Source organism: Mesoplodon densirostris, chromosome 8, assembly GCF_025265405.1.
Source record: "Mesoplodon densirostris isolate mMesDen1 chromosome 8, mMesDen1 primary haplotype, whole genome shotgun sequence".
Classification (NCBI taxonomy): Eukaryota; Metazoa; Chordata; class Mammalia; order Artiodactyla; family Ziphiidae; genus Mesoplodon; species Mesoplodon densirostris.
Window position 1 is genome coordinate 90,178,447 of NC_082668.1, and position 72,089 is coordinate 90,250,535.

General features: G+C 36.1%; 1 protein-coding gene across 3 annotated transcripts; it reads left to right on the forward strand.

Moving 5' to 3' along the window:
* The first annotated feature begins 2,049 nt into the window (after nt 1-2,049).
* On the forward strand, nt 2,050-55,629 carry DYNC1I2 (dynein cytoplasmic 1 intermediate chain 2). Of its 3 annotated transcripts, none has more exons than XM_060106113.1 (16): nt 2,050-2,207; nt 3,532-3,648; nt 5,999-6,116; nt 18,508-18,598; nt 25,990-26,105; nt 37,095-37,190; nt 37,419-37,581; nt 37,693-37,792; nt 38,282-38,407; nt 39,300-39,446; nt 39,818-39,931; nt 40,250-40,383; nt 41,272-41,416; nt 51,722-51,862; nt 53,720-53,845; nt 55,374-55,629. In XM_060106113.1, the coding sequence occupies exons 2-16, from the start codon at nt 3,541-3,543 to the stop codon at nt 55,485-55,487; spliced, it is 1,839 nt and encodes a 612-aa protein (XP_059962096.1). In that variant the 5' UTR covers nt 2,050-2,207; nt 3,532-3,540; the 3' UTR covers nt 55,488-55,629. The 3 variants fall into 3 exon arrangements, with proteins under 3 accessions (XP_059962096.1, XP_059962095.1, XP_059962097.1); XM_060106112.1 differs by lacking the exon at nt 2,050-2,207 and adding an exon at nt 2,301-2,454; XM_060106114.1 differs by lacking the exon at nt 2,050-2,207 and adding an exon at nt 2,301-2,454 and having other exon boundaries at nt 55,377-55,629.
* Nucleotides 55,630-72,089: the final 16,460 nt, after the last annotated feature.

Genomic DNA, 72,089 nt, shown 5'->3' on the forward strand with positions numbered 1-72,089 from the left:
GGAGAAGATAAAGAGACAATGAGAGAAGATAAAGTTTCCAGAGCCAGTGAAAGGCAGAGCCATAGAGGAGGGGCCCCCTGTCAGGAGTTGTAGTCATGGAGGGATGAAGCTACTGCTAGAGATATAACATCAGAGGAGAGAAGGAGTGGGGAAGAGGTGCCAATTTCACTTTCCATCTGTCTTCTGATAACCTTACCTAAGCCTCACTTTCATTAAACCCAACCTCAAAGAAGATGAGGTCAACCCGCAGAGGCATGAGCTTGGCAGAGACGGGCAGGAAATGAGTCCAAGGGCCAAATAGAAAATATCATCACACCAGCCTTTCCTCAGACACTTCAAAAGGTCAGTTGTCTAATATGCTAAACTTATCATACCATTCTCCTACTTAAAATCTATCAGTGTATTCACATCATCTTCAGGACTAAATCTAAACTGGAATATGTGACTTCACCCCTGCCTATGGCTTCATTTCCCCAGTTTTTGTCTTAGCCTACAGCCATTCTGAATTATTTCCAGATTCTCCAGTAGTCCCTGATCTCATACCTCCTCTGTACATTGGCCATATTCTTTCCTCTTCCTAAGGCAACCTTATGCATCTACTTTTCTTGGCAAACTTCTACTTAACCTTCCAGAATCAAAGACTTAGCTCTGGAGTCACCTCCTCCTGAAAATTTTATTTTTCAGAGTTTTTCCATCACTTTCTTACTTAATCCCATCCTAATACTTAGTTGAACTGAGTGTCCCGACTGTCCTTCCCTCTTGAGAACAGAGATATGCATTTTAGCTCTTACCGTTCCTGGTACACAGTAGGTAATCAATAACAATTCTTCAAATTAATAAATGAAAACTAAATATTAGGAAAAAAGAAAGAAAACAAAAAGGGAGTATAGTTATAAACCTCTTTGAAATTTTAGGTTATGGGGGAAAGTGTTGGAATTGAAGGATTTCCTTTCTCAAATTTATTTCTGAGATACTTATCTTGTATATAGGCAGAGCAAGACAAGGAAAAGACTAGACACAGGCCCAAGGACTTAGAATCCTAGGATTACTCCTAGACTTGGGCAATGTCCTTCTAGAATATAAGAAAGACATTGCTTTGGTGTCAGCTTTAATTCTTGCTAAATAATGCTTTAAATTCTTTAAATAAAATTTTAAAAATGTATCAATCCACACATTTCTGGTAAATTCAGATTCTAATAACTTTTGCTTTCTTTGTATATTAAAAAAATCTAAAACTGTGGAAACCTTCTTGCTTGGCTTATATTCCAATAGTATAGAATGCTTTCTTTTAAAAAATTCTTTGAGATAAAACCCAAATGCTACCTACCACACTGCAACAAAACACTGAGGAATTATTTGCTATGCTGATTAACATATGCTTATTGATTCATTGATTGCAACAGTTATCATTTTATTTGCAGGTTCAAATAAATATTCCATGTGTACATGGAATATTTAAAGAAACTTAAAGAAATTTGGGAGGAAATACAGGAATCAGAGGTTTTCTTGCTAATTTTCATAACTGTAACACCCCAACGAAGCCAGTTTACAACCACGAACACTAGTGAAAACTGAGTAAAGATTTACAAATCTCTTTCTAATTAAAGACAATTTCTCACATTTTTTGACAGATGAGGTTACACTACATTTTCAAAATTTAGATTTTGTATTCTAGATTTTGCTTAAACCTCTATAAGGCGTTTTTTTTTTCTAATACTGGTATAAATATCCTAGAAAGTGTTCACCAAATGTTCAGTGTAATACATAGGTTCACCACTTGAAAATAACACTTCTTAAACATTCGGCCAATGTTGAGTCAAAGATCTTAAGATATAACACATACAACATTGTGAGCAATGACCAGCGGACAAGACTACATTAAGGAGAACTGCTGGAAGCTTCTCTTTGGAATCTTGAAGGAAGGCCTCAAAGTGGGAAATCGAAAGACTAGGGAACACTACATGTCCCAGCAAACTTTGCGACTACCGTTGACCACAACTCCCAGAGTGCATTGCTCGCCGTACGCAGGTTTTTCTTGTAGCTGGGGCTTGTAGTTCTCCCTGGTCGAGTCAATCGTTAAGGCAAGGGGGGTGTTTGCTTACCCAGCCCCAGGCTATTAGGCTTAGTCTTACAGGTTTTGGCAAAGCGGAAACACTTCGGGACCCTGGGTGGATTCTTTGTCTCATCTCTCGGCTTCTGCTTTACAGGTAAGTCACAGAGGGGCTACAGTTCCCCGCAGCAGGGCCCCTCCCTTTCTTTCTGGGAGCGACCTCGTTGTGGTGAAGCCATTTGTCCCTCAGCTCTCGCCGTAGCAGCCGCCGCCCATCCCTCTTTGTGTGCTTGTGGAAAGCTGCGGAGCTAGTGGCCGCGACTGTTGCCTTCGGGGGCAAAGGAGAGGGACGTTACTGGGAAGTTGCTGGCAGGCGGACTCTTCCCCATCCCACCACCTGACAGGTGGGTTGACTGTCCTTCCCTCTAGGCCCTTCTGTCTGCTGTGTCTCACGTCGGGACTCTAAGGGCGGCTTGGCAGTTCCTGCTGACAGCGCCGCCCGGGCCGGGCTCCGGGAAGGAGAGGCGGGGAGAGCCAGGTGCGGTGACTCAGGAAGGCCAGGGGAGACGAGTCCACTCCCTTCCCTTCTGGACCCTCGGGAGGTGCCCCGAGGAGCCTCGTGGCTAGTTCGAGGCCTCCTCCCCCGGACCTATCCTGCACCGCTCCCTCTTGGCCGTGACCCCAGGGGAGAAGTGACTCCTTTTCGCCTTACTCCATTTTATAAATAAATAAAAGGCGCTATTACTTGCGTTGACAGCGTTTTCCTTTACTTGGTGTGTGTTGGAAAGTACCCGAACGCGGAGGATGTAGCACAAAATTCCTGAGACTTTATCTTCCTTGGAGTTTTAAGAAAGTGAACGCGTCAGTCATGGAGGCTCCGGCCTTTAGGAGGTTGAGCGAACCTGTCAGCTGTATGTAGTTATCCGGTCAGACTTTGTTGTTGGGCTTTGACTAAAAACGTACTTACTTTAAGTATATTTAATAGTTATTGATGGTAATATTTGTGTTTTGCTTCTTCTTAATATTACTATTACATGGTAGTTTTAGAATTTATAGAAATTTTCTGTGTGACCGCCTGTTTTATCAAATTTCTAGGAATGAATGCAAAACTCTGATAGCAGATTTGATCTGTATCATATAGCTTAGCTTTTAATGCCAACCCGTGTCCTCTGTTGTAAGAGCCAGAGATATTGTGTTGAATTTGAGCATGTGAACATTAAAGAGCTTACTGGTGCTAGTTACTATGCTCAATTCTGGGTATTTATTTTTTATATACATTTGTTCATATTGATAATTTTTTTCAGGTCTTAGTAATACATGTGCTTCCGTTATTTTAAAAGTAGAGTTTATATGTTCTCTTTAGATAGCATTGAACTACATGGCCTCTCGTGACAGTTCTCTTCTTGAAAGACTAATTTTTTTTAAAGAGTGCTGCTTTTACCAATGTAATAATGATTGTAAATGATTATATGCTTCTTAAGGTCGCAAACATGTCTGACAAAAGTGAATTAAAGGCAGAGTTGGAACGTAAGAAGCAGCGGTTGGCTCAAATAAGAGAGGAAAAGAAGAGGAAAGAAGAAGAAAGGAAAAAAAAAGAAGTATGTTTGATTTTTTTAAAGATAATATAAAATAATTGGATTTTAAGTACTCATACCTTTATGTAATACTTTCAGAATAGTTAAAATTCCAGCAGTTGTGACTGCAAATATAGCACTTTAGGTGAAAAGTTCAATATGCATATTTAGTCTTCTAGGGATATGTTTATTATATAAAGTAAGGGGCATCTGCCTTGTAATAGCTCATAAAACATGGCATATACATCATAACTCAGTTTGGACTTTGAACTTATCTGAATATTTTACTCGTCGGACCTCTAGTTGTTGGAATAAATAATGGCAAAGAGAAATATAGAATAGATTATTAATTGATTAGGGGATTATTTAACTGATCGTATTTCCTTTATCATGATTTAGTCATTGAAATATCTTTACCAAGTAGTGGGTTTGATACTATCGTAAAGGTGGACTAGGTACTTACATCTTCTGATTTTTTGGTATCACCATTTCATCATGTATGGCAAATATACATTGACCCTGAGCTGGAGATATTTTACTTTCTCCTGTATTGAAATGTACATTTATCTCTATGGAAACTGTTTAGGCAGATTTGTATACTTTTATCATAGATGTTTTAAATGGGCAGTGTTAAGATAGTTTGTTCTCAGTATGACAGTACCAAGTTTTTCTGTGTGATAGCCTAAACAATAGCCAAGACTTCTAGGAATCTCTTAGGGAAAAAGAAAAACCGAAGGTACAATTTATGTGCAGCATTGCTATGATACTGTAAAGGCCTGTACTTGAAGAATTTTCTAGTTTATTCTGAACCTTTTTGTGATCCATTATTATAAGAGGGTTGGACCTTTAAGTTCTCTATTTGATTAAAAGCCAACTGATAGAAGCATGAGTCAGACTGGCAGAGCCATTCCAAACTAGTATGTAGCCTTAAACCCTTCAGGGCTGAGGGCAAATTTGGTTTTTGTTTTCTAAAGATGGCCATAGGTGGCCCTAAGGGTTATCTATTACATGCTTTATATCTGATTTAAAGGTTATCAAACATTACCAGAGACATTACCATTATAATACTATTAAACAGTGAGTCTACTAATATATTGTTATATACAGGTAAAGTGTCTACCTGTTAATATAGTCTGTTTGGCTATTTTGATGAAATTTTCTGATGACTTCTTTAAGTTAAAATGGTATCAGAATATTATGACTAACAAAATTTACTGCAGACGATTGTATGAGTAATAGTTGTCTAGCTGAAATAGACTTTTGAGGTGTATATATAAAACTTTTTCCTTGAAGGCTTAAATTTCACTTGAGATGTTTTGGATGATCTGAAAGTATTGAGGCTTATCTAGTTTAACTGGAAGATTTTGCTAAAACTATAAATGGCTGAAATAAACGTTGGCAAAAATTTCAGTAACAAAAAATGTTTTGTGCTATGCAAGAGTAAATTTTAATTTTACCAAACCAAACCGTGTGTTTATCGTCATAAAAATAAGACCTATAGTTTATAAAATAAAAACAAAACCTGTCTCCAGATGAATTTTTGACCAACATCCTTTACATAAAGTTGAATAAATACACTGAAGACTTCATAAAGAAGTTTGAGGTACTTGTACTTTTTCAACGAATCAGATTGTTCATTTACTTAAAATTCATTATCTCTTAAATGATTCGGTCTTTTTTTTTTTTTCTTCATAGTGTTGTGGTATTTATGTATTTGTGAGATTTCCACAATTCCTGACCATGGATAGCAATTTCATATTGTAAATAAATAGAAATTGACTGTACTTTTTGAATTTATCTGTTCAGAAAATTTTTGTGAGAACTCCTTGATTACATATAAAAATGGATCAATTTAGGGCTTCCCTGGTGGTGCAGTGGTTAAGAATCTGCCTGCCAATGCAGGGGACACGGGTTCGAGCCCTGGTCTGGGAAGATCCCACATGCTGCGGAGCAACTAAGCCCCTGCGCCACAACTACTGAGCCTGCGCTCTAGAGCCTGCGAGCCACAACTACTGAGCCCACATGCCACAACTACTGAAGCTGGCATGCCTAGAGCCCATACTCTGCAACAAGACAAGCCACTGCAATGAGAAGCCCACACACTGCAACAAAGACCCAGTGCAGCCAAAAATAAATAAATAAAATAAATTAAAAAAAATTTTTTTAAGGATCAGTTTAATACATATCATTTGGAAGTTCTTACTAAAACTCTATTGAGAATGATTTTCATTTAATGACTATAATGTGTATTCAAAACTAAGTCCACCTCCAGAAGTATACAGTATTAGCATGTTATTTTTAAAATATATATTTTTTGGAAACAGAAATGTTTCATACCATATGTAAACTTAAATTTTTAACTTAAAAAATTTAGACTGATCAGAAGAAGGAAGCAGCTGCTCCTGTGCAAGAAGAATCAGATCTTGAAAAAAAAAGAAGAGAAGCTGAAGCATTGCTTCAAAGCATGGGGCTAACTCCAGAATCCCCCATTGGTAAGGATAAGAATATATCCATTTATAAGAGATAGGCATATATCTTATTCAGCCCAGACATACGTGAGATGAGTTGATTTAATGTATTTTGTATATTTTTCTTATTTGTGCCTCTTAAAAATCATTAGTCTTATAATTCATTTGTAATTGACTTTTTTCAGTTGTGCTAATATATGGTTATTTGGTTTGTTCAGAAGAGCTGCAAGACTATATTTATTAACATAAACCAATTGACTTTTCTTGTTAAATAGTAATTTATTTCAACAAACATTTGTTGAACAAGTTATCTGTGCCATACTATATTAAGCCCCAAAATGACTGTGATTACTGATCTTAACTCTATAATCCTTTCTATAGGTTGAAGAGAGGTATAGTGAACGAAAGTTCTAAAAGTATATCAATACTCAAAGGTATAGGAGTGGAAGGAGAAGCTTATAGCCTTCTGCTCTCAATGCTAATAAGGGAAATAATATTTGTAGCTTATTTTGGCAGCAGTTTCACTTATTCTTGTTCTTTTTCTGGGCTGTTCACTTTTTTTGTTTTGTTTTGTTTTGTTTTGGGGGTTTTTTTTTTTTTTTTGGCGGTACGTGGGCCTCTCACTGTTGTGGCCTCTCCCATTGAGGAGCACAGGCTCCGGACGCGCAGGCCCAGCGGCCATGGCTCACGGGCCCAGCCGCTCCACGGCATGTGGGATCCTCCTGGAACGGGGCACGAAGCCGTGTCCCCTGCATCGGCAGGCGGACTCTCAACCACTGCGCCACCAGGGAAGCCCCTGGGCTGTTCACTTTAAAGCAATACTAGACCAAAAAGCTGAAATAATAGAGGTATTGAGGACAATCTGGTTACATATAAGAAAGCATTAAATGCTTACTTAAAATAATTCTGAGCTGGGTGCTGTTACATAGTATTTTAGTTTGACATGGCCTTTGTCATTTAAGGACCTAAAATTTCAGGGTTAGTTTGTGGGCTAATTCCATCTAGTCCAGGGGACAAATACCAGAAGTAGTATCTGCTGTATGCCTATTGTGAACTGCAATATAACTGTCTTAGAGCTACAATTTCTAGAAGGTTTCAAGATGAAAAAGCTGGTTACTTTCATGGTCGGCTTCATTGTTATTTCTTTCAGCTTATTTGCCTTTTCCTTATTGGTAAAATTTGAAGACTGAAGTACTTTAATTTTTATGTCTTTATTTAATAAGCTTCCGTGGCATATTGCAATTTTAAAAGTAAATGAATTAGAACACTTTTATCTTGTTAAAAAAATACCCTAGTAACTAAACCAAGTTGCTTGTTAGCTGTATAGTCCTTTTTTTAAAAAATAAATTTATTTTATTTATTTTATTTTTGGCTGCGTTGGGTCTTCGTTGCTGCGTGTGGGCTTTTCTCTGGTTGTGGCAAGCGGGGACTACTCTTCGTTGTGGTGCACGGGCTTCTCACTGCGGTGGCTTCTCTTGTTGCAGAGCACGGGCTCTAGGCGCGCGGGCTTCAGTAGTTGTGGCACGTGGGCTCAGTAGTTGCGGCTCACAGGCTCTATAGAGTACAGGCTCAGTAGTTGTGGCACATGGGCTTAGTTGCTCCATGGCATGTGGGATCTTACTGGGCCAGGGCTCGAACCCATGTCCCCTGCATTGGCAGGCAGATTCTTAACCACTGTGCCACCAGGGAAGCCCAGCTATATAGTCTTTAAGTGATGATTTTTTTCTGAGCCTTTAGCTTTGTTTTTTTCCTGTAGGATTTGTTTTTTTCCCTTTCTATTCTTTTTAGGACTTCAGTTTCACTAAATTCACTTGCTCAGATTTCTCAGTTTGTGGCCCACCTCCATCACCTGTTCTTGAAAGACTGTTCTTTAGCTGTGTGTGTGTGTGTATGTGTGTGTGTGGTGTGTGTGTGGTGTGAGTGTGTGTTTTGCCCTCATTTCCCATCTCCAATTCCATTGTCCTTTCCAGTCTTGCATTAAGTACCCATTCTTGGATTTTTAACATACAGGGTCCTTTTGATCTGTCCAACATGTGTTAACATTTTTTAAGATTTCATATATCTAAGTGTGTATGTTTTATATACATAAATGGCATTGTACTATATGTCTCACTCTGTTTTTTCCTTTTTTCAAGCAGCATTGTATTTGAGATTTACCCACGTTGTTACATATAGATCTAGTTATTCACTTCTGACTAACAATATTCTGTTATATACTATATTTTACTTATCTGTTCCCCAGTGACAGGCACTTAGATTGCTTCTGTCTCTTTGCTTTGCTATCCCAAGCAACACTGCAAAGAATATATTCTTTTCCCTTGAAAGGACTGTGAAAGAGTTTCTCTGGAATGTATGCTGAGGAATTGACTTGCTATGTTATTGTGTGTAGGCTGACTTACATTTATTAGGTTCTACATACCACTCTCAAGAACGACTGTAAGTTTATGCTCCTGCTACCAGTGTATGAGAAAGTAACTGTTTCACTGTATCGACATAACTTGATATTATCCAACTTTTTAGTTTTTGTCTACTTGATGAGTGTAAAGTAGTATGTCAAAATGTCATAATATACATTTTTCTGTTTACAGTGAGATTGGCCATTTCTTCATATATCTATTTACCATTCAGATTTTCCCTTCTATGAATTGCATGTTTATATCCTTTGCCCATTTACTATTAGGGTTCTTTACCTTGTTGTAGGAGTTCCTTGTATACTTAAGGAAGGACTTCTTTGTCTGTTTTAGTCTTTTAAAAAATACCTTCTCCTAGTCTATCATCTACTAACTGTTCATAGTAATTTTTTTTGTTAATTTTTGTTAGAGTATAGTTGATTTAAAATGTTGTGTTAGTTTCTGCTGTACAGCAAAGTGAATCAGTTATACATATATATATATCCACTCTTTTATAGATTCTTTTCCCATATAGGTCATTACAGAGTATTGAGAAGAGTTCCCTGTGCTATAGAGTAGGCCCATATTAGTTATATATTTTATATACAGTAGTGTGTATGTATCAATCCCAATCTCCCAATTTATCCCTCCCCTTTTCTCCCCACTGCCCCCCGTCCCCAGTAACCATAAGTTTGTTTTCTACATCTGTGACTCTATTTCTGTTTTGTAAATAAGTTCATCTGTACCATTTTTTTTAGATTCTACATATAAGCAATATCATATGATATTTGTCTTTGACTTCATTCAGTATGACAATCTCTAGGTCCATCCATGTTGCTGCAAATGACATTATTTTGTTCTTTTTTATGGCTAAGTAATATTCCGTTGTATGTATGTACCACATCTTCTTTATCCATTCCTCTGTCAATGGACATTTAGGTTGCTTCCATCATAGATTCTTCTATTGAACAGAATCCTTCATTTTGATATGTTCACATCCTTTATTTTGATAATGGTCAGATCTACCACTTATAACTTTTTTGTTTGTTTGTTTTCTTTGAAAAGAAATCCTTTCCTACTTTGAGGATACAAATATATTCTCCTACATTTTCTTTATTATTTTAGCCTTCACCTTTAGATATCTGTTATATTTTTGGATATAATATGAGGTAGGGATCCAGCCTAATTTTTCTCCATATAGTTACCTAATTTTCTCAGTACCATTTGTTAAATAGTCCATCTTTCCCGCACTGATAATCTGATGCCAACTTTGTCATTCAGTCAGTTCTCATATATTCATGGGCATTTCTGGGCTCTGTTCACTGTTGACCCATTTGTCTGATTCTATAATATTAACACACAGTTTTAATGACTGTGGCTTTATATTAGTATATTCTAATTTCTTTTATAGAAAATGGCCCCTTCTTTTTTCATCTTTTTCAAAATAGCCATAGCTTCACAAAATTTTTCTTCCCCTCAAAAAAAATTAGTTTCTTAAGTTTCCCCTGAAAACCTTCCTGCACTATATGTTGCATTTAGTTGTATGTTGTTAGTCTTTCTAAATCTAGAAGATCCTCCACACACATACTCCTTTTTGCCCCATGTCATCGACTGGTTGAGGAGAGTGGGCCAATTGGTCTCTAGAGTGTCTCACCTCTTGGGTTTTTCTGAGGGTTTTCTCACATTTAAGCTTTTGTTCCTCTATCCTTTGTATTTCCTCTAAACTGGAAATTAGATTTTAAAAACTTGATTAGCTTCAGGTTGAACATCTTTGGCAAGAAGATCTCATAGGTGATTCTGTGTACTTCATATTGTATCACATCAGTAGCACATATGTCTGGGTTGTTATCAGTGATGTAAAGATTGATTGCGGGGTTACAATTGTGATAGCCAGGCTTCTCCATTGTAGTTACTTTTTTTCCCTTTGGACTAGCAAGTAATATCTGGAGGTGATACTTTGGTACCATGGAAATACTCATTTCTCTGTCAACTTTTTGCCAAGTAGTTTTAATACTTACTGATGAATCTTTTCTAAATCAGTTATTAGGAGTTGCAAAATTATTTTTATAATTCCATCATTCCTTCTACATTTATTGACTGAAATTCTTCTGTAAAGGGGAGGTTTCCCTCAGTAACTAGGGCTATTTGGTTATCCTGAATGCATTTCCTGTTAGAAAAGCAAAAAACATACTTAATTTTTTTCACTTTAGTTACTAATAGTCATATCCAGGTGTGGCAGATGAATTTTTCCATGTATTTAAATAATAGATTATATAATATTTTATTTAGGGTTTTTGTGTATATGCTCATAAATGAAATTTGCCTATAATTTTCTTGTGCTGTTCATGTTCAGTGGCCACCATGGTTATGGTTTTAAAATAAATTGGATAGCTTTCTCTTTTGCTATTTTGTAGAAAAGTTGTAAAAGATAGATATTACCTGTTCCTTAAACACTTGGTGGAATTCAACTGTAAAACTGCCTCAGATTATACTTTTTTTTCCCTAGAGGATAGTGGAGAGCAGGAGTTACCATTTCAAGTTTTTCTAATGGTTATAGAAAAACTTGTTTTTCTAAGTTTTCAATTTTTGTATCGGTTTGATATTTTTTTTAAACAATAATAAACGTTTATTATCTCTCACTGTTTCTGCCAGTCAGGAATTTGGCAGTAGCTTAGTTCAGTGGTTCTGGCTCAGGGTCTCTCATGGGGTTGAAGTCAAGATGTCAGTCAGAGCTGTAGTTGTCTGAAGGCTTGATTGGGGCTTGAGGATTTGCTTTACCGGTCATGTGATTTGCTCAGTCACATGGCCAGCAGGTTGGTGTTGGTTGGTAGTGGGAGGCCTGAATTCCTATCCACATGGGCCATTCCATAGAACTAACTGCTTGAGTATCCTTGCAGCATGTCAGCTGGCTTCTCTCAATGTGAGCAATCCAAAGACAAAGAGAGCCGGAAGGAAGCTATCCTTTTATCCTTACCCTTGGAAGTCAGAGGACTGCTTCTGCCACATTCTGTCTATGGGAAGAGAGTCACTAAGTCCAGCCCACATTCACAAAGAATTTTGACATCCTTTAAAATCACCAAAATATGTATGACAAACTCATAGGTCTCCTAATATTTTGAGATAATCATATGCTTTTTTTCCCTTTTGATGTATTAATATGATAATTTATATTGGTAGGTTTTCAAAGCATGCTTACATTCTGGAATAAACCCATTTTAGTTATGAGAATATTTTTCTTATATATTGCTAATATTTTATTTAGGAGTTCTTCATCTATACTCATAGGAGAGTCAGACCTATAGTTTTTTTCCTTTTACTGTATTTTGTCTGGTTTTATTATAATGGTTATAGTAGCCTCATGAAATGAGTTGTGCAGTTTTCCACCTTCTGTTTTCTCACAGATGTCTAAAGATCTTTCCAGTATTTATTTAAAATTAGGCCTGGAGAATACAGGATACAGATGAAAGCAGTGGCTATCAAACTTTCTTGACAGTAACAATAAAAATACATTTTATATCATGACCCAGGATGGATTCTTGTTTTTCTTTTCACTACAAATGTATTTATTAAATATTTTGAAATTGTAGAAGTAGGTATAAAAACACCACTAAAATATTCAAGAGGATTTATTAAAAGCATCAGTCTGGTTTTACCTAAAATGGACTTTTTCCCTTTTTAAAAAAAATTCTGCTGAAAAGAATTCATTTTTTAAAAAAAGAGACAGCTAATAAAACCTCTCTTAGCTTCTCTTTGCTGGTAGATTCTTATTTATTTGATCATTTGATTGTTTTTTGTCAGAGATCCTTGCGAGCAGGGACAGTATATTACATTTTTATCCCTGGTGTCCAGCACAGGCTAGACACTTAAATGTTTGTTCAATTATTATTAGGTCATGTGTCTTTCCACCTGGTAAGACCAAATAAAAGCCATCTGCTTTAAAAGCAATAACAACAAAATCTTGTTTAAATTTCAGGAAAATGCATAGTGGAAATTGAAATTTGAATATTTCACAAAAGAAGTATGGCTTGATTTTTTTTTTTAACAAAATTTAAGTGGCCAGTCTTCAGAAAGTTAATTTTAGGCACAACTTTCAAGACATGTTTTATCAAATGTGGAGTTAGTAAACACTGATGGTCAAAAAATAAATAAATAAAGTGAATCTCTTTTTGTATGTGTAACTGCTGTTTTAACCATCTTGTAAAGAGATGTCAATTACTCTGTCAATTACTCTGTAGCCTGAGTCTGTATCAGTAGGGCACAGTACATCGATTAGTGTGATAATCAATTTTTTTATTAGGAATAAACAAAAGAAGTTCAGTAGTCAAAATAAGTATTGCTTCATTTATTTCCCTCCCTTGTAACTTCTGAATATTTTAAATCTGATTTTTCCAGTTTTATTGAGAAATAATTGACATACATCACCATGTAAGTTTAAGGTGTACAGCATGATGGTTTAATTTATATATATAGTGAAATGATTACTACAGTAGGTTTGGTTAACATCCATCATCTCATAGATACAATAAAAAGAAAAGAAAAATAATTTCTCCTTGTGATGAGAACTCTTAGGATCTGCTCTCTTAAAGTTTCCTATATATCATACAACAGTGTTAACTCTAGTCATCATATTGTACATCACATCCCTAGCACTTATTTCTCTAACTAGTAAGTCTGACTTTTAGATAGAATGATTTCCATGTTATCAAGTCATTTTTTCAAGTTTAGCCTAATTTTAAGAACAGTTCCTTATAGTATTTTAATGCTATAAAATTTTATTTTTATTAATTTCTTTTAAAAAATTTATCTGATGCTCTGAATTACATTGAAGAGAATTGAATTTTATTTATTTTTTTATACAGAAGGTTCTTATTAGTTATCGATTTTATACATATTAGTGTATATATGTCAATCCCAATCTCCCAATTCATCACACTACTACCACCTGCCCCCCTCGCCACTTTCCCCCCTGGTGTCCATACGTTTGTTCTCTACATCTGTGTCAGAGAATTAAGGTTTGTCTTTCAGGACAAAAAGAGTAAGTATGAAAACTTAAACAGATATTTATTTATTTTTTATTTTATTTTATTTTTTTGACTTTTTTTTATTAGTTTCTGCTTTATAACAAAGTGAATCAGTCATACATATACATCTGTTCCCATATCCTTTCCCTCTTGCATCTCCCTCCCTCCCACCCTCCCTATCCCACCCCTCCAGGCAGTCACAAAGCACGGAGCTGATCTCCCTGTGCTATGTGGCTGTTTCCCACTAGCTATCTGCCTTACGTTTGGTAGTGTATATATGTCCATGCCTCTCTCTCGCTTTGTCACAGCTTACCCTTCCCCCTCCCCATATCCTCAAGTCCATTCTCAAGTAGGTCTGTGTCTTTATTCCTGTTTTACCCCAGGTTCTTCATGACACTTTTTTTTTCTTAAATTCCGTATATATGTGTTAGCATACGGTATTTGTCTTTCTCTTTCTGACTTACTTCACTCTGTATGACAGACTCTAGGTCTATCCACCTCATTACAAATAGCTCAATTTCATTTCTTTTTATGGCTGAGTAATATTCCATTGTATATATGTGCCACATCTTCTTTATCCATTCATCCGATGATGGACACTTAGGTTGTTTCCATCTCTGGGCTATTGTGAATAGAGCTGCAATGAACATTTTGGTACATGTCTCTTTTTGAATTATGGTTTTCTCAGGGTATATGCCCAGTAGTGGGATTGCTGGGTCATGTGGTAGTTCTATTTGTAGTTTTCAAGGAACCTCCATACTGTTCTCCATAGTGGCTGTACCACTTCACATTCCCACCAGCAGTGCAAGAGTGTTCCCTTTTCTCCACACCCTCTCCAGCATTTATTGTTTCTAGATTTCTTGATGATGGCCTTTCTGACTGGTGTGAGATGATATCTCATTGTAGTTTTGATTTGCATTTCTCTAATGATTAATGATGTTGAGCATTCTTTCATGTGTTTGTTGGCAGTCTATATCTTCTTTGGAGAAATGTCTATTTAAGTCTTCTGCCCATTTTTGGATTGGGTTGTTTGTTTTTTTGATATTGAGCTGCATGAGCTGCTTATAAATTTTGGAGATTAATCCTTTGGCAGTTGCTTCATTTGCCAATATTTTCTCCCATTCTGAGGGTTGTCTTTTGGTCTTGTTTATGGTTTCCTTTGCTGTGCAAAACTTTGAAGTTTCATTAGGTCCCATTTGTTTATTTTTGTTAAACAGATATTTAAATATTAATATTCCAGCCTAGGAGCACTTGTATCCACAAGAGGGCATTACTGTGTAACTCAGACTGTGTTTGAGTGCTGAGTATCATAGATGAGTTACAGGAGGCCTCACAACTTTTGTTATCTCAGAAGCTCTCTCTTCCCATTTGTGCTCTGCCAATACTCCCACTCCCTACATTTACTTTCTTTGGCTGTCCACCTTTTCTAGGTTCTTCTTCCTGGCAAGAGCCCCTTCTTGCTAGAGACTTTTTTCTACTTAAAAAGTAATTGAGGGCTTCCCTGGTGACGCAGTGGTTGAGAGTCCGCCTGCCGATGCAGGGGACATGGGTTCGTGCCCCGGTCCGGGAAGATCCCACATGCCATGGAGTGACTGGGCCCGTGAGCCATGGCCGCTGAGCCTGTGTGTCCGGAGCCTGTGCTCCGCAATGGGAGAGGCCACAACAGTGAGAGGCCCGCGTACCGCAAAAAAAAAAAAAAAAAAAAAAAAAAGTAATTGAGCTGTGCACCATCCTTGTTCATCTCTGAGACTTCGGTATAGTTCTGAGTGGTTGACTCAAACTTAATTCTGGTTTCTAAATCTAGGTGCATTCCCAGGTCCATTGTGGTTTTAAAATTTCTAGTTGTTCTTCACAGACCAAATGGCAATAATGTTAATTTTATATCCTTGCGAGGCCAAGATCTAAGCTAGCAGGAAAGGCCTTCTTGGTTCTTGGTTGTCTTTTTGTCCTAAAGAATCAGTCACAGCCTTTCAGTATTAACTGCTTGATCAGTGAATGCCATGGTGTAGATCTGTGTTTCACTTTACTTTACATTTCTTCCTTGGTTTTCTAAGAAAGAAATAGGTATCTTTGCTCTAAACTCCTAAGAAGTTTAAAAACATTCACATGATTAACTCATATATGTTAATATTAAATCTTTTGTACCATTTTTAAAGCCTTGTTTTAGGCTATTTTATGTACAGAACTGTGGAGTAAAAGGTAATCTGATTGAATCACTGTTCTTACTATGCAAATCATATCTCAGATATTTGGCAAAAGCTAATTAATAATAGCTTATGTTATTTCTAAAGCTGATTGTACTCTTAAACCATCTTTAAAAATGAACTCTAGAATTAAGTCCTTTCTGAGATTTGAGAGACTATGAGTTATTTAGTTTTTTTTTAACCTCCCTGAATGCATGCTTTTATTCATTTTGGGGGGTCGTTTATTATTGGAGTCTGGGAATATAGTGACATTGCCTTATTGTGCAATTACTGTATTCTTTGATTTTTCTAGACTAATTGGGTTAAAATATGGTAGTCACCAAATAATGCTACCTTTCCCTTTTTTCCTATTAACATTCCTCCTTTTTCAGTGATAGTAATTTTCTTTTTCTAGGTTTGTCCCTTCTGTGGTATAGATTATTTATTATTGAAAGATGAATTTGGTGGGCCATATAATAACATTGAGTCCTTAATGAGTCTCTTATCAGCTGGCTTGAAAACTATCTTTGGTTGAAAGAATATAGTTCTGGGATGGAGACTTTTATCTAATTACAAATTTGAAGTTATGGTGATTTATCTTGCTTCTGGCTGAGAAACTGATAATTTGGTTGCATCACCCGTGTAATTTATTTTTTATTTCTGAAACTTTTATTTGCGAATTGGCTAGTTTAGTGTATTTATGTATATATAATTACTACTTAACCTGTTTTCATAAAGGATTTGAGGTAACGTATTTTTCTTTTAATGTAGTCTTAACCAATTAAGATACTGGTGATGAACGTATTGAGTGGAATCATAGATATTTGAAGTCACCAGAAAGGGGAAAAAACATTAACTGGAAAAGAATTTTATAATTTATCACAAATAATTAGATTGATAGGAATATTACTATTTTCCTCAAATCTTTCCTATATGTATACTTGAAATATTATTTTCCTAAGCCTGAAGTTAAGTTTGTAATTTAAAGAATTCAAAATTTCTTCTTTGGAAATCTTTAATATGAAAACATTGTAGTAGTATAAATTTATTAAATTTATACTACTAAATATTTAGTAATTTATACTAAATAATTTAATAAACATATTTGTGCTTACAATGAAGTAGACAAACCACTGTCCTGTATCAGTTGGAACTTAGACACCTAGGGGAAGCCTCACAGTGAGTGGTGGACAAAAAGATGAGGAAAAATGTAACCTAAGAGAAATTAGGGGACATTAATATTCTTTTACTTCAGATACAAGTCTTGTTTAGCTACGAGTTATACATGCAGCCCCTAGCACAGTGGTATCATGATGTGAACTATATGAAGGCAATCTGGTTTTAGCGTTGTTTCTGAGAGATTTAATCACAAAATTAGAAACCTTTTATTATGTTTTTATGGTCTTTTGAAATTTGAGCAAGAATTAACCACTGTATCTCAGGAAACAAACATTCTAGCTATGATTTTTCTTCTAATCTTTTTATTGGTTTCCAATAGAATTTGGCATTGAAAAATAAGGATGATCAGTTTTGTACCTGTGTTTAAGATGTAATTCATTATACTATACTTGTACACTTTGTTAGATGAGCAAACCCACTGTTTTTACTGAAGCATGTATAAACATTTAAACATAATTTTAAGGGTTCAGTGAATGTGACTATTCCAAAAACACAGACTTTTAATTAAATACATATTTCTTTAGATTGGTTTCTATATAACTAGGAACTTACTTTCTTTTCAGTAAACTATTAAAAGAAGGGCTTGCAGCACAACATAAAATATATTGGTCACTTAATATTGTACATTGAAAAATTATTTTAAAAAGATACTTGGGATTGGGGTCATTTATGGTAAAATTTAACCAGAAGATGGCAGTGATGATCTTCCTATACTCCCTGCAATGGTAATCAAAAAGTTTTACAAATGTAATAGCATGAAATACGCACGTTCGGCTGTTGGTATATAATGTTAAAAGTGACAAGTTAGGGGAAAGCATTTGCTGTTTGTTTTATATACTATGAAAAATGTGTATTTTTCTATAAGAAGGGATTAAGAATATTTTGGGTGTCTGTATCTTTGTCTGTACACTTCAGTTTTTTCTGAATACTGGGGTAAGGAAGTTACCATTAAGTCTTGCCTTGTTTAAGTTGCATGCATCACTTTATGTTATGCATCATGTCTAGAAGGCATGCTGTTTTATGGCCTGTTTGCATTTTTCACCCAAATTGCTGGAAACTAATGGACTTTTAAAGGAGCCATTCCTTTAGTGATAGTCATTTCTCTAAATTGGCCCTTTTTATTTTTGGTGAGGGGAAAATATCATTTAAGACATCAGTTTCTTTTTGAAAGAAAAAATTGACAAAAATGAACATTTTAAAATAAATCTCAGAAAACCAGACAGTAAATGACTTCTGAAGCAAAATTCAGAGTTTTGATTTGACACTAGTTAGAAATGATCTGGTGATCTTAAAAGCAAAGAATTAGAAAAGGGAGAAGGAATGCTCTCCTTTGAAAATTAGTACCCACATTTGGTGTTGGCCGAGATGAAGATGCATCCTTCCATAATCTTGCTTTTTTTTAAATATAAAGCCCAAATGCATTTTGCCAGAGAAATTGCATGAATCGTCAGCATGCATTGTTAACTTTGTCTTTCTCCTCTTCTTTCTACTGTTCATTTTCATTCATGTACTTTTGTTTTTCGGTTTGCCATTATTTTTTCTTTTTTGTTAATTACTTCATGTTAAATTACTTTTGAAACGTCATAAGCTGAGCAACCTCTCCGTGTAGTAACAGCGGATACCTGTCTATTTCACTATTTAGTCCCTCCTCCTATGTCTCCATCCTCCAAATCTGTGAGCACTCCAAGCGAAGCTGGAAGCCAAGACTCTGGAGATGGCGCAGTGGGATCTAGGTACAGTAATTTTCTTTCAGTATTTTAATGATAGAATGCATTTAGTGCCCAGATACTGTCAGTGCTGTACAGGGACTCTGAATAGTTATGTTGAGTTAGTCCTAACATTTTGAAATCTAAATGGCACAGAAATTGTTTGTTGTAAATTGGGGGGAAATTTTTTTAAACAATATTTTACTGTCACACTTGATTAACTGAGTACTGACTAGTTAACTGATTTTATGCTGATTATTTTATATTAAAAATAGAAGTGTTAATTCATTAAAATTATTCTTCTGTTTAAGCAAATTTTGTATTGGTTATTATGTGAATGTTTTGGGTACAAATAGTGTAAAACCTCTCTACTGTATTATGCTTAATTTCCATTCAGGAATTGAAAATCTAAACAATTCAGTTAAACAGCCTAATTCTTTTCTATTAAGTCACTATTTCTAATTAAGGTAGAAAATAATAATGCGTAAAATATCAAGAATAAGGAATAACTGCTAAGGAAACATTGAGTGTTTACTGGCTTCAATAACAAATTTAAAGAATTTTTAAAAGGAGTGTTTACTGGCTTGAGGGCATTATGCTAAGTGAAGTAAATCAGAAAGGGAAAGACAGATACTGTATGATCTCACTTATTTGTGAAATCTAAAAAACAAAACAAAATAAGCTCATAGATACAGAGAATAGATGGGTTCATTTTTATTTTCATTTCTAAAATTTTTGATGGTTGCCAGAGGTGGAGGGAGGGGGTGAGGGGTGGGTGAAATGGGTGAAGGGGGTCAAAAGGTACAAACTTCCAGTTATAAAGTAAATAAGTCATGGAGATATAATGTACAACATGGAGACCGTAGTTAACAATACTGTATTGTATATTTGAAAGTTGCTGAGAGAGCAGGTCTTTAAAAGAAAGAAAAAAATCACAAGAAAAAAATTTTGTAACTGTATGACAGACGTTAACCAGACTTATCGTGGTGATCATTTCACCATATATAAAAATATTAAATCATTATGTTATATACCTGAAACTAATATAATGTTATATGTCAGTTATACCTCAATTAAAAAAAAAGTTTACTGCCAAGTTTTCCTGAACTTGGGTCTTCCTTATCAAACAATATTTCATGTTTGTTTTAGGATGCTGCACACATGTTGGGACTTGATTTTCAAAAGTTCAGTAAGATTTCAGCTTCTTGCCAAAGATCATACTGAGAAAAGTATTATTACTTACTTCTCTTTGTCACACACACAATAATACCAAGTCTTTGTTTAACAGCATCTTACATTTTGACTTCTTACGGCAGCTGAAACGAGATTAAACATAGCTAGTTTAGAATCTTTATTCAGAATCCTTATTTTGGTCTAGGAAGTTAAATGTCCTCCTCAGGAAAACTTCAAGACACCTTTTAATGAGAAATAAACTAGGAAGTTTTATCTTCATTGTGCCCAAGCACCTCTGATTGAAGTTACAAACAAGTAATGAGCATCTAAAAGACAAGGCAAGAAAAAAAGAAGCAAAGGGGCTAGCTAATCCATAAACTCAATACTTTAATCCGTTTCTGAATAATCAGGTTGTCATTAATAATTAGAAGGCACGGGCCTCCCTGGTGGCGCAAGTGGTTGAGAGTCCGCCTGCCGATGCAGGGGATATGGGTTCGTGCCCCGGTCTGGGAGGATCCCATATGCTGCGGAGCGGCTGGGCCCGTGGGCTATGGCCGCTGAGCCTGCGCGTCCGGAGCCTGCGCGTCCGGAGCCTGTGCTCTGCAACGGGGGAGGCCACAACAGTGAGAGGCCCGCATACCGCAAAAAAAAAAAAAAAAAAAAAATTAGAAGGCACAAAAGGCTCACCAGTCTGAATTTGAGACGTGCTTTCCAAACCTCTTCTGTTTATAGAACTGAAATTGCAAATCTAAGCAATACTGTTGTTGGACATAAATGACATAACTCTGTCATTTAAGAAAAGTCAAAACTTTCTGTTTAAGAATAATATTACCTCATAAAATAATATGTATTACAGATTAAAGAGTAAATTTATTTAGTCTAACTTCATTTTCAAAGGCTAAATTTGTTTCATACTTTCGTTCTTCTGTATTCTTATGCAAATATGTTAGTATTCCTTTGCTAGTAAACAGATGGCATTTTCAAGAGAAGGGTTTTATTTTCCCCTTATACATTACCATAATAAAAACATTTCCCAAGGTAAAAAAAAAGTATTTTAAAAATTTCTTTATTTGATATTATATATTACTTTAATGCAGGTACTCTACTGTGTTAATTCTGAACTCATTGTTCTTGATTTTGAAAAGGAGTAGAAAGATTATTTTAATGCAACATCAGCAAGTTTGCTTTAAAAAATACTGTGTAACATCTATATGAATTAAAATATGTCCTCCTGAGTTTCATTGGAAAACCTAGAGATTATTAGAGAGACCCACTGGAATATTGTAAATTGGTATAGGAAGTAAATAACTGTTAAGAAAAATACTTATTGTGTTAGAATACGTATTAATTGAATTGCCAATTTAATGTTAAATGCTATAGGTTACCACAGAAAATAATGTTCCTGGTCCTTGCCTTCGGGAAACTTGCATTCTAGTGTTCATTAATTTACATCATTAATTTAAATGCTATTCACTGTATTGAAAAATCCTAAGACTAGTGTGCTAACTTGTGTTTATAGTGTAGATTTGTAATGATAAGATGTAAAACAAGAAAACAGGTATTTAAATATCTTTAGGGGTATTTGTTTTTATTAGAGAATGAGTAGAAAATTAGTTTCTTTTAAGTTTAACAGGAGAGGAAATAAATTCTCTTTTTAAATGAGGTGACTTGATATCTTTTTAGAGAGCACAGACTCATTTTTAATTGTTAATTTTCAAGAGGGCTGAGTATGTTCACTTCTTAATATATATGTATACACACACAGTAGAAAACTATGAATTCCATTAAATCATCTCCAGATTCCATAATAGATAATTAATATTGTTGATTAATTGGTGCTATTGGCAGTGAAACAATAGCATTTTAAAATATGTGGCTTTTAAAAAGGATGCTGGAGTCTGAGAACGAACAGAATGTACTTCCATTGGGCAGGCATGATGATAAAGAATAAACAGGAAAATGCATGAAGATGTGTGAGATGTATGAACCTATACACTTATATTAGCTGGCCAAGACAGTCTAAGATTACTACACTTAGGGAGTAGGAAAAAATATGTTAGACATTACCAAGTATGATATCAAAACATCTGAATCACTTTCTAAATGCCAAAAATTTCTGTTGGGCCTGGTGGTAATTTATGAATAAATATATGAGGCCATAAAAATGATATTTCTCTAACTTTGCAGATTGGGAAGTTGCATTTCATTAAGATTTTAGTTCACTTTCTCAGTCACTTCCGTTATCGCTAAAATTTAGGTGACAGTTATTCAATTGAGTAATCCATGCCTCTTGTTCCTTTTTTCCATTCTTGATCAGTTTATCTCTTAGGCTTTTGATTATATGTCTCAGGATTATATTGAAATTTTACTTTATATGTCTGCAGATGCCTTTAATAAATATAATCCCATATGTTGTGCCATGTGTTTTCAGTACTGGTTCTATTTTGAGGTAGAGTTTTACTTGATTTTAGACTAAAATGACATCCTCAACAAGGAGCTCTATGTCATTGGTAACAGCTAGAGCTCTTAGAGAATGTAAAGGCTATGTACAGAACATTCCTTGGAGAGCATCTCATAAAACCCCTTCTGGTTTAACAAAGCCTAAGTTTGTTTCTGTTCAATGCTTAGTATAAAGTAAATCTTCACTGTGACCTCTTCCTTCTTTGTGTACACACAATACCATTTAAATCCCGAGATCTTTCTTTATATTTTTATTTTTTTTTTTTTTTTTTTTTTTTGCGGTATGCGGGCCTCTCACTGTTGTGGCCTCCCCCGTTGCGGAGCACAGGCTCCGGACGCTCAGGCTCAGCGGCCATGGCTCACGGGCCCAGCCGCTCCGCGGCACATGGGATCCTCCCAGACCGGGGCACGAACCCGTATCCCCTGCATCGGCAGGCGGACTCCCAACCACTTGCGCCACCAGGGAGGCCCTTTCTTTATATTTTTAAAATGAAGGATTTCTCTAGTTCAGTTCATCTGATTACTTTTACTGATAAATTATAGAGGCAAGTATAGAAATCATTTCTTGTATTTAAGTATTATAGCAGTTTTAGTTGTATATTATCATTTGTTATATATGTGAGAAACAAATATATTTGACAAAGATGGTAGCACCGAATGTATTGTGCCTAACTTTTTAATAGGGACTATGAGCATCTTACAGTACTGTACATAATTATCTTATTATCGCTAACCTTACAAGAGTACCAATGTCATAAAGCAGCTTTTATTCTAGTAATAACTAAATTTTCCTTAAATCTTTTGGAAAAGATTCCATGTAAGTTGTTTACCCAATAGGCAAGGCTAAAACATAACCAAATATTTATTTAGGATTGATATTCCCCATAAGTTTAGTTAGTTTAGGTAAATCCTTTGAACATAAAATATTTTTCCTGGGGGAAAAAAATCTACTTTTTCCTAGAGACAGAAATCTTTAGCTGTTTTCTAAAGCAGATGACATGTAAGCCCAAGGCAGTGCTTAACCCATAAATTACATAAGGGTCACATTTTGGAAACTTTAGCTATTTTGTATCCCAGTGGAATAGTCTTCGGTTTTCTTACCGAAAGGCTTATGTGTTGACTCATTTCCTTTACCAATATGACAATTTCCTGCACACATTTAATGCTTTGGGCAAGATTATAATATGTTAACTAACATGTTTTTACTAATGTTTTTTTCATTAGGAAACTTAAAATTTCAACTGTTTTTTTATAGCTTAGCTTGTTATCATCCAAAAATAATGTGTTATTTGGGATGTTGGATGTTTTGGCTGTTCTTAGCCATTACTATGCAATATTAGTTTCCCAAAATCTGAAAATACTGTCTTTTAACTATTCTAGGTTGTATGTTTGCAACTTTAACCATATTATGCTTATTGCATGCACTAGAGCATTGAGTGATACCTGGTGTTTTTTTGTACTAACCAGAACATGTGGGTTTTAACTGTGAACTGTACTTTAGCTATTCGTAGAATGTATTTGCTTGACTAACTTATGGCCTTTTTTGCTAATGCTTCATGGTTGTCCTACAACCGTTTAGGACGCTGCATTGGGATACAGATCCATCAGTTCTTCAGCTTCACTCAGATTCCGATTTGGGGTATTGAATAGATTTATTACCTTCCCTCTTTTGTAATTAATTTGATTCTTTGTAAAATTGTCCTAATTTTATTTTGCTTAAATTTCTAATATTCAGGTAATAGTTTGAAGAGTGATATTTTATTGTGACACCTCATTTATCCTCTATCATTTGTGAAAGACATATTTTATGTATCTGATTTTAGAGGTACCCTAAGCCTACCCATTTAAATGTCCAAATTACTTTTATTATTTGTATATTTTTGATGTAAGTTTTTCTACAATGTATTACAAACTTCCCATACTTTTTCTAATAAATACGCTATATGTAATTGAACCTTTTCTAGGTTACTCAACATGAATATTAATTTATTTTCCTATATTAAAATTCCCTGATGATTTCTAAGGTTTTGAGAGGAACAGAGCTGTTGGGTTCTACACCGTGGCTCCGATTGCTGTTGATTTATTCATTAATTTACTTATTCATTCGTTTATTTATTCTAGTCTCCAATGCAAACTATAAATGTTTGCTGCTGCCATTGTGCCTGACTCAGATAGCTCTTTTCCCTTGATATTTTGCAGCTTCTAAAACATATGACCAACACCTTTAGGAATTATGTCTAAAGTTAAGAGTTAATAAGCCTTGAATTAGGCCATATAAGGAAAGTATATGAGCTTCTTGTACATTAGCTGGTAGGCCTCTTTCTTGGCTGCCCTGAGGCTTCCCCACCCCTCCAGTTGCTTGCTTGTTCTCAGTAAAAGTGGCTTTGGATAACTGAGGTATTACCTCCCTAAATCTATCCCTAAATCTTAGAATATTTTGTTTGTTTGTTCTAGTATTGTGATTTTTACCTATTAAACCCTATATGTACTCAAGTTAGTAACTTGTTCCTAATGTTGGCTTGACTGTTTTTTATCAGATATGTGAGTGACTTACTTTTCATATGGTTTACATCTTAAATATCAGAATATAAAGTTTCTTATTTCAGATTTTGTTCTTAGAATACTAGATTACTTCAAATGTACTTAAATTTTCCCATTTAATTCTTTGATTATGCTTTTTTTTTTCTTTAAGGCTAGATATTCCCAAGGTAGATAACACATTAAAAATTTCTTATGGCCCACATTTGGGACCTTAGAGAAAATTAATTCTTTAAATGTACTAATTTTATTAAACTTTTTTGTACAGGATTTTGAAAAGGATGTTTATATAAGAAAAAAGTTGTTATATTACCAATGATATATATATATATATATGTGTGTGTGTGTGTGTGTGTGTGTGTGTGTGTGTGTATATTTCAGATATCCTCCTTTATATTCTGGAAGTTCCACCACTGTTTTTGCTAGATATTCTTTTAAGACAATTCATCATTGAGAACTCTGGGAGTTTGGAAGCATGCTATATTTGGTTTAGAATTTAGACATCTACTATAATAGCCACAAGTCTCTTCTTCTGTTTGTCAGAAAAGAATGTATTCCCCCCTATTTAAAACAGAAGTTACTTTAGTAATTTCATGATATTCAGAAGATATGTGGCTTTAGTTTAGGTCTAAAATGTTTGCACAATAGTTTGTCCATATGTGAATCAAGGACCATGTTGACCGTGCAGAGATTAGAGATTTAAAGTTTAAATATTTTATTTTAAAATCTAAATTGACTTTATGATTCTCAATTTCTGCAGAATATAAGTAGAAAAAACGGTTTGCAACAGAAACTTCTTTCTCACTCTTAAGGCTGAAGTCTTCTGATGGTGAAGGGAACTAAATGTGGTCTGAGTGAGATCCACATATTTGACTCTTGAAAAAATGTCTAGAATCATATCCCTGCTAAAAACAGTTCTCCAGTTCTCATAACCACCCTTATTCAGCAGTCTGCTCTGAAATTCCTTTCCTCTTACTCTGTTATTACCCACTAAATTATTTGCCTTTTTAAAGTGAAAAATAAACACCTTGAATGATTCGGAAATATCTTTTGTTTTTGCTACCTTCTAATTCTTTTGTTAAAATAAAGCCAATTGTTCATTTAAAATTTCTTGAATAAAACAGGGAATTAAATTACACTGTTGGATATACAGTGTTTAATTATTACTTTTCTAAAATTACATTATTTGATGTAGTTAAAATGTATCATTTGTAATATTTAAAAACATTTGTGTTCACTTTATTTAGACGAGGACCTATTAAACTTGGAATGGCTAAAATTACGCAAGTTGACTTTCCTCCTCGTGAAATCGTCACATATACGAAGGAAACTCAGACTCCAGTTATGGCTCAACCCAAAGAAGGTGAGTATCTGTCCTTAATATGATTGTCATTAAGCCACCATATTAAACAAGTGGATTCTTTCCTTTTTTTTTTTTTTCTTCCTTTTTTGTTTTTTGGCATATTTCCTTAGGGGAATATTATAAAAGTAATGCTTCGGATTTCTGCATTTATGTATTTGTTCTTTAGAGTTTTAAAACTTTTTCTTTTAAAAGTTAATAGAAATATAAGCTGTATGTATGTTTTTAATTTTGTTGACGTAAATGTAAGTATTTCCATTTTCATATTGTCATTGCTGTGTGCTGCTTTAGAAGCAGAAAAATTTAAGCATGTTCTATTTCTGTGTCATGAACATAATTCTTCCCAAAATGAGAGTATCAGTATATCCCATAGTAAATGAAATCATGTAAATTATTCAATATTTTCTGTGGAGTATACTGTATTCTGATATACTGTCATTGTTAATCCATATTAATGAACAAATCTAGACCTAATTCATAAACTTCCTCTTTTATGATCTAAGGGCTCTACTGTGTTGATTATATAGCAGTTTTTAATCTGTGAAACAGAGGGAGTATACATAGACATTATATTGAATGTGGAGTCCTTTGATTCTTAAACGAGAAGGAGTTAACCATTTTTACAGCGGGGACTAATTTTTAAATTCTCATCAGATAGCTAATGATTTAAGCATAAAGTTAATATGATAGTTCTTGCTTTTCCAAGGGAAGCTAATAAATTTATGTTAGACATAAAAGAGGTTTACTTAATATCCTTAATACAGATACACAGTTTCTTATCTGAAACCTTTGGAGGTATATATATATATAGGAATTCAGAATTTTTCACATTTCAGAAAATTTTTCACATTGCATAAAGTATATGTACCATATTAAAACACTCCAGCAGCATCTTGGGCATTAATATTTCAGCAGGAAAAGATATGAATATTCAAACTGAGTGAGATAATGATTAAAGATAGCTTTACCTCTGGTCATGTCAGGGTTTACCACCAAATGAGTTATGGATTTTAGAGTTGATGATATTTTGGAATTGTGGGCCTATAATAAATAATCCTTTTAGCAGTCTGTGCATAAAGAACATTTTTTTCTCCTTAGCCAGGAAGATTTTTTTCCTGTTTAATTATAGAATATTAAACCTAAGCACTTTATCAAATGTTTAAATTAATTTATCTTTAAAATTTCAGTTAAATTATGACCTTTCTCCATTAAGGAGAAACTAAAGTAATATTCATTGCAGAAAGCCCAGAAAATACAAGTAAGCAAAAGGGGGAAAAATCCTTGAAATCCCTAGCTATTAGCACTGAAAATCTTCATATTTATGTATACCTCAAAAGAAAATTAGGATTATAACTATTTACAGCCTTTTTTAACTTAATGGTAAATCATCACATGCATTTTTAACAACTCTCCTTTCCCTGCCCACTAAGGATGGACATGAAATAAATATTTTAAACTTTTCCTTTCACTTTCATCTTATTCCCGAAAGGAGTTGACATTATCGTACATACAATTAAACTTGAAAATTTTGAGGAAATCAGAATAACATTTTTTTTTAAAAAAATTATTTATTTATTTATTTATTTTTGGCTGTGTTGGGTCTTCATTGCTGTGCGAGGGCTTTCTCTAGTTGCGGTGAGCGGGGGCCACTCTTCATCGCTGTGCGCAGGCCTCTCACTGTCGAGGCCCTCTCTTGTCGCGGAGCACAGGCTCCAGACACGCAGGCTCAGTAGTTGTGGCTCATGGGCCCAGTTGCTCTGCGGCATGTGGGGTCTTCCCAGACCAGATCTCGAACCCGTGTCCTCTGCATTGGCAGGCAGATTCTCAACCACTGCGCCACCAGGGAAGCCCCAGGATAACATTTTTTTTTTTTTTTTTTTTTTTTTTTTTTGCTGTACGCGGGCCTCTCACTGCTGTGGCCTCTCCCGTTGCGGAGCACAGGCTCCGGACACACAGGCTCCGCGGCCATGGCTCGCGGGCCCAACCGCTCCGCGGCATGTGGGATCTTCCGGGATCGGGGCACGAACCCGTGTCCCCTGCATCGGCAGGCGGACTCTCAACCACTGCGCCACCAGGGAAGCCCCAGGATAACATTTTTATCCAAGAGTTTTTTTGTTTTACTTGACCATGTGAATGTTCATCTCTATGGATACATTTTTTTTCATTCCTGCTGCTCTGTTGTTTGGTAAGATAGCTTTCACAGGTGCAACTCCTCCTCTTACCAGAAAAAAAAAAAAAAAAAAAAAAAAAAAAAACCCTGATGGTAAACTTGTTTGAGACATAAGCCACTTTAAAAAAAGAAGACAGGAAAGATAAAGTGTTGAACTACCAGTATGGAAAAAACTAATACTGTAGGATTCTATAATTTCCAGAAAATATTATTTTATTAACTAGTATATTCAAGTGTTATAGTGTCTGTCTTTTGGGAGCTACATTGTTAGATATGTTAACTCAGAAAGTGAGTAAAATAGCCAAAATGAGGGTATAGTGACTCATTTAAAAAATAAATTAGGCTTTTTTTCCTTCTAATAATAATTTGGAGATTTAGCTTTACTTTGAGATGCTTTTTGGATTGTTTGAAATGTAAAGCATTCTGAAGCTATTTTGGGTAATGCCTATTATAGTATACCTATAATTAGTTTAAGTGAAGACTTCCATTAAAAAATTTTTTTTTCTTTTTTTTTTAATAATTGTAGTAGTGTATCATAGAGAATTTAGAGAAGACAGAAAGGGTAGGAAGTGTCTGTTATACCACTATGTAATAGCCGTTTGTTTCTAGTCTGTTTTCCATGATATATTTTTTTCAAAAATTATATATGTATACAAACACACACACAAACATACGTATATACACACATACGGTTTTATATCCTACTTGAAATTTGCATTTTTAATTGCTTATTTTTGACATGCATATAAATTTTAAAGTGTGAATATGTAACAATGTCTTTGAACTAATTTGAATGTATAGCTACATAGTATATGCCTGTCAGTTTTCAAAAAAATTTTTTTCCCATTTTTATTTTGCAAGTAATTGGAAAATATAAAAGATTGTGATTTGTAAAGTAAGCTGATGACCCGGAAGTTCAAGATAAACTATTTTTTTCACTTTGAAATTATTTAGGGCAAGGCTTTTAGCATTATCGTACTTCAGCTTCTTTGCCAAATTTTGCATGAGTATAGGGATTGTTTCTTCTTCATTGCTGTAATGCCTGGTCTGAATAGTGTATGGCATGTAGTGAGTACAAACTCAGTAAACATTTGGTGAAGAAATTAATTGCTTTTACCTACTCAGGAGAGTGATTTACTTACTTGGGATTTTTTTTTTCATGCCTTTACTCTGGAAGTAACTGCTGGGAAAATAGGTTATTTTCAAGTGTTAATGCTACAACATAATTATTGATGAAATTGGTGAAAAGGCACTTAGTCTCAGTTCTTGGTTTTAATATGAACATATCATGTTCTAATCATTATTTGCTCTTAGATCCATATATGAAACATACATTCTCCTTTATAGCCTTCTTGAATTCCATGATGACATAGTATGTAGATATAAACATGTGCTGTTATTTTATGTTTTATGTATCCCTCTGAATGCTGTGAACAAAATTGGATCTTTTAGCATGTTTCAAATATATTATCTTAGCTACTTGTTGTAACGGTTCTTCAAACCTCACATTCAAATTGATGACTGAAAATTTTAACAGCAAAGAGTGTCTACTACATATCAGGTATAGTGTAAGGCACTTTACATTATCTCTAATCCTCTTACCAAAACCTTGAGAGTTAAATATCAGTTCTGTTTACATATGAAGAAGCTGAAGCTGAAAGAGATAGCTTATCAGGGGTCACATAGCTAGTAGCTAAGATTCTAAACCAAGTCTGACTGATTCCAAGGTGTGCTTTCTCTCATGCTGCCACTGAAGCAGCACTTTCATGCTTTTATGATAGTCACCTATGGTAAGAAATTCAATTTATATTATAATCTAGTACAAACATAGATACAGATGTGTACAGCTGCCCCTTGAATTTCACAAGTTCACTTTACACCACATTGGGAGGTGGTGTCCACCAGAGCAGAGAGCTCCTTCCCTGGGAACTACACTCAGCATCTCGGCAGAAAGCTGCCATAGCTTTGAACTGTGTTTCTGAGCATCTGTGCTGTATTTATTTTGTGCATCCGTTAACGAGATGTGTCTAAGGTAATTACTTCTTCACTTTACACCACTTCAGCTTAAGAAAGAAAGGTTTCATAGGATTGCTCTACTTTCGAATAGTGGGGGAAACTTGTAACTGATACAAAAGTTTTATGAAATAACACCTTTTCTGCTCTTGCTATATTTCATTTTTTTCAGTGTTGACCATAATACACTAAATTTATTGGCTTAGACCTGTAGTTTGAAAATTACTTCATTAAAAGATAGCATGGCTTAGTTAACTTATTTATTGATAAATTTGCATCAGGATAATATTTTATAGTGATTGGCTAAGAGTAATGAATAAACAGCTTTGATCTTTTATGGTGTTAAATAGAATTTTTCTTATCCTCACTGATAGAAGGTGAAAGTGGCAAGATGGGTGAACTGAGCCCAGTTTCTTAATGGGTATGTCTGTATTAGCACCACTATCTTTAAAATTTTCCTGTGTGGACTAGACTTAGGTGTTAGTTTTATAAAGGTCCACGTTTATTCATTTGCAACCTAACAAGAATTCACGGATTCTGCAAGTTTATTGAGTATATGCTATATACTCGATTATTTTTTTGTTTTTTTTTAGTTTCAGGTTGAGGTATGTATGTGAAGGAGAATGTGAAATGTACCCCAATGCCATCCTTAGCCTTTGGAACTATTTATAAAAATGAAATCATTTCCCCTCTATGTCATTACAATTATTTTCATGTCAAGGGCTCTTACATTGTTTCTTTTCCTAATTTGTAGAGGTTCTAGAAAGAGGGAAAGAAAAAAAAACCTGAACTTAAGGTTTTATAATGAAAACACTTTGTGCATAACTGTACTTCTGCTTATCCATTGGTTTAATACAGTGCCTCTCAAACTTAGCCTGGTTGGCTCGCATTTAAGAATTATGTAACAAATTCCAAAACTCACCATGAGACAAAATTACTGAAATCACAGTTTGAGTGTAACAGACAGTAAATTGAACTTGGGTAGGCAGTGTAATTAGTGCAGAAGTAACGTGAGTTACCAAATGAAGATAAAAATTGGTTTTAGGCTTAACTCTTTTTTTCATTTTTTAAAAATGGCTGAATCTATTCTTTTAAAAAGCAATTTTTATTCTGCTTTTTTTCCTTTTTCCCCATTCCAGCCATCTTCTTGCTTTCAAGTTTACTCTGTAAGGTGGTAGTACCATTTCTGAACTGAGGTGCTTTGCTGTCTTAAAGCACCTACTGTGAATGAAATTGACAAGGAACATGTGACCTCAGTCAATTTTGTTCTCGGCAGGTAAAAGAACTTCTCATGGCAGGAGTGTGGTGCCCACAGATACACTCCTGGAAAAGTTACTTTCTTCTCTTTTAAAAGTTTTTAACTCTTTTGAAAATGGCGTTATTTTTTTCTTATTCACCTCGTCAGTATGGATTTTTTTGTTGTTGTAATTTTTAGACAAAGATTTTTAAAGAGGAAGAAATTCCAAAGTTTAATCAGCTTGTTTACACCTGAGGAAACTGAGACCCCAGGAAGTTCATTGATGACCCTATGGTCACAATATAAGAGAACATCAGACTACAACCAGAACCTGGTTTTTGATTTCCAGTGAAGTGCTATGTTTCTCATATCATTCCACTTTCTTTTCTTTGTGGAGTTTTGTAATTATTTTTGGTGTTGATTTAGTAGTCAGATATTTTTCCTCAGGTATGTGTTGATCAGCATTTATAATGTGTAGAAAAATGTTATATGTAAAATAGCTCTTAATTTTTTATTGCATGATCTTAACATCTGGAATCCATACTTCCCAAGTAGACTAAATCTGTGGGCCTTCTGGTTTAATAGTACCCTTGTCTAAAATGGATTTTTTAAAAAAATCCTGGAATAAATAACACATGTAATAAATTAGTTTTAACCCTCAGAGAATCTGTGAGAATATAAAAATAATTGAAAATTGAAGCATTTATTCGTAACCTTGATTGAAAGACTTTAATCAGCATATCTGAAATTGTGGCCTCAGAAAACTGTAATATTTATGAGATCACAGATAACAGGATCTGTGTTAATGATGCCAATACTGCCTAAATAAAATCTGAATTTTACATAAAAAGAGACAATGTAGAGAGACAAATTCTGTGTTAAAGTAAATGTTATGTATAATTAAAGTATTACTCCCTTTTTATTTATCTTCCAAATTAGCATTAGATCTATATTCAAAATATTTCCCAATTAAAATTTTCCCTTGTTGAAGATCTAAATTATTAAGGAAATCCAAGTGACCTTTCATCTGATTCTGGGTGTTTAAAAAAATAAAAGGAATGAATTCCATTGATACATTCATGAAGTTTTGTCCTAATATAAGATTTTCTTAATATTGATTTTAAAGAGTAAAGTATAAGAAGATGAAATTATGGACAAATGGATTGAAATGAAGTGATTCAAAAGGATGTTGATCCAGAAAAGAAAGGATTATTTTGAAAATATTAAAGGAAAATCATTCATATCTAACATGTACTTTTCAACTTATGATTGAAGCATTTCCCTCTAATCTCATTTTGTTTATGAAGTTATTTATAAGTTGAATTTTTGTAAATTATGTTTTTATATGCAACACATTTCCTGATTTTTGGAACTCAGTGGCAACTTCCTTTGTATCATGAGAAATCAGACTACTTTGTAAATTAGAAATTCTTCATAAGATATTAAACTATCTTAAAATATAGTACACCAGTATGATGAAACTAGTTAATAAATTTATAGACAACAAATGTATTTCCTAAACAACATTAATGCCCTGATGATGAGATTTATTTTTGACCTCATACTGAGCATTAATTGTGATAAGTGATAGAATAAAGAGTATCAGTGTTTAGTGAGGATTTTCTAGGATCTTTCATATTACCTGTTAAATATGTTGTAATATTTTAAAATAATTCAAAGCGTGCTTTGTGGCTTATTCTTAGATATCTCTTAAATGTCACGTGACATACAGATGAGAAAACTTGCTCTGAAGACTCCTTCCTTCAGCTTAACAAAAGCCACCCATTTCACAGATGATTTAACTTTGATTAACGTACTCCACTGTAACAGATTATTTCAACAACTGGAATTTCATTCTTTGGTGTTATTTCTAGGTGCAGCTTAATTTACAAAACTGCTTTTCTTTCCATCTCACCAAAATACATCACAATTTTGATGTTAACTCAGTAAAAATTCAGTGGTTCATTAAAGCTAGTCTTAGCATTCATTGACAAGAGATTTGTCATTTTAAAAGTAACTGCTACTTTTATGCATTCTTTACTGCTCAGTTTATAACCTTAGATTCCCTGTCAGAGAAAGCATGGAGTTAACCACTTAGCATATTGCAATGAATATTCATCAATAAATTGATGTGACATGGCAGTCCCATTTTTCAGTCTTCCTGCTCTGTTGCAGTCTTTTTTAGTTTTAAATATATTATAGATAATCATGTAATAGGGACTAGCCTAGAAAATCTTTAGAATTGTAATACTATATTTTTGGTCATGTTAATAGTTTTTTAGTAGCTAATTGTATTAGTTTTTAATAAGAGAAGTGTATTTGTTTCAGAGGAACAGTCTCTAATCTGATGTTACTGATGTTAGGCATTTTTTGCCAAATATTTGGTATATATAGATAATCAGCTTTATAACAAAAATACTGTTTTGTACTTTTAAAGAACAGATCATTTTTGTAATGTTCCTGGAATTTTTATTTAGCTTAGTCATTTTTATGAAGCTTGGGTTTAAGTGTCTATCATAATTTTTAAATCAATTTTTAATTCATCTAGAAAGAGAGCTATGTACATTCATTCTAAAATAAAATCCTGAAAACAAGTATTTAAATAGATTATACTCATCATTCAGACACCACTAAAGTAATCTATATGGGCAAGTTAGCATGGCAAATGCCATAAAGTAGGCAGATACAGATGACTGTTTACCATACTTCATCTACATTTTAAATTTTAAAAGGAAAAGAGTGTCTATAAGCACGATCTTTTCTGTTAAGTATATAGATTATGAGGTCACTTAGCACTGAAGTACCGACCATATGCATTATGACAGGAATTTGACACCTGTCATTGGAAATGGTACTTAGAAACCGTATAATGCAACAAAGTTGAGGGAGGGAAATATGATGTGGATAGGAGGCTGTAATTTATAATTCACAGTGCTTAAGAATGACTTGTCCAGGGTAACTCAGATTCCCTATCTTTGATTTCAGGATTTACATACAGTGAACCCTACTAGTCGACAAAATTGATTAAGATAACTGACAGTATTAGCAGAAAATGGAAAAATACATATTTTCAGACTTAATTTTTTTATAGATAATTTATAAATTTATTTATTTACTTACTTTGGCTGCGTTGGGTCTTCGTTGCTGCGTGCGGGCTTCCTCTGGTTGCGGTGAGCGGGGCTACTCTTCGTTGTGGTGCATGGGCTTCTCATTGCGGTGGCTTCTCTTGCTGCGGAGTATGGGCTCTAGGCCCACGGGCTCAGTAGTTGTGGTGCACGGGCTTAGTTGCTCCAGGGCATGTGGGATCTTCCTGGACCAGGGCTCGAACCCGTGTCTCCTGCCTTGGCAGGTGGATTCTTAACCACTGCACCATCAGGGAAGTCCCTAGACTTAATTTTTAATTGAAGTAAATATCCTGTTACTCTAAAAGTCAACTTAAGTACAATTAAATTATTTTATTACATTACACTGGCAGGTGACTTTATGGTAGAATTTCATTGTAATGTTGGAGCAGTACAGTATAGAATTGTTACCAGTTACACTGTTTTCAGATTAATAATCCGTTGTATATGAGAATTCATCTAAAAAGGAGTACTGTCTTTCTGTTTTTCTGTGTGATTATTTTGCCCAAAAAAAAAGCTTTCATTTTTTTTAAGTAGCACAAAAGCTGTCATTGGCATGCTTTGTAAGGAAGTGTCAGTGTGCAAGAGAGTGGCGATCACTAAGAATTCTTTTACGTGTTCTTTCCCCTTTGCACCACCGCCTCCTCAGCGGGGTCACTGAGATCACTAGCTTTTCTTGAAATGGCCATTTTCACTGGCAGGTGCATTATACCCTGTATTTTCAGATTGTTTTTCCATTCTGAATGTTTGGCAGGTTGATTGCTCTGGCTGCATCGACGGAGAAAGGGCTGACAAATGCGGTTGGGCTGGCTGAAAAGGCAGTGATTACTGTTTTCCTTTGTGGCTGATTGAGGCCCTTGAAAGGAAAGATTTTAACCTTCACCATTTGGTTCAAAAGTATGAGCATATATTGAAATCATTCGTGCCATTTATCCTAGTTCTGTAAACTTGTCAGAACGTAAAAATCGCTCAATTTCAAGTAATGTAGGATTGGCACACGTCATTATCATTTTGATTAAGTTGGAGGTTGTATCATTGTGTGCAGTATACAGTGTCATTTAAAGCTTTCTTTCCTACAGGTACAGTTACATTTTTATTGCTTATACTATAGAGTTAGAAAGATTTTCATAGCTCTCCACACCTAACACTATGTGTGTGGTTTGGCAGCTGGTGTGGCCTACAAGCTGCATTTTGTTTACAGGGTAAAGGCTTATCTGTAGGCCTCCTGGAGTGTGGGTAATTGCACAGGCTCGCCATTGGGGAGAGACAGGATTGGAAGCAGTCAAGCGGAAGAATGTTATGCCATCCCATTGCCACCTTGTAGCAGAAAGACACAATCCCAGCAGTGCCATCTGGTTGTTGCTATCTAGTCAGCTGGCCTGGCTGCTGGGACCATGACTTGGCAGCTGGTTCCCATCCTTGACCATTCTTTTGTGTATGTTGTCTGTATGTGTGTTTTAGATAATTTTGAACATAGGTCGGGGAAATGACTATAACTAACAAGTAAAATCCCCTTACTGAACGGACTCATTACTTGAGATGCACTTTGCCGCAGACGCCTGCTGCCATTCCCTCATAGACAAATGACACATCTGTTTAGGCAATAAAAATAAGCATTTGCTTAATAAAAATCCATCTCAGTATGTAGTGAAAGAGAAGGTAGGCAGAGTTGTATGTTCTAGAACATTTTAAAATAAGTAATTTAAAGTTATTTCCTGCTTTGGGGGTATAAGGGGAGATTTAATAATTTTTAAAAGTCTTATAAACATTGTATATTATCTCAATATGTATTTTTATTCAGGTTAAGAAAACATTATGTTAAGTGCTTATTGCCACATCATGTAACGGTAGATAATGAGACTTGCATTTAAAATGACAGAATAGAAAATGTGGTCTCATAGCTATTATCTTTAAAATCTGCCTCTCAAATAGCAACCTGAGAGTTAATGTAAGCCGTCTTTATGCCATATGAAGACCCATTAGACACTGATGGTTTCAGATCACAAGTAAGCAGCCAGCTCTGTAGGCTATTTTAGACATTTGATTTTCTTCATTTTACAGCATTAATGTGTCAGCATGCTACATAAAACTATGTAGGAGTTGCATGTTGTTCTGTCTGGAATGATAAATGCTTGCAAGCTTTTAGAGATTTCCATGAGGGACTCATCCTAGCTGCTTATATATCTTATTTCAGTTTATGTTGCTACAGAATTTGATATGACTATTGCTGAGTTACCACATAGGTATGTATAAAAACCAAGAAGTTCCACTTAATTCTTTTTTTAAAAATTGTATTGATAAAATTTATATTATTTGTACTTGTTCTGTCTTATGAGTAGTTCACTTTTGCTTTTATCTAAAGAGTTGTGATACTTTCTGAAATAATTACCTCAAGAGTTATCAGTTATTTTCATGAAAATAATTTTTGTGTTATTGTTCTGTTTTTTCAGATGAAGAGGAAGAAGATGACGTAGTGACTCCTAAACCACCTATTGAACCTGAGGAAGAGAAAACTTTAAAGAAAGATGAAGAAAGTGATAGTAAAGGTATCTTAAAGAATTCAACTTTAAAAAAAAAGAATTAAAAAAATTTTGTTGATTCCTGTTAAGACTGCTTTTATTATTTATATATTAAAGTAGAATAAAATGCTCTAAATCAAAGAGGTGAATCTGCTTGGAAAAAAATGAGTGGCATTCATTGACGCAAATTGTGATAGTGAGGTGACATGATCTGAGTGGCATAAATCCAACTTCAGAAAAACGTTTGCCTCACAGCCCCCCCGCACGAGCTGACTGAAGAAGAAAAGCAGCAAATCTTGCACTCTGAGGAATTTTTAAGTTTCTTCGACCATTCTACAAGAATTGTAGAAAGAGCTCTTTCTGAGCAGATTAACATCTTCTTTGACTACAGTGGAAGAGATTTGGAAGACAAAGAAGGGTAATGTTTAATTGCTAAAATTATGGGTTCAGCAATGTTAAATTACTTTAAGATTAAGAGTGGGAAGTTATAACACAGTTGTTGGTTTTTTTTTTTCGTCTTTTTCTGTAGAGAGATTCAAGCAGGTGCTAAACTGTCATTAAATCGACAATTTTTTGATGAACGTTGGTCAAAGCATCGGGTTGTTAGTTGTTTGGATTGGTCATCTCAGGTAAATTATAACATAACTGGTTGCTATTAACTCATTTTTGAATTCCAGTAAGCAGGTAGTTTTAATTGTGGAAACTTTGTGTAATTAAGTCAATGTATATTATTGAAAATTACAATGGATGATGGTTCTAAGGTTATGGTTGTCTTATGTACTTAGGAAGAAAGGATTGGAAACACTATATTTAAAAATCAAGAGTTTATTTATGCCACAGCCCAGTTTTACTAATTTTAATTGCTCACCAAATTCTTTGGATAGAATTGCAAAACATATTTTAATAAAGTATTTTAACATTAAAACATTTAAAATAACTAAACTAATTTAAGGTTTTACTAATGTTCCAGCAAGCATAACTCTAGAGATATATTTCTTGGTGAAGTGTTAGGAATTTGTATTTTCCGAATAATTTAATAATAACAGTTGAGTAACTAGGAATGTAAAACAGTTCTCATTATGCATAGCGTTTTTTTCCCACTTGATTCTTGCGAGCAGTATCCAGAGTTACTTGTGGCTTCCTATAATAACAACGAAGATGCTCCTCACGAGCCTGATGGTGTGGCCCTTGTATGGAATATGAAATACAAAAAAACTACTCCAGAGTATGTGTTTCACTGCCAGGTAAGATGGTCTTTTAGCAGTCCTTCCCAAGTTTAAGAATTCACTAATGAATTTAGACAAGTGCCTTTCTTCTTTTCTTGTCAGCATAATGATTTCATTGGATTGGCATTTACTAAACCACCCCATATTTGCAAACAGATGTTAATGAAAAACTGAAGACTTCTCAGTTCAACATGATCTGCGTTTTCTAGCTTTTCTGACATCTCTTATGTTTAATCACACCTAAAGTCCTTTGCAGTTGTGATTTTCTGTTATTGTGACTGATTGTATAAAAGGAATCTTTTATAAAATGTCTTTTCTACAGGGAGTTTCTCAGGAACTTATTTGCTGAATATACAATTAGATGGTTGGCCCACTGAATTACTTATACATGGCCTGAGGAGTTGGAACTAGATAGTTTTAAGTAGAAACATATGTTTGAAGTAGGAAACAGATGCAGATTTTTAAAGTGGATTTCGTGGGAGGTTAGAATTTGCAAGCCTTTCTGGTTGCATGTTATAATCTTTTAATAATATCATAATTCTGCAAAAACACTTAACTGAATCAAAACTAGCTTATACTCTGTTGTCAGATTACTGTCAGAAGCTAAAGTAGAGCCAGTTATCTTCTGATTTAATGATGTAATCAAATTAAATAATTTTTGCTTTCTTCGATAAATTGCTTAAACATTTCTGTAAACAATCATTACACTTGACTTTTAAGCAAAACTATTCTAAAGCTGTATCTTATGTTCTAAAGCAAAATGAAATTTTTAAGTGTATTTATTTACTGGTTTTATAATCTCTGATACTTTACAATAAAGGGGAAAATGTTTTGGATATAGATTTATTTTTATAACTTGTCACGCTTCTTCCATTTGAACCTTAAATATAAAAATCTTGCTTATTTGCAGTCAGCCGTTATGTCTGCTACATTTGCAAAATTTCATCCAAATCTGGTTGTTGGTGGTACATATTCAGGCCAGATTGTGCTGTGGGATAACCGTAGCAATAAAAGAACTCCAGTGCAAAGAACTCCACTGTCAGCTGCAGCACACACAGTAAGCAAAGGGGTTATTTCCATTAGATTTCTGTCTTCTTTCACCATTAAATACTTAGTAGTGTCCATCAGAGTAGTCTCAAAATGTGTTTCCTTTGCTGTGTGAATTTCTCATTATTTAGCAACCAAAACTGAAGGCTTTTTTTTTTCTTTGTATTTTTGGAAATCTATTTTATTAGAAACTCATCTCTCTTCTGAGATAATGTTTTGCTAATCTACGGAATAGCATCGAACTTCACATTAAAAATGCCGTCAAGATTAGATACTGGATATGAAACAGAACACCTGTGATTATACAGTAAAAATTATTTCTTTTTTTTTTTTTTTGGTAAAATAATCCCAGAAAACTTTCTTTAATATCGCTTTCTTTAGCATCCTGTATATTGTGTAAATGTTGTTGGAACACAGAACGCTCACAATCTGATTAGTATCTCTACTGATGGAAAAATTTGTTCATGGAGTCTGGACATGCTTTCTCATCCACAGGTAGGTTAAACTTGGAAAGCTCTGAAATTTTGAGGCAAATACTGGTATTTTTTTTTAAGTCTATATAAACCCTAGCTTATGTTTTTCATAAATGTTTTATAATAGTATTATAGTAATAGTTTATAAATCTAAACATGTATAAATGTAATTTGAGGTATATATACTTCATTTTCAAACCTGCTTCATTTAATCAAACTAAATTTATATAAGTAGTATAGTAAAATAATTGTTTATAAACTAAATAAGACTAGAAAATTTTCTTTAAAAAATTAAAAATTGTAAGTTTACAAAATAATTTACTCAATTTTTTCTGTGTAGGATAGCATGGAATTGGTTCATAAACAGTCAAAGGCAGTCGCTGTGACATCTATGTCCTTCCCTGTTGGAGATGTCAACAACTTCGTTGTTGGGAGTGAAGAAGGTTCTGTGTACACAGCATGCCGCCATGGCAGGTAAATCTAAACTGGAATTTACAATTATTTAAAATTCTCTCTTGAATAATCGTATTAAAACAAATTGCCTCTTATTCAAGTAGAAATCTGTCCTAGAGCCACTCGTTATTTGTGACAAATTATTTAAATTCAGGTATATAAAATTAAAACTTAAATACTTTTTTAAAATAAAAGGTTATTTTGGATCATGATGTGTTCTGGATTTTGAGGGTTGTGGTGTGTTGTGATTTTTGTACGTGTGGACGTGCTCACAAAAGTTAGTGGTAGGAAGTAGCATTCAGCAGTTAAGATACAAAATGCACATGCCACATACTGACCTTTAAAGTTGTAAGTAAGATTTTCAGCTGTTTTTCCATCTTGATTTATTTGGACTTTGAGCCTTAGTTCAGTCCTCCTGATAATCGCACAGTAATGATGTCACATACACGTTTTAAATTGACTAGTATTTCTCCTGCTGTTCAACCTGTTTTGAAATTGTCTAGCACCTTATCAATTGCTTCCTTTAAAAAAAAAATTGAGTGTTCTGATTTCATCTCAAGTACAGATCACCTTCACTTCAAAGCTTTTGATTTAAAAGTAGCCCAGATTCTCTCTCTTACATGTAGCATTCATTTGTCTCTATTCCACCACCTCAGAACCTCAGATATTGGACTTTTGATTTCTGTCATCAATAGCATGATGTTTATGGTTCCAAAATGTACTTAACCACTTAAGTAGCCTTATCAAATCTGGATAGGTAACACTCAACATAATTATTCTTATGTGTTAGGAGCACAGAGTTAAGTTTGTTGAAATTATGTCAAAGTGTAATAAATAAACCCATGATAACATATATTTATAAGTGGTCTACTTACAAGAGATTTCCCTATTTTCACTCTTATGAAACAGCAAAGCTGGAATCAGTGAGATGTTCGAAGGGCATCAAGGACCAATTACTGGTATTCATTGTCATGCAGCTGTTGGAGCAGTGGACTTCTCACATCTTTTTGTCACTTCATCATTTGACTGGACAGTAAAACTTTGGACAACTAAGGTATCTAAAAACAGATGTCTAGTCAAGTACTCAGGTTTCTGACACAAGGTGGTGCTCTATTACTACATGGGAAAGACAAAAAGCCTCCTAATAGCTTAGAATGATTTACTGATAGATCAAACCTAATAAGTTACACAGAACATGAATGAACAACTAGATGTTGAAGTTTTCTTAAAAGTAGGCTGACAAGTGTGGTAATCCCACACATGACCAAGACCAATCTTCCCACCACTTCAGGCTTTTCAAGCACAGAACTGCTTACCCTGAACTGAGTTGGAGGAAAAGCTGCTGAGGATCTCACATGGCACTCACGTAGCTGCCCTATAGCCCAACACAAAAGCTGTGCATTTGCTCTTTGAAGAGCTTTTAGAAGCTATTCAGAACTGCATTGGCTCACAGAGCTGATGGAAACCGGAGAAAAGATAGATAAAACCTGAGGTACAGTAAGTCTTACACAGTGAGACTATACATCATAAACTGGAATCATTAAGAAAGTATTGTGTAAAGACTTCTATGTACATATATATGGATGCATATACATTTTTGTTTTCTGCAATACATAATTTAAATAGTTTGTCTGGGTTTTAATCAGCTTTGAAAAACCATTTATGTTATAAAGTGCTTCCTGATCCCACAGCAATTCCAGGTAGATGTGACATTGCCCTGCCTCATTGAAAGTGTCACGGCAAATCCAGGTAGGGAACATTTCTTCCTGTGATAGGCCTTGTAGTTTCATTTGACCCCATTTAAAAATTAAAGTGCCTTGACTTTTCTGTCTGGCTTTTCTGCAGTATTACATTGCTGCTGGCAAAGCTGCATACTTGAAATATCAGATTCTATTTAAGTTAAATTTTAAGCTGTGTTTTTTCATGTTTCCGTCTGCCTTATCCTAACTTTATTTGATTCTTCAATTTCTTTGAGAAAACCTAGTGGTCTTAAGAGGTATTCTTCACTATGACAGTGGAACTCATTTATTTATCAAATGCTGGCCTCAGAAATCAGGGATGAACTCACTATTCACTCTTGTCCTTTCTTGATGCTTTCTTAGTGAGTTAGAAAACTTTCTCTTAAAATTGAACATTTTCAGGTTTGGGATTAATTAGCAGGCATAAAAATAGCATTTAAGTCTAATGAAGGAAAACATATTAAATAGTGCTTAACCCAGTGTCTAGCATGATAGGCACTTAATATTCATTCGGTTCCTCCTTTTCCTCTTCATGGAGATCAGACGCTCTGTCTGAATGCATATAGTGTCAATCATCTGTTTTCTTTCCTGGATTGTTCTTGAATTTTTTTTTGAATGATATTTATACAGTGGCAAAAGGTAGAGGTAGAAGATTCTCACAACCACCAGCAAAGAAACGCATAATCCAGCTAGTAAAACCAAAGCAAGATGCAGAATTGGAAAGATGAAGCCAACTCTCTCTCTCTCTCTCTCGGCTGTAGGCAGCCACGTAAGTGGCTAGATTTCTGGTTACGCTTTCACCTTAGTAGTCCTTTATAGAGACACAGGAAGTGTTACATCTTTCTTAGATTGTTGGCCAGCTTCCTTTTTCAGTAATTGAAAAGAATCTTTTATCTATTTGTAGATTTATTATTTTTAATATCTCAGGGTTTCAGTTTGCCATCCTTCTTGTATCTTTAAATTTGAGGCTTCCATTCTTACATATATTACCAAATAGGACTGGAAAATGAAGACTTCTTCTTGCCTAAGCAAGAACAAAACTTATATTTATGATAGCAGACTGATTGATGCTTGCTTTTGTGGTACTACACAGCTGGTTGATTGGTGGTTGATATTTTTTGTTCCTGTATTTTGCTATATTTCAACATAGAACTGCCTACTGAATAAGAATGACAGCCAGGCATATCTCTTTTTTTGCTAACTGAGCTAGGCATTGCTTCCTTATGTGAGCTTCATATAGAAAACTCATTTATTCATTCAACTGTGATACATGGCTCTCCACTTCCCACCCCCGCCATGCATACATACCTCTCCAATTTTAGTGGCCAAAGGATAGGACAACACAGAACAGGGTGTTTTTGTAGAATAGCAAGTACCCTCTAGAACTTTATCAGAAGAATTACCTTTTATTCTGACTTATCTTCACACAAATAGTTCTACTCTGTGAAGGGTGGAGCAGCAACAGTCTGCTGAGTATTTTTTTTATTTGGCCATATTATGGCTCCCAAGGTCATTGTTTTGATCTTGGATTTATACTTCATAGTTAATTGTGTTGCTGGTATTCATTTTTTCCCTGAAAACTTGGTAGAGCCTCTGTGCTCTCCAACACAATGATAATGAATAATGGGCAAGGTTTTAAAATAATCTCTCCTTAAAGACATTGTTCCAGTTCCATTTTAAGCTTTTTACACCAGTATCTTTACCTTCATGAATTTAACAGACTTGAAATGTTTTTCTTTGCCTTTACTTTTTAAGTGTTTTCTAACTCTAAGAATTGAGCCCCCATAAACTGGGAGAACGAATCGTTAGATATTGCTGTGTCTTTGTATCCTTTAAGATCTGTCTCTGCCCCAATAGCAAAACAAGATTCTTTCTTTTTCTCCCTTTCTATAAGTCCTCTAAAAAATCCCTAGAAATCTCAATTTGTTACCGCCTCAAATTTAGTTTCAAGTAAAATCTACTTCTGTCGTCTGCTTCTAATTTTTGCAGAGTCAGGAATTTTAATGTAGTGACAGAGTTCTGGATCATCAAATTGTTTACTTTTTTGAACTCAGTTATTTTTAGTAAAGAAGATGAAGATAGATCGTTTTCCACATTTTGGTGAAGGCTAATTTAAACCAGCCAGGACATTGCTTCTAAAATATTTGAAAGACACTGTTAACTTTTTAAAACACCAAATTTGAAAATTCACAGCAGAAACACTTTGGCAGTCCTGAAAAATGGTAGCAAGAATATGTGAGGAGTAGAAGCTTCTTGAAGGTAACCTGAGGATTCCATAAGCACTTGATTAGGGGTCGACCTGATAAATGAGCTCAATATGCCGACCACATTTAACCATACTTGTTACAGATTACTCTCAAAATATAGGAATTATTTGTTTGGAGGGCAAAATGTTTTAATGTATGCACAGTATATTCCAGGCTCAACACTTATTTGAAAAGCTTTAACCTTTTTAACTATTAGAAAATACCATAGTAACTTGTTGGCCAGTGTCCAGCCTATCCTTTGCATAGTCAGAAACTCAATTTTGTCAGTCTGCTAGGTTCGATTAGCTACGGAGTGCTGACTAGAACTCACAGGCTTCTAAGACACTGATGCATTGGACAAGGTCAATTTATTAATTTACAATGAGAAACAACTGCCAGAAGGCCTAAATACTCACGCTCGCCTGACCAGCTCATTGTTTCCCTGTAGACAACCCACACGGGAAGCCAAATTATAATCAGAAGGTTGCTTGGTTAGCAAGGAATTGGAACAAAAGGAGTTTTCTGATTTGAATGTTTAGTGGCATCAAGCAAAGACAGCGTGATTCATTCATCGTCACATAGAGATAACCTTGCCGTGGGTGGTAATCCTCAGGATCCATTGACTGAAATGCTGTCTCCTGAGCAGTGCTTGAATTGGGCACTGTCTTCATTTTTCTTGTAAGACTGCTTCTGTGTATTTCCATTGCTTTTAATAGACACATTCCTTCTGAAAAAGTTAGTATCTTCCATCAGGTTATATAGGAAGGTATTTCTGCCCTTGGAATTGTTTCTTTTTAATGAGAATCTGTTTATTTCTGTCCCGATCCAAGTGAGGACATACTTCCCATTTCTCTGGAGAGCACCTCACTGTTATGTTCATGGATTTACTATAGGGATTCTTTTGGTTATTCGTCTAGAACTCCTCAGTTACCTCCAGAAAAATACAGAATTACTGTATTAGTTTCCTGGGGCTGCTGTAACAAATTGCCACAAACTGGGTAACTTAAAATAACAGAAATTTATTCTCTCACAGGAGGCTAGAAGTTTGAAATCAAGGTGTTAGCAAGGTTGGTTACTTTTGGGGGCTCTAAGGAAGAATCTGTTCCTCTTTCCATGCCTCTTTTCTAGTTTTTGGTGGTTGCCAGCAATCTTGTGCTTTTTGGCTTCCAGCTGCATCACTCCAGTTTCTGCCTGTCATCGCATGGAGCTTTTCCTCCTTGTCTCTGTCCAAATTTCTCTCTTCTTTTAAGACAACAGTCGTGCTCTAGATTTAGGGCCTACTCTAAGTAGTATAACCTCAGCTTAATTACATCTGCAAAGACCCTTTTTCCAATATCGACACATTTACAGGTTCCACATAGACTTGAATTTGGCAGGGGGCTGGGAGTGGGGGGACACTATTTAACCCATTACTGTAAAGAGCTCAGAAAAAAATATGGTTTGTCCCTTGACTGTACAGTGTTTATTTATTTATTTATTCACCACTGTACTAGAATGAGTTACCTTTGATTATTCAAATGCTATCTATTGTTCAAAGAATGATACATTCTTTTGATTCATTCTTTTGAAAAAAATGTTTCCAAACCTTTTGTTTATAAGAATTTTAGAGCTGCAGTGACCTTTAGACATCATGTAGTTCAGTAATTCTCAGTTTTGGTCACATTAGAATCACCTTGGCAATTTTTTAAAATTCTAGTGCTCACCTGGCACCCCAGACTGATTAAATCATAATATCTAAAGGGACTCAGGCAACAGCATAATTTTGAAAATCCCTCCAGGGTTAGCGGGATTACAACGTATAGTCAAGGTTCAGAACCACTGATACAGAACTTTTGTTTTGTAAATAAGGAAATAGGGGCCTGGAATGAAGAAGTGACTTCTCCAAAGCCTTAAAACTAGTTATCGGTAGCCCTGAGATGAGAGTTTATATCCTGCGCCCCTCTTCAGCTCTCTCCTGCTGCCCCTCTTCCACTTAGGCAGAAGTTCTCTTCAAGTTAAGAAAAAGTATTACTATTAAAAAGTACTTCAAATGATCCATTTGGGATTTTAATTTGCAGTATCATATGTAAAATTAATATATTATGAAACAATTTTGGTGTTGTATGTGTGCTTTCTTTCTCTTTGAGGGGGAAGAATTGTTAATCCTTGGATGACTGTGTTTTTTAAACTTGAAAAAAATTACAAAGGTTTCTAATTACATTTAAAATTTGGGAACATGTTTCCATTTATTGTATTTTTATTTTTAATATAATCTTTTACCCAGTTATAATACATCCTACTTTTTGCCTCTGGCTGTATCATAGTCCGCTGAATAGATGAAATATTTTATTTAATAATTTTCTGAGATATTCAGCAATCTTCTTTTTCACTTGAGATACAGTTTTTATGTAAGTTTTAATCTAATTTGTATATAACATTTTTCATATTTTATAAAAAATGGAATCATATGATATGTACTTATTTGTATCTGACTTCTTTTGTTCAACATTATGTTTGTGAGAGTTATTCCATATTGTTGAAGGTAGTTGTAGATTGTTTATTCTCTCAGATATATACTATTCCCTTATGTAAATATACCATAATTTATCCATTCTGCTGATGGTATTTGGGTTGATTGTAGTTTGGGGGTGTTATGGATAATGCTGTTATGAGCATAGTTGTAGGTGTCTTTTGATGGACACAAGTGCTCATTTCTGTTGGGCATATACTTAGGAGGGAAATACTTGGCCATAAGGTACGCATGCATTCTGCTTTAGTTGATACTGCCAAGCAAACTTCTAAAATAGTTTTACCAGTTTATAATTCACCAGTGGCATATGAAAGTTTTCCTTGCTCTACAACCTTGCTGACACTTGGTATTTTCTGCCTTTTTTTTCATTTTAATTACTCTGATGGGTATAGTTGTATTGCAGTTTGGTTTTCATTTGTATTACTTTGAGACTAAAGAGGTTATCTTAAGCTCCTTTCCATGTGTTTATTGGCCATTTCGTGAAGTGCCTGTTTAAGTCTGCCCATTTTTCTGATAACCCCTTCTTTAAAAATAAAAATTAAACATTAATTAAAAAAATCTTGTAGACCAATACAGATTCTTATAGAGTCGAGCATGTGCACATGACTGTGAACAACTTCTCTTTTAAGTCTTTGATGAGAGACCATAAAATTGCCTAAAATTGGGATTTTCTTGAAGAAGTATACAATTGCCTCAGGATTTACGGGTCTTAGCACGGTGTTTCTTAATCGTTGTTGTGCATCAGAATCTCTAGTGGAGCAACACCAAAAAGACTGATGAAGTACATTGAGGGTGGGGCCCTGCATCTGGATTTTTTAAAAACTCTGCAGATGATTGTGATACTCATCCCAAGTTGAAAACTACCTCAGAGGGAGACTTCACTTGGCATTGTTGCCAAGGAGAGTTATAGGAAAATAATGACCTTAAGAAGGAAAAAAAACCTCTTAGTTTCTGTTTGTAGCTTACTTATAAGTTTTGTTAAAATTTTTGTTTTCTTAATTACAAACAGACATTTTTGGCTATTAAGATAATCATGCAGTTGACATTTACTGTGATATCTGAAAATTTTAAATTTATAATTTTAAACTTTTTATTATGGAAAATTCCTAGTAGATTCAAAAGCAGAAAGAGGAGTATAATGAAACCATTGTACTCATTACCTAGCTTCTAAAATTATCAACATGTGACCAATCTTGTTTGATCTATTCCCGTTTATATTCCCTCCCCAGTCCTGGATTATTTTAAATGCAGACATATCATTTAATCTATAAATATACAGTATGTATCTCTAAAAAATAGTCATTAAAAAAAACTGTAATACTACCATATCATTGTCACACCCCCCAAAAATGAATAGTGATTCCTTAATTTCATCAAATAGCCAGCGTTCCATTAAAAATTTTTTTTTACTATTTACTTGTTTGAAGCAGGATCCAAATGAGGTTCATTTATTTGCGATTGACATATCTTTTGAGCCGCTCTCTTAAAATAGGGTTTCCTTCCCTGTCTTGTTTTCTTGCTACTGCTGTTGTTGAAGAAACCAGGTTGGTTGTCCTATTAGTTTCTCACAATCTGGGTTTTGCATTCTTGTGGTACTGTTCATATTGTCATGTATAGTTGTAGATGTTTATAATTCTGTAAAGAGAAGCTTACCCTCGTGAATCACTTGGTGTCCTCCAGTCCTTATGTTGACATCTCTTCATTCTTTTTGGTCATTTGAAGCTTATTCTGCAGTAGATTCCTCAGGAGGTGCTCGTGGGTGCATTATTCCCATATTCTGAAGAGTCTATCTGTTTATGAAGGTCAGTTTGGCTGTATGTAAAATCCACAGTTTACATTTCTTTTTGATTACCTTAAATATGTTACTCTATTGTTTTCTGGCAAAAAGCATTGTCAAAAAGTATGATGGGGCTTCCCTGGTAGCGCAGTGGTTGAGAGTACGCCTGCCGATGCAGGGGACACGGGTTCGTGCCCCGGTCCGGGAAGATCCCACATGCCGCGGAGCGGCTGGGCCCGTGAGCCATGGCCGCTGAGCCTGCATATCCGGAGCCTGTGCTCCACAACGGGAGAGGCCACAACAGTGAGAGGCCCACGTACCACACACACACAAAAAGTCTGATGACAATCTGATTTTTTTTTTTCTTTACTCAAGACTTAGTCTTTAAAAATCTGGATGATTGGGCTTCCCTTGTGGCGCAGTGGTGGAGAGTCCGCCTGCCGATGCAGGGGACACGAGTTCGTGCCCCCGTCTGGGAAGATCCCACATGACGTGGAGCGGCTGGGCCCGTGAGCCATGGCCACTGAGCCTGCGCATCCAGAGCCTGTGCTCTGCAACGGGAGAGGCCACAACGGTGAGAGGCCCACATACCGCAAAAAAAAAAAAAAAAAAAAAAAAAATCTGGATGATCAAATCTTTTCTTTTTTTTTTTTAAAGGGTTGAATGTCCTACATACACAGGATTTTCTTTAATATGAAGTTTCAAGCTGTCTTTTCTTTTAGGAGAGTTCTCTTAAATTAAGACTTTTGTATTCTATGGTATTGCTTTGGGTTTTTTTAGGGCCTGCCATTATAGGTATATCTTTGTTAATCTTCTTTGTCTATCAGTTTTTAAAAAAATTCACTTTATCTCTTCTTTCTTTTTTAAAATAAGTGTTATTGAGATACAGTTCATATACCATAAGATTCACCATTTTATAGTGTACAATTCAGTGGTTTTTGGGTTTTATTAGAGCCATCCTGGTGGTATGAAATGATATCCCATTGTGGGGTTTTTCTTGTTTTTTTTTTTTGCGTTACGTGGGCCTCTCACTGTTGTGGCCTCTCCTGTCGCGGAGCGCAGGCTCCGGACGCGCAGGCCCAGCGGCCATGGCTCACAGGCCTAGCCGCTCCACAGCATGTGGGATCTTCCCGGACCGGGGCACGAACCCGTGTCCCCTGCATCGGCAGGCGGACTCTCGACCACTGCACCACCAGGGAAGCCCCCCATTGTGGTTTTGATTTGCATTCCCCTGATGGAGAATGATGTTGGGCATCTTTTCAAGTGCTTATTTGTATTTGTAGATCTTCTTTGGAGGGATGTCTGTTAAAACTTTGCCCAAGTTTTAATTGGGTTATTTGCCTTTTTATTAAAATGTTGTAAGAGTTCTAGATACAAGTCCCACTTATCAGGTATATTATTTCCAAATATTTTTGCCTATTGTGTAGGTTGTCTTTTCACTTTCTTGAGGGTATTATTTGAAGCATAATGGTATTTAATTTTGATTTAGCCAAATTTATCCTTGTTTTTTTTTGTTTTTTTTCTCAACCACTGTGCCACCAGGGAAGCCCAACCTCTTATATTTAGATCTAAGATATATTTGAGTTAATTTCTGTATATGATGTGAGGAAGGAGGGGTCCAACTTCGTTTTTTTGCATGTGCATATCCAGTTGTCCCAGCATCATTTGTTGAAAGGCTATTCTTTTCCCATTAGTTGTCATGACACACTTATTAAAGATCTGCCACAATAACTTTGTGTAAGATTTGAGTGAGATCCTTTTTTTGTTGGTTATTGTCTATTAGTGAAATGAGTTTTTCTCTACATTTAAGAGGAAGGGAATGGCAAGGTTAGCTTTTCTGGTTTCATAGTCTAGGTTAAAGCTCTTCTGGGTTTTTTGCAAAGTGGGTATTTATCCCTCTGTCTTGTACTTTCTGAAATGTACCTTTTTCTGTTCCTCTCCACCACCTTTATCTGAACCTTCTCTTTGCTTTGTCCCTATTGTGCTGTATTCCATAACTTAGATTCCATTCCTGGCAGTTTCTTTTTGGTGAGACTGTCTTGAAAAGGGAGCTTTGATTTGTTAATTTTGCAAGTTTATCGGGCTCAGACTGCATCATTAGACCTTACTTATATCACACTGGAGTCTGCCTACAATTATTTATAAATTGAATTCTGTTGAACTCCCTCCCAGTCTCTGCTCCTGCTCCCAGACTGACCCCCACACTGTCCAGTGAGCACCCGCTGTGGACTGTGAGGCTCTTCTGTTCTATTCTCCAGCTGTCAGAAGCCCTTGTGCCTTCCCATACTTCTTCCCACACAGATGTACTGTGCAGATCTCATAGTAGTCCAAGGTTTGTTTCCACCTGCTTACATTTGGAGCTTTGTCTCCTGATTTTATTGTAGATGTTGCCTGTGAATCTTTGGTTTTGCTATCCTCATTGCTTTGTCTGGGTTTATGGGGAGATTTAGAGGAGATTCAAAAAGTATACTGCCATTGCTCCCATCTTTCCAGAATCCTCTCATTGAAATGTTTTTAAAGCACATTCTATTCCTTTTTTTAAACAGTATGGTGTCTACAAGTTAAACAGAAAATGCAATCCAGTCACTGATTTTTTTAAAATTAATTAATTAATTAATTTTATTTATTTATTTTTGGCTATGTTGGGTCTTTGTCACTGCACTCAGGCTTTCCCTAGTTGCAGCGAATGGGGGCTCCACTTCGTTGCAGTGCGCGGGCTTCTCATTGCGGTGGCTTCTCTTGTTATGGAGCATGGGCTCTAGGTGCATGGGCTTCAATAGTTGTGGCTTGCAGGCTCTAGAGTGCAGGCTCAGTAGTTGTGGCACACGGGCTTAGCTGCTTTGCGGCATGTGAGATCTTCCCAGGCCAGTGATCGAACCCATGTCACCTGCATTGGCAGGCAGATTTTTACCCGCGCCACCAGGGAAGCCCCAGTCATTGATTCTTAGTTCATAACTCCAGGTAATTCTTTAGTGAAACAAATTATAGGAACTTTTTCTAGGCTGAGTTAAGTATCATAAAATGTTATCATACCTGTTGAATGTACGTCATATTTTGACTGTGCTAAAAATCAACTTTTTCCTTTCAGAATAACAAGCCTTTGTACTCATTTGAAGATAACTCAGACTATGTTTATGATGTTATGTGGTCACCCACCCACCCAGCCCTGTTTGCCTGTGTGGATGGCATGGGTAGGCTGGATTTGTGGAATCTCAATAATGACACAGAGGTGAGCAGGAAAATAACAAAAATTGCACTGAAAAATAGAAAATTGGAGATTTATTGAATAATTTGTGAAATTCCTTTTATCCCAAGACATGTAAAAGGACTCTGTGATTGTAGCTTCATCACAAAGAAACCAAATAAGCTTTGTACCCTAAATAATAAACACCATGCTGTGCAGAACTGAAGGGAGAAATATTGTTGCCAAGAGGACTGGGGCATTTCCTTTTACTTCTAAAAAGCACTATCCTGTCTCTAATGTCCTGACAAAGTCTCATTCATAAGGCAACTGGGATATTTTTGATTCATAGGCTAGAAAGCAGATAGTTTCAGATTGTCGACATATGTTAGCCTTAATTCTGAATTTCTAAATTATCTCTTAGCCTTGATAGAATTGTATATTATCCATAAATATTAGTCTTAGGCTGACTTATTTGAATGAAGCAAAACGTATTTTGATGACTTGTTCCATGAAACACTGAAAACAGAGTGTTACTGTTACTATAAAATTAATATAGAAATCATCAAATTTCCTAACTGCTATACTAAAATGAGTTATTAGGAATGAAATTTAACTGCAGCTATTATTTATGTTTAACCAGGTTTATTTTTACCAATGTGGAGAGGCTTGAAGTGTTCTTAGAGTTCTGTATTGCTGTGTGGTGGTAAGAAATAATGTTAGCAGTTCTGCCAATAAAAGTTTTTGAGGAGAAAGTCTCTTGATGCCTTCCCCCACAGCCCACTCTTTCCCACATCTCTTCATATTTCTAGTGGCAAGTGTCCAAAATCCCTTGAAGTAAGTTAGTTGGTTATACAGGACAAGGAAATTATATACTGGAAATGTAAGAATTTTAACACTGTGCTAACTCGTGCTTTAGTGGTTTGAAGAGGAACATTCAGATACTGCTACGGAAAGGTATTGACTGGCTAGATGACTGGACTTGATTATACATTTCTAGTTACCTAGAATGAGACCAATTTTTTTTCTTAATTTGGATTTTGGTGTTAGACATTTGTGGTTACAGTAAAATTTGGATCTTTTCTATAATTTGCTAACTCAGAGAAAATATCTAGGTTATAATTTTTCTCTTAGAACAATTTTGGCACTCTAGAAGGTTAAATTAATCATTTGAGGATGACTCGTGTCAAATAGTAGGATTATTTTTAATCAGATTTCAAAAATTTAAAAATCATTGTGATAGTGTTCTGAGTCAAACATTGAAGGTTTGTTCCATGTGTGGCAAATAATTTCTTTTTCCCTAGCACAGCAGAGGGTACAGTCAGATTCCAGGGGATGGTGCCATTGTGTTGGTGACATCATCCTGCCCTGCTCCAGACAGTTCATGGGAACAGGGGCTTTGGAAAGACCCATACTGCATCTTTAGTATGAACTGTTTCTAGCAACTGTGGATCAAATCACAGGTTTTAGCTAACAGAGATGCAAACTACAAAAGTAATTCCTGTCCTCTAAAATTGAACCATAAATCTGTTTATGAGGGCTTTTGAGATGTTTCTTTAAGTGAGGTTTTGGCCATCTGTTTTCAAATGGCTTGACTTCTTAAAGAAGTTAAAACAACAAAGAATCCTTTATTAAAGAGAAGATCTTTCAAAATGATGTATCCAGTTATGTGAAAATTTCTTATATAAGGGCTTAAGTTATTTTCCCAAACCATTTTCAAGGATTGACTATAATGTCCTTCAGAATGTATCACTGAACAGGAAGAAAGTCGGGAAAATTCTTTATCTATTTTCATCTTTGTTTTAAAAAATGTAGCCAGATTGGAAGAAAGAAGAATTCGTTTTACATGTTTATAGAAATCCTGATGAAACTTTTAACACTACACTATATTTTAAATGACTTTAGGTGCCAACTGCCAGCATTTCTGTGGAAGGTAATCCTGCTCTTAATCGTGTAAGATGGACCCATTCTGGAAGAGAGATTGCCGTGGGTGATTCTGAAGGACAGATTGTTATATATGATGTGGGAGAGGTATGAGGCTCACTGCCTATAATTTTGACACATCTATTTAGCTTTCACAGCATTGCAGTGGCAGTATCTTTGTGGCTAAAACTAGTCTTTGGAGTTCATGAATTGATAAAACTTACTTTTCACTATAGAAGCAACTCTTGAGGTTAATTTTCTTTCTAAACTGAATGTCCTGTGTCCCCATGCAGCAGATTTTGAGGGTAGTATCGTATGTTGGAAGTACCTTCAAGCATGCATTGCTGGAAATTAGAAATTCTTCAGGCAGAAGAAATTCAGAGTTATAGTTGGACTTTGTTATTGAGATAAAATTTTATTTTTCTGTATTCATAGATTTCTTTGGGCCAGGTAGTGGAAATCAAAGTAATATCTTTTAAGAGTTATCTGATGACTATGTGAAATGTCAATCTTGACTCCTTGAGCCTTGTTGCAAAGCCATTATTATTGAACCCAACAGGATGACTTGCAGCTCTCTCATCTTTACTGTTTGGGTTGACTGTACACGATGCTCAGGAGTGATTTCCTCATGTTTTAGCCCTGGCTAGCGCCTTATTCACTCTTTCTTTTGCTATGCCTTATGATTCCCCATTCTCTCTGGAAACCCCACAGCCTCTGGCAATTAGATCTGGAGGGAGGTAGAGTGACTCATTTAGAACAGCCAGTTGAACTGTCTGCACAGATGGAACTACTCTGTATCTGCACTATCCAACGTGGTAGCCACTGGCCACATTTGGCTATTGAACACTTAAAATGTGGCTAGAACAACGGAATAACTGAATTTTTTATTTTATTTAATTTTAAGTAATTTAAATATAAATAGTCACATTTGTCTGGTAGCTACCATACTGGGTATCACTGTCCAATCTAGTCTAAAGTCATACAGCAGATTTAGAAGCAGGCACATCCATTTGCCACACAATGTTTTGTGCCCTAATGTGGCATGCCAGAGTCCTCAAATATTATACTGACAGCTGTCAAACAGGTTTGGTCATTGGACTGCTTTAGTGAGGCAGAAGCATCACAAGCCTCCTTTCCCCTTTTGCTATTGGTACATCACTACAGTGGTAAGAAGTAGCACACCTGTTGATGAAGATGGATTAAGATATCAGGAAAGGATATCTTAGGTTCCAAACAAAAATAAACACAAGAAACCAGATCTTACGAACCATGCTTCACAAATTCATTCGTACTGGGAATGGTGCAAGAAGTAAAAATTTTTCAGGAATTCCTGCCCACCAGCAAAATCCATGAGATAGTGCATAGGAGTTATAGTTACAGAGCATCGTTGTCATTCTCTCTTGCACGGATGATGATAATAGCAAAATCATTTCTGAGGCTGTCACAACACACTTCCCAAACACTGTCTTTTGTTCTGAAATGTTATAAATCATTGGTATAGTCTCTGTAATTACGGAAAGGCCATTCAGGTCAATTATTACTTTTTAATGGGAAAAGTATTTGAAAACACTGAATAATAGTAGGTAAGATGATCTTTTATTTCAGTGTACATAGAACATTGTATTTCTTTTAACAGCAGATTGCTGTCCCCCGAAATGATGAATGGGCACGGTTCGGCCGAACACTTGCAGAAATTAACGCAAACCGAGCGGATGCAGAGGAGGAAGCAGCTGCCCGAATACCTGCTTAGCTCCTGAAAAGGGAATATGTAGCCGTAGTGGATTTGGGGAAGACTCTTAAGTAGATTCTAGAACTATTTGCATGCTTCTGTCTAAATGATAATTAAAAGGAAATTTCGTGGATTAAACTGTGGATTTAATGCAGCAAGCAAATCTTACAAAGTCCTTTTTTATATAACATGCATCTTGTTTTGGATTTGTGTCATTTTTAATGCAGCTGATTGACTTTACAGAATGCAGCCTTTTCTGAATTCTTATACACAGGTGTATATTTGGTATTCTTTTGAAGTCTTTTCAGCTTATGACACTATATACAGTTATTTCTAAAGCACAGATTAAGTAAGTTCTACATATTTTTAAATAATCACAATTCCCTGTTATACTGATAATGTTCTCACTAACCATGATATGTAGGAACATTGTTTATTCTTAGCCATAGCATGAGTACATCTATCCAGTTCCATTCTGATATTCTTTTTTTCTTTATAATTCATGTGATAACAATCTATAAATAAACACAAATATGCTTTAACTTTCCAAATTTTCATTTTGATTTACTCCTTGCAATTAAAATTTTATTAAATTCTGCTTCTATGAAGTATCTTTTTTTCATCCCTTTCTTTAAGCTCCTGTTGTAAGCAGCCACCTCAAACCTCATAAAGCTTTGTGCCTTAAATATACCATATAGTATACTGTAGATCTCCCAGTGCATTATGAGCTGATGTCTAGATAATCTATGTCAGTGACAAGATATTTCCTAGGTTAATTTTTGTTTTAATCCCTTTTTTCTTTCCATCTAAGATATATTTAATTTAAAGAAAAAGCAGAAAGCTGCCTATTATTTTCACTGATTGAGATTATATATGAGCCCTCTGAGACTGAAACCTCCTTTGAGAGAAATTGATTTTGTGGTTGCAGTAGCCATGAAGGAAAGTGTTCAAATGCATTTTGTCATTGAATCAACTCCACATCTTGAGAACTGTTACTACAACCCTGTCTATAGGCCTGAAAGGTAAGTGGCAGATATCTAAGAATTTGTGTTGCAGTCAACCTGTTTCAGGACTAGAGAAAAGGATTATGCTCAGATACTGAATTTATCCACTTTAAATTGTCCATTTCCTTGATCCTGACCTTTTGTCTTGCCAAAGTTTAACTGTCACTTATTCAACAACATGAACTAGGAAGGAAGAGTAGATGCCAGATTTTGAACATTTTTGTTTGGTTTGATTTTCTTAATCTAACAAAGATCTGTTGGGAAATGAATTTTTAAGTAATTTATTCTTAACTATGAGTATTATATAGTGTGAGGGATAATTGACCTGGAATATTAGACCCAAACTCTAATTCTAGCTCTGGCACTCATGGGAAGTGTGATTTTAGCCAACCAGGTCTTTCCATCTGACTTTTTTACTATCTAGGAATTAAGTTAGGATTAGATGATTTCTAAATTTCCTTCCAGCTCTAAAATTATTGATTGTAATTACTTCAGGCAGTTCTCTATTTTTATATACTCAGTTTTCATATGTTGACACTTCATAGTTGCCTATTATATACCAAAGATTTTTTTTTAATATCAGCAGGCAAATAAATAAGTTATCTCGTGGTAGTAATGTCTGTGAGCCAAAAATTCAATTTAGCAGGGTCACACTGTCTTAGTATAGAATTCATGTAATCACTAAAATAGTTATTGCATTCTTGCCCACCATTTATATAAATGACTAGAAAAAGAGAAAACATAGTTATGATTAAGGTTGGAAATCATGAGATGTGGCAAATCCAGATGCTCATGGGATTCAAGTTGATGTATCCAATTGTGAAAGAATAAAATCGGTAAGTGTTTGTAAAATACTTCTCACCAAAGAGTTTTTGCTTTTTGGAAACAACTTTCCCTCCCCTCCCCAAAAATGCAGTGTGGACCTTAATCTTTGCCCATTTAACTTTAGTCTACATTTTTAAGAACACATGAATTTAATGTAAGGAATTGCCTTTTAAAAGTTGACTATGTAATAGCAAAAAAGAAAGTACTGAGGCTGTCAATATTGATATGAAATCTTCTGACAGATTAAGCTGACTAGAAAAGTGTTGCAGCTCTTCACTCTTTTAGAAATGAAAACCTTATAATTTAAAAAAATATCCACTTAAAGAAATTGTACCTTATTTGTTACCGGTTATAGTTTTTTTCTGAGTGGGAAACAAGCCATAGCTTTCTGGCTAATTTTTTGTTTTGTGTTTATTGTTTGGTTGTTTTCTTTTTTTTTTTTAAATTTATTTATTAATTTGTTTTTATTTTTGGCTGTATTGGGTCTTTGTTGCTGCTCATGGGCTCTCTCCAGCTGAGGCAAGCAGGGGCTACTCTCCGTTGCGGTACGCGGGCCCCTCACTGTCTTGGCTTCTCTTGTTGCAGAGCACAGGCTCCAGAGCGCAGGCTCAGTTGCTCCGTGGCATGTGGGATCCTCCCAGGCCAGGGCTCGAACCCACGTCCCCCGCACTGGCAGGCGGATTCCTAACCACTGCGCCACCAGGGAAGCCCTGGTTGTTTTCTTTTTGAATGAGAAGTTAAAGATTATTGGTTACCCTCGTTTGTGTAGAGGAAGAATACTCAGTTTTGCAGGCAATAATTAACTTGCAGTAAACCTCAGAAATAACCATTTTTTGGTATCATTTAAGCCAAAAAAATTAAAATTCATTGGTAGAAGCCATATTCCGGTTTATTGATCCAGTTCCCTACAAAGTTTAGAAAATCTCTAGATATAAAATATTGTTGCAATGATGCTGAGATATTGCATATTGAAGGAATGGATGACTTAAAATTTAGGAGGAGGAACTAAAGGAAAGTAGTGTTAGGGATGGTCCTAGTCTTTCAATATTGTAAGAACGTTGATTCATTCTGTTCTGTGCTAGTACTGATAGACTGTAACCTCTACCACTTGAACCACATGGAAAGGAAGGTGCTTGAATGAGTGAATGAAAATCTGTGAAGTGTACAATTTTTCATCTTTCCATTTTGTCGGGCAATGCTTTTTAAATGTCTTTCCCACAATCCTGGTATTTCAACATTGGCATTGTGATATTTTATAATTAGAAAACGGTGTACAATTAAGTACATTGGAGAGAATGGAGCTCTGATTATAGCTCCAGCTGCCTTGTGGCTGTGAGAACCAAGTTGTTTCAAACATGACATAGCGCACGAGGTGGTGGTATTATGCCTGAATCTTGGGCATAAGTCTAGGTAAAACGCCATTGGCTTTGCCTCATTTGATGGTTTAGCGATGGGATTCCCATTGAGATTCCCCCACCCCCACCCCGCCCCAAGATAGAGGCAAGAAATGAGTTCTTGCTTTCCTGCTATTATCTTGCTGATTGCTAGGCAACTAGGGACCTTACAAGTTTGGGAAAAATACCTGAGAGTCTCTCTTTTTTTTTTTTGGTTACTTGGCATTTGGGATCTTAGTTCCCCGACCAGGGATCGAACCCACGCCCCGTGCATTGGAGGCACGGAGTCATAACCACTGGACCGCCAGGTAAGTCCCAGTGGGGATCTTATTTTTGATTCATTAAAAAATGCTAGGAAATTATTTACTTAGAGATCTGGTTTACAGGTTCTAGTGCTACCAAAGAATAGGAAAGTTGCCCCAAAGGCAAGAAGAAAAGAACAGCCATGTTCATTATTTCTTTTGAAGTAGAGGATTACAATTAACATTCTTTTAACTAATCAATTTTAATGCCCTAAGAAGGTAATAATTTGCTTGCACTTAATATATTATAATTTTAAAATCCTTTTCACATATAAGAAACACGTTTTAGAGAAAGATCCTACAATCCTAACCAGAATGCCAACTGGAAGACTTTGAATAGTCATCACATTGTAATGCTTTTCTCAATAGGCCAGTGCTCTCAGACCTTTTCTTGGAATTTAAATGTACAGATTCTCTTTCTGCCTGCCATGTTCACAGTCCCCAAACGTCTTAAAGTTCAAATGGATTTCTGGTATTTAAGTTTTCGGTGTGTAGCTTCCAGCCACTGATAGTTTGAACATAGCCAATCAGCAATCTTCTACAAACTTTTCTAAAATTACAGTATTTTGTGTTGTTAGTTTCATAGCAGGAATCTCAGTTTTGGCTTCTTAATATTCCATTACCAGTTCCCAGTCAGAGGATGGAATCAGCTTGCACTCAGGTAAGCTTTCAGAAAAGTCTGTTTCACTTTGTGAGGTCGTTTATTCAGGTCTGTGGTAATGTATTATCCTGCCTCTCTTGTAATGCACTTGATTTGGTTGGAAAGCTGTGGGGCAGTGATTGTGTAGGTGTGGAACACACCCACGTGGTGCTGAACATGCTGAGACCCAACTCTGTGACTCCGGAAATCAGTGTACCACCAGTAAGGCTTTGATGGTGAGTAATTTTATCTTTTATGAATTTTTGTAGTAGATAAAAGACATTTTTTCTGAACAAACAAATGCTTTGGATCAAAATCTTTTATACTTAAGGGTGGCTTGGTATATGAAAAAAAAGAATACTGGGCTCAAAGGTCCCAAGTTCTATTTCTGGGATCAGTATTCTCATGTTAAGTGATGAAAATATTTGCTTTCTGTGAATGTTACATGAGATATTATATATGTGAAGACTTGTATATTATGAAGTACCACACAAATAAGGGATTCTTTTTTTTTTTTTAAGAATATAAGAATGGAGAGAGACCATTTTATGTAGCCATCTGTGCAATGTAACAAGAGTTAATCTAAGGATTAGGTGGCTTGGTGTTCAAGAAAAAATTTTTTTAATTTTAAGAAATCACGTCACAACTTGAACTCTCAGATGTTTAGGAGTAGCAGTGAACTGAGGGAGAAATATTAATTGTCCTTAATAATACTTTTCCTAGGAGTACTTTCTCTTACTGCACTCTATGGTAGAATTACAAATTATGCTAGTAGAAAAAAATGACCCACTCAGTTTCCAGCTGATACTCAGCTCTTGCTCTTATGTTAGTTACATACGTGGATTGCAATATCTGGAGCCTTAGAAAAGGGGAGGTGGAACCCCTTTTTCAAATTAATGAGAAAACAAACTTGATCCAGCTACATAGTAGTAGAACTGGAATCAGTCACTTCCACGGAAATCTGGGGAACAGTAGTTACTCAACTGTTACAACTTAGGAAGTACCCATCCGTCTTCCCTAGGGTCAGTCCCCTTGGAAATAAGACAGGCTCATTTTAGGAAGATGGTCACTAGAAAGAAGAGCTTCAGTCCTTGAGGATCTGTGTTTGGTTGCCAGGTGTAGAGGAAGCCCTAAAATTAGTCCCGCAGGAATAGCTTTTATCTAACTCATATCTAGATTAGCAGATCTCTTGCTGTCCCATTGTATCCAAAATATGATTTCCAGAAATAAGTCAAAACCTGACTTGTTAATGAATACTAATTGAGCAAGAAACTTGGTAAAATGACTAGGCCCTTCTTTTTTTAAAAAAATAAATTTATTTATATTTTATTTATTTATTTTTGGCTGTGTTGGGCCCGTTGCTGTGCACGGGCTTTCTCTAGTTGCACCGAGCAGGAGCTACTCTTCGTTGTGGTGCGCGGGCTTCTTATTGTGGGGACTTCTCTTGTTGCGGAGCACAGGCTCTAGATGCATAGGCTTCAGTAGTTGTGGCTCGGGATCTAGAGTGCAGGCTCAGTAGTTGTGGCGCACGGGCTTAGTTGCTCTGCGGCATGTGGGGTCTTCCCGGACCAGGGATCGAACCCATGTCCCCTGCATCGGCAGGTGGATCCTTAACCACTGCGCCACTAGGGAAGTCCCAACTAGGCCCTTCTTAATGGGCCTCATTTCTAGTAATGTTTGATACACTCCTGAATTTGTCAGTACATTGAGGGTCATTAGATGGATTTGGAGGACCCTTCATCTTCCAAGGCAAAAGAAATGGCCTTAGCCCTTCGGAAACTCAGGAGCTTTAAGGAGAATTTGTATCAGGTGAGAAAAAGGACTTTTGTATTTTGTGCTGAAAATCAGATAAGGAGTACAGTGTGATTCGTAGAAGGTTACCCCTGGGTTTTCCTGCTCCTTATTTTAGGCAAGTCATTCATTTCTCTAGGCCTTCATCAACTGTTGTAAAATGGATGCTGCTATCATATCAGTGTTACGTGAGAATAACTAGAATAATACATCCATATAGATCAAAAGCCCTAAAAGGCTAATTGAATATCAAGATATTGTGCTTTGGTTGGAATTATATCAACTGGGAGGAAACAACTGACTACTAAATCCTAATGTTTGGTTTGTAGATAAACCCCTTCAAAACATGGGGGTGCTGAGGTTGTATTTCTAGTTCAAAGCATCTTAGACTTAAGAGTCAACTTGTGTTGAAACTCAGTTAACCATACCTTTGAGCAAATGGCTTCATCTCTGTAAGCTTATTTCCACACCTACCACTTCACAGGGCTGTTAGGGAAATAACCCAGAATATATGTGAAAATGAAGCACTGTACAAATATGAGGCATTGCTGTAGTGAGAGGTGATGATAACTTTCAACAAGTTCACTTACTGCTGCTCTTCAGTAGCTCCTACAAGTTGACAGGCTCTATCTCTTGGCTGTTAGAGGTTAAAAACAAGCTTTTACAAATTCACAGATCTCTGCTGACACTTCTGCTTTACCACAAAAGGCTTGACCAATTAGGATTCCTGTCTAATCTTATCTTAGCTTTTTTTTTTTCTTCTGCTTCCTCTACTGAGGAAGACCACAAAACCAGTATGAAATAAGTTTCAAAGGAATAGGATTGGAAAGATGTACTCAAAGATCTTGTACCAACACTTTATACGTAATGGAAGTGTATGTCTCTTGTTTCCAAAGTTTGTTTCCTCTGCCTTATAAACTCTGGCCTTAGTACCTTCTGACCATGTATTAATAACTGGTAGCACTTATTGAGCATTTGCTACATGATTATACACACACACTCGCACACACACATTCTCATCCTAGCTCCCCTATAATGTGGGAACTATTGTGATTACTAAGTTAAAAAACAGAAACTAATTTGAACCAATTTCTGTGGTGTAAATGCTTCCACCATGGCCAATAGCAGACTACCAGTGTGATGTCACTGAACATGGAGTTGGGAAGATAAACATATAATGGGCTCTCATTGAGCTGGTGCAAACCAGGTCCAGCATATTGTCACTGTGCTTAGGGACATTAATTGACTCACAATCTAGGAACTGCACCTAAGCAGTCTGATGATAGAGTTGTGTTCTTAAACACTATACTACACTGCCTTTATGATCTTAGTCAGCAAGTCAGTTTTTTACTCAGATAAGCCTACATACAGTGCCACAGGCATAGAAGACCATAAGGTGTTGTAACTCTGTAAGAAACAGAGGAATTAGGATTAGTCTTCTGGCTTCTAGGAACCTACAAAGTGATTCTAGAACTTTTTGTTGTCCTGGTTGACTCAAACTTCAGGAAGAAACAAATTAGATATGGAATGTAAGTGTCCACTGGCTAAAGATGGTAGCTGTAAGTGACTTAACCTATAACTGATCAGGACTTCCTTGTGGCATCTCTATTAACAAGGACTCTGCCTGAAATCCACTTAGCAATCACTACCTTTCTCCTTCCTAGGTCCTCCCCTAACATTTTCAGGGCCTGAGGCAATAGGTGAAAATATTTTTACGTAATAAAATCAAGCTAACAAGATATTAAATTATGTTCACAACAACATGCACAGACAGCTTGGATTTCAGAATTCTCAGACTTCTCAGAATTCCATGTCAGAAGGTGGCAGCCAGGAGACAGCCAGCCCACAGCCCATTCCTCTCCTCTTCCACTGCTCCATCTCTTACGAGCCACTAAGGAACATTTGTGGATTCTTCAGCCTACATGCCTAAGTTTTATCCCCCTGCAAATAGCCACCTCTTGGCCACCCTTAGATATTAGGGTGCGTTTTTGGGAAAATGGGCCTGACTGGAGAGGCTCATGCAGGCCATGGAAGCTGAGCTGTCTAGGCAGCAAATTTGAGTCCCGGGTGCCTTGAACATGACCTCGAATGGAACGAAATGGGCTCCATATGGTCATATCCTATTGGCCCTGCAGATGGGGACACAGCTACAGGAGGGCCTAGACGTAGAATTCTTGATTTAAGAGGCCCTCTCAAATGAGGCAGCTAAGGGCAGTGCTGGGCCTTTTCCTAAAGTCAACAGAGTAGGTTTTTAAAATTTTATTTTTATTGAGGTATAATTAACATATAAATTGTGTAAGTTTAAGGTGTACAATGTGTTGATTTGATATGTTTATGTATTGCAATACATAAATAGGTGTAGCATGATAGAGGTGTAGGATTAGCTACATGTTGTCACAAATGGCAGGATTTCCTCCTTTCTCATGGCTGAATAATACTCCATTGTGTGTATAAAGCTATATATATATATATATATATATATATATATATATATAAAAGATAATATATATGTTATCCATTCATCTGTTGATGGACATTTAGGTTGTTTCCATCTCTTGGCTATTGTGAATAATGCAGCAGTAAACATAGGAGTGTATATGTCTCTTCAGTGTCCTGTTTTCATTTCTCTGGATATATATACCTAGAAGTGCAATTGCTGGGTCGTATGGTAGTTCTATTTTTAATTTTTTGAGGACTTGTTGTAGTGCTTTCTATAGTATCTGTACCAATTTACGCTCCCACCAACAGTGTACAAGGGTTCCCTTATCCTCACATGCTCACAACACTTTTGTCTTTTTTTTTCCATGAATTTATTTTTGGCTGCGTTGGGTCTTAGTTGCTGCACGCGGGCTTTTTCTAGTTGTGGCGAGCGGGGGCTGCTCTTCATTGCAGTGCGTGGACTTCTCATTGCGGTGGCTTCTCTTGTTGCAGAGCACGGGCTCTAGGCATGTGGGCTTCGGTAGTTGTGGCTTGCGGGCTCTGGAGTGCAGGCTCAGTAATTGTGCCGCATGGGCTTAGTTGCTCCGTGGAATGTGGGATCTTCCTGGACCAGGGCTCAAACTCGTGTCCCCTGCATTGGCAGGCAGACTCCTAACCACTGTGCCACCAGGGAAGTCCCTCTTTTGTCTTCTTGATGACACCCATTCTAACAGGTATGAGGTTTTGATTTGCATTTCCCTGATGATTAGTGATGTTGAGCACCTTGTCATGTACCTGTTGGCCACCTGGATGTCTTTGGAAAACTGTGTATTTGGTTCCTACATCCATCTTTTAGTCAGATTATTTGAGTTTTTGTTATTAAGTTGTATGATTTCTTTATATATTTTGGATATTAATCTCTTATTTGATATATGGTTTGCAAACACTGTCTCCCATTCCATATGTTGCCTTTTTTTTTGATATTTTGCTTTGCAGAAGCTTTTTAGTTTGATGTAGTCCCACTTGTTGATTTTTCTTTGTTGCTTGTGCTTTTGGTATCATGTCCAAAATATTGCACAGATCATTATCAAGGAGCTTCTTCTGTATGTTTTCTTCTAGGAGTTTTATGGGGTCAGGTCTTCTTTTTAAGTTTTTAATTTATTTTGAGTTAATTTTTGTGAGTGGTGTAAGATAGGGGTCCAATTTCATTTTTCTGCATGTGGTTATCCAGTTTTCCCAACACCATTTGTTGAAGAGACTGTTCTTTCCGTGGGGAAACACTCAGTGTCCTTGGCTCCCTTGTCAAATATTAGTTGGCTCTTTATGCAGGGGGTTATTTCTGGGCTCTCTATTCTTTTCCATTGGTCTATGTGTCTGTTTTTATGCCAGTACCATACTGTTTGAATTACTATAGTTTTGTAGTATAGTTTGAAATCAGGAAGTGTAATGCCTCTGGCTTTTTTCTTTCTCAGGATTGCTTTGGCTCTTTGGGGTCTTTTTTGATCCCATATGAATATTAGGATCGTTTCTTCTATTTCTGTGAAAAATGCCATAGGAATTTTGATAGGGATTGCATTGAATCTATAGATGGCTTTGGGTAATATGGACATTTTAACAGTATTAATTCTTCCAATTTGTGAGCACAGGATATCTTTCCATTTGTTTGTGACTTCTTCAATTTCTTTCATCAAAGTCCTGTAGTTTTCATTGTATAGATCTTTCACTTCCTTTGTTAAATTTATTCCTAAATGTTTTATTGTTTTTGATGCTATTGTAAATGGGGTAATTTTATTTCTTTTCAGATGTTTTCTTACTGGTATATATAAATGCAGCTGATTCTGTATGTTGATTTTATATCCGTATATCCTGCAACTTTAAGCCTGTGTGTCCTTCAAGCTGAACTGAGTCTCTTGTAGGCAGCATACGGTTGGATCTTTTTTTTTTTTTTTCAATCCATCTAGCTACTTTGTACCTCTTGTTTGGTGAATTCAATCCATTTATATTTAGTTATTGATATTTAAAGGCTTACTAATGCCATCTTATTCCTTGTTTTCTGATTGTTTTGTATTTCCACTAGTAGCCTAATGGGGGTTTCTTTGTAGGTTACAATCTTTTTTTCCTGGCTTTTAGAATTCTGATTTTTTGACAGATTCATTATAATGTCTTAAAGAAGGTCTTTTTCCATTGAGATCATAGGGTGACCTGTTAGCTTCATGAACTTGGATATCCAAATCTCTCCCCAGGTTTCTGCTCAACTATTATTTCTTTAAATAGATTTTCTCTCCCCTTCTCCCTCTACTCCTCTGGAACATTGATTATTCATATATTTGTTCTTTTGATGGAATCCTATAGATAACAGTGGCTTTCTTTACTCTTTTGATTCATTTATCTTTGTTCTGCTCTATTATTTCAAAATTCCTGTCCTCTAGGTCACGTATCCTGTCTTCCATTTGCTTCACTCTGCTGCAGATGCTCTCTGTTGCATTTTTCATTTCTTTCATCGAATTCCTCCAGCTCCAGAATTTAGTTCTTTTTTATAATATCTATCCCTTGGGTAAATATCTCATCTTGTTCATGTACCTCTTTCCCTGATTTCATTGAATTGAGTTTTCTTGTAATTGAATTTCTTCAAAACAGCTATTTTGAATTCTTTATCAGCTAGATCACAAAATTCCATACCTTTGAGCTTAGTTATTGGAAAATTATTCTTTTGGTGATGACATGTTTCCTTGATTTTTCATGTTCCTTATAGTTTGGTATTGCTGCTTTCACATTTGAAGTAGCTGACATCTTAATTAAATCTTTACTGTTTGGCTTCAGATGGGGGGTATACTGTTATTTGGAGCTGTTATATCTGGAGATTTCTTTGCCTTTGTATAGGAATACCTGCTGCACTCTTCTTGCCCCCTCTTGTGGCAGAATTCTTAAGCTTTATTTTTTTAAACATCTTTATTGGAGTATAATTGCTTTACAATGGTGTGTTAGTTTCTGCTTTATAACAAAATGAATCAGCTATACATATACATATATCCCCATATCTCCTCCCTCTTGCATCTCCCTCCCACCCTCCCTATCCCACCCCTCTTGGTGGTCACAAAAGCACCGAGCTGATCGCCCTGTGCTATGTGGCTGCTTCCCACTAGCTATCTGTTTTACATTTGGTAGTGTATATATGTCCATGCCACTCTCTTACTTCGTACCAGCTTACCTTTTCCCCTCCCTGTGTCCTCAAGTCCATTCTCTACATCTGTGTCATCCTGCCCCTAGGTTCTTCATAACCATTTTTTTTTTAGATTCCATATATATGTGTTAGCATACATTATTTGTTTTTCTCTTTCTGACTTACTTCACCCTGTATGACAGACTCTAGGTCCACCCACCTCACTACAACTCAATTTTGTTTCTTTTTATAGCTGAGTAATATTCCATTGTATATATGTGCCGAATCTTCTTTATCCATTCATCTGTCAATGGACACTTAGGTTGCTTCCATGTCCTGGCTATTGTAAATAGTGCTGCAGTGAACATTGTGGTACATGACTCTTTTTGAATTATGGTTTTCTCAGGGTATTTGCCCAGGAGTGGGATTGCTGGGTCATATGGTAGTTCTATTTTTAGTTTTTTAAGGAACCTCCATACTGTTCTCCATAGTGGCTGTATCAATTTACATTCCCACCAGCAGTGCAAGAGGGTTCCCTTTTCTCCACACCCTCTCCAGCACTTATTGTTTGTAGATTTTTTGATGATGGCCATTCTGATTGGTGTGATACCTCATTGTAGTCTTGACTTACATTTCTCTAATGATTAGTGATGTTGAGCATTCTTTCATGTCTTTGTTGGCTCTCTGTATATCTTCTTTGGAGACATGTCTATTTAGGTCTTCTGCCCATTTTTGGATTGGGTTGTTTTTTTCATATTGAGCTGCTTGTAAATTTTGGAGATTAGTCCTTTGTCCGTTGCTTCATTTGCAAATGTTTTCTCCCATTCTGAGGGTTGTCTTTTCATCTTGTTTATGTTTTCCTTTGCTGTGCAGAAGCTTTTAAGTTTCATTAAGTCCCATTTGTTTTTGTTTTTATTTCCATTTCTCTAGGAGGTGGGTCAAAAAGAATCTTGCTGTGATTTATGTCATAGTGTTCTGCCTATGTTTTCCTCTAAGAGTTTTATAGTGTCTGGCCTTACATTCAGGTCTTTAATCCATTTTGAGTTTACTTTTGTGTATGGTGTTAGGGAGTGCTCTAATTTCATACTTTTACATGTACCTGTCCAGTTTTCCCAGCACCACTTATTGAAGAGACTGGCTTTTCTCCAGTGTATATTCTTACCTCCTTTATCAAAGATAAGGTGACCATATGTGCGTGGGTTTATCTCTGGGCTTTCTATCCTGTTCCATTGATCTATATTTCTGTTTTTGTGCCAGTACCATACTGTCTTGATTACTGTAGCTTTGTAGTATAGTGTTAAGTCAGGGAGCCTGATTCCTCCAGCTCTGTTTTTCTTTCTCAAGATTGCTTTGGCTATTCAGGGTCTTTTGTGTTTCCATACAAATTGTGACATTTTTTGTTCTAGTTCTGTGAAAAATGCCATTGGTAGTTTGATAGGGATTGCATTGAATCTGTAGATTGCTTTGGGTAGTACAGTCATTTTCACAATGTTGATTCTTCCAGTCCAAGAACATGGTGTCTCTCTCCATCTGTTTGTATCATCTTTAATTTCCTTCATCAGTGTCTTATAGTTTTCTGCATACAGGTCTTTTGTCTCCTTAGGTAGGTTAGAATTCTTAAGCGTTTATGTCTTACCACTCACCAGACTGGCTGCCGGAAGTCTCTTTTGTTTTCCAGAAGGTGGCGCTATACCTCAAGTTTGTGGTTTCTCCCTTGCCCACCTATCCTGGTCTTTTTTTCTGATAGTGTTCACTGGACTTGCTCTTGCAGCTGCACCCCAAGAGTGCATAAGGAGCTGACCACAGAGTGGGGGAGGTATGAGTTTAGCACCTGGGGCATTGGGGATGCCCATGGATCCAGTAGGGTGATCCTTGGGTGAGGCACTCCCAGAGTCTTGTGGGTAGATTTCCTGCTAAAGTCCTGAATGCTGTCAGCAGAAACTGCAATCCTTTAATGCCTTTCAGTATTCTTATCTGCCTCTTTCGTGTTAATCCCCTAGTCATAAAGGTCCTGCCTTAGTACTTTGGGTACTGCTGGAGAGAAACAGGTTTCTCCTGCTGTGTTCTACATCACTGGGGTAGTTGGGCACTCACTGCTCCCTTTTTTCCCAACAGAGGTTGCCACCGCTGGATAGTTCAGCCCCTTGCAGTGTTGCCTTGGAGGTGGGGGGGCAGCACTGGGAAAGTCCCTCAAACTGCCGAGACTTGGGGTTTTTTTTTTGTTTGTTTGATTTTCCTTCTCTGATGGTGGGCTGAAATCTCTCCTTGGAAAGTCTGGATTTCTGTAAATTTTCTCCTAACCATGTGTATCTGCCCAGGTCAGCACTCTCCAGGGTTTTTTTCTGACTGACTGGACAAGAGGGTTTGGGACAGTGTTGCTTGTTCCACAGCCCGTTACTGGATTAACAGGTCAGTGAGACTCCTTCTGGGTCCCTTGACATATGGTGCTTGTTCCCACAGCAGTGCTTTTGTTTGTGGATGGATGTCTAATTCATTGTTTAAATGGGAGGGACAAAAAGGAGGAATGTCTTACTCTGCCATGATGCTGACCAACTGATAGTTTTTAAGATAGTTCTATTGTCTCTAATCTTTCTTTCATTGCAAGTAAAATTGGTTATTACTGAATACTATTTTATGACCCCAAGAGTGTTCACTGCTAGGATATGCTTTTGAGTATCAATAGGTTCATCACAAAATTGTGCATACTAGGAAGCAGAGTAAACAGCTGATATTTCAATAATTCCTTGTAAATAATACTTTTCGTGAATGGCTAGTGGTACAGCACATTTTGTAACTATAGGACCAGCCCAGGAGCCACTGCAACACTAGTTCTTTTCAAGAAAATTAACTGGAACAAAAGGAAGGCTACAGAAGTTTTTGTTCTGTTGCTTAACATGGTAATAGTGAGATTGGATCAAGATGGCAGGTGGAATCAATCCTAAATTCCATAAGGTGCTAGAGTAGAACAAGAAAATCTGCTACGGCACTGAAAAATGAGAGGGCTAGCAATGGAACTGAAATTTTGAGGAATGCCAAAAAGATAGCCCAGGGATCAAAGTTATTGGCAAATAAAACAAGAGAAAATCACAACACAGAACAGGTAGACTACTGCAAAGGGAGGAATGGTTTGGAACCCAGAATCAATAGATGCAAAAAAGCAGGAGGGTGCCCATGGATGCTGGGCAGGGTGAGTCATTAGGGAGCTGACTGAGAATAACAAGTCCCCTCCTCCAAACATGGGCCAAGTTGGGAGTTGATGGGGTGTCTGTACCCAGCCTATAACATAACAGTGGGTGAAGCCAGTGGAGCTGGAGAAGTAGGGCAGTGCTCCCCAGGTACTTGCTTACTGTCAAGAAGAAAAGAGAAGCCTATACCCAGAATCAAAATACTGATCTATCCTTACCTGGCAGCACAGCCTACCTCTCTCATCACTGTCTTTGATAAACAGAACAAGATCCATAAAAAGGGGCTCTCAAATACAAAAATCAGATACTAAATAAGCAACTAAACAAATTACAACTATGAATTGCCAAAATACTTCAAGAAAGGCCCAAAGAAAAACTTCGAAAAAAAAATCCACAGAAGAGGACAATAAGTGTATTTGATATCCCAAGGGCATAGAATAAGATATAGCCATTAAATAAAAACAAAAGAAAGACAGGCTGAATGGTAGAGGGATACAACTTAAGAGCAAAGCTGTGAGCAGGATGATCTGGCAAGACTCTCATTACACAACCTAGAAGTACAGATGGAGAAAGTATCAAGGAAAGCTAAAAGACACAGGGATAGGGCCAAATATTCCAATATATGACTAAACAGGAGATAAAAGAATGTAGAGAGAGTAGAATGGATTCTTTTTTCTTTTTTGTCTGAAAAGTCTTAGGATTAAAGGGTTCATCTCCATATAGCACAGAACCAGATGAATTTTTAAAAGGAAAATTTCAAAATAACAATGATTAACAAATCCTAAAAGCTGCCAGGTGCCAAAAAACAGGTTATGTACAAGTTAACACTGTTGTCATCAGGCCTCTCTTTGATAATTATGATGACAAAGCAAATTGCTTTGACCCAAGAATTCTAGACTTCCAGTTTCCAGTCCTGCATGTAAGAAGGTTATACATTGCCAGTCCATCATAACAGTGAGTAAACAGCTAACAAACTGAAAGTAACTCCTCCTAGATCTGTAAGGGAAGTAAAGTAAGGTCACAGGACAAAGCACTGTCTCCAAAATTGGAGAGACTGACAGGCATATACAGAAAACCACAACATACTGGAGCAGTAACCTCTGTGGGACCCAATGCTGGGGGTAGGGAAACTTGAATCATAATTGACAAATTGCTGGAGGTTCAGTGTGGACAACTCTTGAGTTTAAAACTCCAGGGGAACCCGTGTGCCTAGAGCCCGTGCTCTGCAACAAGAGAAGCCACTGCAATGAGAAGCCCGCACACTGCCACAAATAGTAGCCCCCGCTCACTGCAACTAGACAAAGTCTGCATGCAGCAATGAAGATCCAACACAGCCAAAGATAAATGAATAAATAATTTTTAAAAAAAGTGGGGCTTCCCTTGTGGTGCAGTGGTTGAGAATCTGCCTGCCAATGCAGGGGACAAGGGTTCGAGCCCTGGTCTGGGAAGATCCCACATGCCGCGGAGCAACTAAGCCTGTGCGCCACAGCTACTGAGCCGGTGCTCTAGAGCCTGCAAGCCACAACTACTGAGCCCATGTGCTGCAACTCCTGAAGCCCGCATGCCTGGAGCCTGTGCTCTGCAACAAGAGAAGCCACTTCAATGAGGAGCCTGCGCACCACAACAAAGAGTAGCCCCTGCTCATTGCAACTAGAGAAATCCCATGCACAGCAACAAAGTCCCAACACAGCCAAAAATAAATAAATAAAATAAATTTATTTTAAAAAAAAAACAAGTAAATGGAATCACGCAGTATGTAACCTTTAAAAAAAGATTTTTTAAAAAAGTGGAGGAGTTACAAGATGTTGGAGTAGAAAGACCCTGAGCTTCTCTCACGGGCACACCAAAATTACAACTATTTACAGAACTATCAATGAAAAAGACCAGAACCTACCAGAAAAGAT

Bases quoted from the DNA above. Each gene is read 5' to 3' on its own strand.
- DYNC1I2 (XM_060106113.1), top strand. From the start codon at position 3,541: ATGTCTGACAAAAGTGAATTAAAGGCAGAGTTGGAACGTAAGAAGCAG. The intron at 37,582-37,692 runs GTAATGTTTAAT...CTTTTTCTGTAG, and splicing joins GATTTGGAAGACAAAGAAGG to AGAGATTCAAGCAGGTGCTA. The intron at 39,447-39,817 runs GTAAGCAAAGGG...CGCTTTCTTTAG, and splicing joins TGTCAGCTGCAGCACACACA to CATCCTGTATATTGTGTAAA.